The following is a 72,089-nucleotide window of genomic DNA, read 5'->3' on the forward strand; positions in this document are numbered from 1 at the left end:
GCAGTTGATCAGTTCTCCTCTCTGTGCCTCTGTCCATATTTGCCCGAAAAGTCCCTTCCTGCTTCTCCTTCCTACTCAAATAGTAAACATATCTGTCTTGGGTCCAGCTCAAGGCCAAACTCCTCCTTACGGTTCAAGTTCCTCTGATCTTGCCCTGAGATTTCCTTTCTCTAACAGTCCTGGTACCCGGAGCCACCCCACATCATTCCATGCTAAGTTACACTGCTTTCTTCTTTCTTCTTCTTTTTTTTTTTTTTAATTTTCAATTTTGTTTTTTTTAAGTAGGCTGCACATCCAATATGGGGCTTGAACTCACAACCCTGAAGTCAAAAGTTGCATGCTCCACTGAGTCTGCCAACTGCTCTTTAAAGCAGATTGAGAATTAATCTTGTTTCCTAACTACATTATGGCTCCCCTGATGGTCAAAGCCATTTTCACTGGTCCCTTCACCTCCTCCCACCTCACCGGACCTAGTGAATAGTGTTTGCTCAAGAATCACACTCCTTAGCGTCTTGAATCTTAGGGTGTGATGAGAAACATGTCTTCTTCGTGCCAGGGTGGCAGAGCAATCTGTTCGCTGAGGCTGTGTCTATAAATTCCTGCTTTTTTAAAAGTATATCTAATTCAATATGCCAAAATAACTTCTATTGGAAGTATAATTTATGGGATATGGTTAAATATATATGCTTAAAAGAACATCTGTATTGAATTTTCCCCCCCCCAAAAAATCCAATGAATATTTTATACTTATTGAAAAAAAAAAAAAAAGCTTTTATATATCTAGTGCTATGTGTAGCAAAGGAAAAATTTCTACCTCTACCCTCTTAGGTTCTGTCCCTGGGACCTGAAAATTAAACTGACAGGAGACAGATTAGCAGAAGAAAAGGTTTATTTTATATGAACATACAGGAGATCCCACAGAAAAGAAATGGAAATTCCAAAGGAGCAGTTAGTCCTGGACGCTTATACACCATTTAACAAAGGACAATAAATTGTGGAGAAGTAATTGGACAAGAGAAGGGTGGGGAAATTGGAGCTTCTAGGGGTGGTAAATTGTGGGAAGGTAAATATACAGTGGAAACTCCTGGATGATAAGAGTTATTTACTAAGGTTTTTTTTTTTTAATTTATTTTTTAATTATTATTTTTAAATTATTATTTACTTTTAAATTATTTTTTATAAACATATATTTTTATCCCCAGGGGTACAGGTCTGTGAATCGCCAGGTTTACACACTTCACAGCACTCACCATAGCACATACCCTCCCCAATGTCCATAACCCCACCCCTCTTCTCCCAACCCCCCTCCCCCCAGCAACCCTCAGTTTGTTTTGTGAGATTAAGAGTCACTTATGGTTTGTCTCCCTCCCAATCCCATCTTGTTTCATTGATTCTTCTCCTACCCCCTTCACCCCCCACGTTGCATCTCCACTTCCTCATATCAGGGAGATCATATGATAGTTGTCTTTCTCTGATTGACTTATTTCGCTAAGCATGATACCCTCTAGTTCCATCCACGTCGTTGCAAATGGCAAGATTTCATTTCTTTTGATGGCTGCATAGTATTCCATTGTGTGTGTGTATATATATATATATATATATATATATCACATCTTCTTTATCCATTCTTTACTAAGGACTCAAGCAGTGCCTTCTCCGATGATGAGAATCTTCTCTAGTGACTGAGAGTCATTGTCCTCTTACAAATATGGGAAGAGACACCCTTACAAATGAAAATGTATGCTACATTTACAAAGCAAAATTTATACTCAGCTTCTAGACAGAAAGGGGGAGAGAGTTAATTGCCTTCAACTCAAAACAATCTTTAGGCTTAGGTCACAGTATTGTGGGGTGGCATACTTTGGGATGAGGGGGACTGGGAATGACAAAAGATTAGGCAAGGCAACAGGTTTGTCAACAGATTTAGGAAATGTTCACATAACTGCATGAAGCGTTGTAAACCATGGGTGCCTGGGTGGCTCAGTCAGTTGAGCATCCAACCCTTGTCTTGGGCTCAGGTCATGATCTCAGAGTCGTGAGATGAAGTCGTGCATCAAGCTCTGCACTGGGTGTGGAACCGGCTTAAGATTCTCTCTCTCCCTCTGCCCACCCCAACCCACCTACCCATCCCGTCACACCTCCAACCCCCGCGCTCTCTTTCTCCCTCTCTCTTTCTCAAAAAAAAAAAAGAAAAGTCACTGTAAACCATTATTTAAAACTAAGTTCCTTCAATTCTTGAGGTTTGGTTTTGAATGCTTATTTATTTTTTGTTCTAAGTCTTCCTGAGGAGGAGGCAAGAAGAACAACTTGACCCTTAGTAGTAATGATGCATAACAGCAAAAAATAACTCCAAGGAGACACCTCAGGCATGAATATCTATGTGCAATTATGCAATAAACAATCCTCCATTATCTATGGAAGGTATAAACTATACATCTGCAACAAAACAAGAAATTATAAAATCAATAATAATATTGTCACTTTGAGTAATGCTTCACTATCTGATTCTAGAAAAGAAGTAAATTTGTCCTTACCTTTTGACATTCTCCCTTTCGGTGCAGGATGCAGAGAACACTCGGCAGAGAGGCAAGACTTGTATTCTACATCAGAGTTGTCCAATAGGAATACACACTGGGAACCATATATGTAATTTTCAATTTTCCGGTAGCCACACTAAAATAAATAAAAAGAAACAGGTTAAATTAATTTTAGCCCATTATATCCAAAATTCATTATTTCTGCATGTCATGAATATAATTATTGAGATATTTTCTATTTTTTTCATGTGTGGAGGAAAAGGTTATTCAAAATCCAAGTATATTTACACTCATAGCCCATCCCAACTAGGTCTAGCCCCATTTCAAGTGCTCAGCCCATGTGTCTGGCAGGTACTGAACTGAACTGCTCTGCTCTAGATTCTGACCTTTGGGGAACCAGCTGCATGACCTTGGACTTAACCTCCCTGTTCTTAAGTTCCCTCCCCTTTCAACTGAGAGGGAGAAATAATCACTCCAAGTTCTTTCTAGTTTAAATTCTATTGCATCCATAACTTGCATATCAGTGGGGAAACCCAATTTCAAATGCAGACCATGTTCTTTATGTATGTAAAATTAGCAGAGAATCTGAAAAATACAAAAAAGTATAAAAACAAAACAGAACAGGGCTTCTCCACTAGCTCAGTCAATAAAGCGTAGGATTCTTGATCTTGGGGTTGTGAATTCGAGCCTCACACTGGGTACAGAGATCACTTAAACACAAAATCATGTAAAAAAATAAATAAACAATCTACAATCTACCCAAGCATATCTACTATTAATCCTCTGATGAATTTCCTTTCTGATTTTTTTTTTAAACTCAAGGAACAGTTGAAACTTTGGGAAGCGATTAATATATTACTATATCCTCCCTCACATACTTTAGGGATTTTGAAAAAATAAAATTCATACGATTTAGTTCCCCCCAAAAAGAAGACAGTTCTATATTATACATGCTTTTTTTTTTCTGTTGCTTTTTTTTACAGCATAGAACATACAATAGACATAACATATGACATTGTGTGTTATGTTTTATACTTAACAGATTGTGTGTTAGGTTGTGTGCATAACAATATATAATGATTTTTTAAAAAGATTTTTATTTATTTATTTGACAGAGAGAGATCACAAGTAGGCAGAGAGGCAGGCAGAGAGAGAGAGAGAGAGGGAAGCAGGCTCCCCACTGAGCAGAGAGCCCGATGCGGGGCTCGATCCCAGGACCCTGAGATCATGACCCGAGCCGAAGGCAGCGGCTTAACCCACTGAGCCACCCAGGCGCCCCCAATATATAATGATTTTATACATGGATGTATGGCAAAATGATTCTCACAGGTCTAACTCGCATCCATTATCACACACGGCTACGGTTTTTTTTTTCTTGTAATGACAACTTTTAAGATCTACTCTCTTATGTGACTGTCACCTGCAGAATTCGGTATCATTAACTAGGGTCACCATGCTCTCCAGACACCCCCAGAATCTATTGTGTCATAACTGGGAGTTCGTACCTTTGGACCACCTTCACCCATGATACGCAAATATATACACTTGTAACATGAAAAGATCCAAATAATTTTCTTTCAAAATCAGTTCATCATAGGGGTCTTTCTCTTATGTCTCCTGTCCTTGCTGCCACCTTTTATGACCATGACGTGTTTATCATGGGAGTCTTTAGTTTCTGTCCATTTTCTCTCCTCTCCCCCCGCATCCGTGTTCAGGGTCACCCATTTCTGCCTGCCTGTTTGGGGGCCCCCCAAGACTTACTACAGCTGCTGGTCAGGCCTCAGAGGCAAGGCACTCGGGGGGTCGATTTCCTCAGCAAAGTAACCAGGCCATCCACCACTGCTCTCGGCCTGGCTATTCAGGGTTGCAATTATTTCGGATGTCACCTCAGGGCCACGGTGAAAATTTACTTTGAATTGCTTCCGCCAACCTTTCTGAAGTTTCTTTTCTAACCCAGCAATTAGTCAAAACGAAGGCACTAAAATAACTATTGAATAGTTTGGGTATTTATCTGTGGGAGTTGTTTGGATTTTAGAGAGGCTTGAGAGGAAAATAGGGTTTTACACCCCCTAAAAAAAAAAAAAAAAAAAAAAAAAAAAAAAAAAAAAAAAAACCGCCAACCTTCCTTTTTCTTTCCTTTCTTTCTTTTTCCATTTCTAATTCCTTTTGTTCTTTCAGAGGAAGGGTGTGTGTGTGTGTGTGTGTGCACGTTCTTAATTGTCAAAAGTGCTCAGCCGGAAGAAGACAGGAAATGGAATTAAAGGTGAAATGAGTAGCCACCCAGCAGCAGGTCGCGTGTAGAGAGGCCCTGTATCTTTTCACATCCTAAACGTGGGCCCAGTGCCACTCCGGCAGCCCCCACCAGGACACCCCCCTCCCCGCTCTTTGATATGCTAATCGTGGCTGTGGGTTGGTTCAAGCTGGCAAGAGCGCAGAGGCTTTCAGATGGCTGACACGTTACAAAGCTGCAAACTTCAAAGCCCGGTTTAAAAGGTTCTGTTCTCATCCAGCAAAATAAGTTTGCTTTTTACAATGCCGAAGAGAAAATCCCAACAAATTAGAGTGGAATCTTAAACAATGAAACAGGCCCAACTCAGAAATAAGGAACCAATCAATGCTATCAACATGGCTTCTATCTGTCCTTAGGATTAATCATTTCCAGATGACAGCATGCATCTGATTAGGTTCCTCTGGCAGCTCTCCCCTCTATCGGGCCCTGTGACAAGGGGGCTCCGACGCTGGAGTCCGAGATGGGGACCCAGCACCAGGTAACACTGTGCTTTGGACAGGGCCCAGGTGGCTTCTGGCAGAAAGGAAGTCAGCAGCGGGTAGGACTTCAAGAAATGCAACTCTTATCCTTTAGAAACACACGTGACTTCCCAGTTCCTCCTAGTTCTTTCAACTTCTGACCAAAATTGAGGTACCTCGCCAGGGTGGGCCCTGTATGTTTGCAGAGTGCCCAACATCACACCCAACCTACAAGTTCACCATTTTTTAAACTTAGCTTTTTGGTTCTGGAAGACTGCTGTAGTCCTTGCTTTGGTCTTCTTGAACTGCCATCACAAAATATCATAGATGGGAGGCTTAAACAACAAAAATTTATTTTCTCAGTTCTGGAGGCCGGAAATCCACGATTGAGGGTTAGGGTCTGATGAGAGCTTTTGCTCTGGGCTGCAGGCAGCCACCATCTTGTTCTGTGCTCAAAGGATTCCACTGTGAACTGCGTGAGTAAGACTGGTGTTCTAGTGTCTCTTCCTCCTTTTATGGGAACAGTAACCCTACTGGATTAGAGCCACACCCTTAAGACCTCAGTTAACCTTAATTGCCTCCTTACAAGCCTTATCTCCAAATAAAGTCACCTTGGGGGTGAGGGTTTAAAGGATGTGCCACCCCAAAACATAGCACTTTGGCATAGGATTATATTGAACTAAAGGCCTCTAGGAATCAACAAGTGCAGAAGGAAGCCTTCTCGTGTCTTCCCTTACCTGACTGAAAAGCCTCAAGTTCTGTGAAATAAGTTTGCCGTAAATTTCCTCTTCAAGGTGAATTGACTCCCAGAAGGGAAAACCCCAAATCCCTTCTCCATGGGAGGTCAACAGCCCTGAAGGAGACAAACATTATCATAAACTTTCTTATCTCTCACTTGTTCTCTTAAAAACCCATTTGTCACTCCTAAAGAAATCTATTTGTTCTTCCCATAAAAGCCTTTTCTTCCCCACTCCCTTTTCCTTACTAAATTGGGATATAAACCTCAAGCTTTAACCATTTAACCAGCCAGCTACTCCTTTTGTTAGTTCCATATGCCTGCAAATAAAGCCCCCCCCCCCCCCCCCCACCCCCGTCAGTCTGTCTTTTGTCAGCTTAATTCAAAGGCCTCCATTTTGCAGAACAGAAGAGAGTAGAGGAAAATTTTTTCTCCCCTACAGTCTTCAATTGATGAGTTTGGTTTGAGAGTCGTGGGGGAGGGGGGTGATAAGCAGAGACACGATTTAGTCCATAGCAGCCTTCAAGCCTCTTCAGTTAACCAAAACCCTTGCACTACCTTTGAAGAATAAACACATCAAGCTCGGGACAGAGCTGTGTCTGCAAAGGGAGGGGAGGGGTGGGGTCTGATGAACTCTGATCAAGATGGCGGCATGCCCAACTTCCTCCCTCACAGTTTTACCTGGGGTCTCCACTCATTCCAACTTTATTAGCTTTCCATTTTGATCTTGAAAGGACTGTCTTTTCCATGGGTCAATGCATACTTGTGTAAGCCTGTGTGAGTTGGGGGGTGATAGCAAAGGTTGAGAAAAGGCTGTCACAGCTTTGAAGAGTAGCAGAAGAGCAACCCCAAAATCTGTTTCTTTGGCACAGGATTATTTTGAGACAATTTCTGAGAAAAAACTGCCAGAGAATCTCTGAAAACAGAGTAGAATTTAGTCTTTTGTAAGGGACATTTTCTTTACAAAGGAATTCCTCATTTGTAAGTGTCTCCCCCAACCCCTTTACCAAGAAGGATGACTCTCAATCACCAACAAACTCCTATCAATGGAGAAGACTCAGACTTAAATCTGCATAACAACCTTCTCCTTGTGTACCTAGCTTCCCACTCCCCCAACCTCCCTCAACTGGTCTCTTCACCGCCCCCCAACATCTTTCTTTTGTCTTTAGCTAAAGATTGCATTTAAGGTGGTGAGTTGGGATCTGGACCACACAACTTTCCAGGCTACCCATCTAAGGTAGAAGGAAAATTCCTTTTCCTTCCCCACAGTTTGAACTTAAACCTAAATTTAAGCTGTGTTCTTCCTAGGATTCAACCCATCTGGTGGTCCCAAGGGGTAGCCCTGCCAGGAGTCTGTTTAGGGGAGGGCTGGCACTGCATCCCCAGGCAGTGTTCTGTGGGTCCCCATCTCCAGATAACCCTCAAAGCTTGTCCTTGAGGACGTCCGCCGGAGTCACAGGAAGAGAAATAAGAATGAGAAAACAAAAGGCCTTTTTACTAAACTCTCAGAGGCCTTGGGAACCCTGTTTGGGGATGAGAGCATCATAAAGGTGGTGGAAGGGAGAGCGGACCAACACCCTCCATTTCCCCCCAACACACACACACACACACACACACACACACATACATCCAGCTGGGGCAGATCAGGACAGCCCTGCCCTGCAGGGACCCAATAGCTCCAGAGGTACCAGTGGCTGAAATTCCAGCTACCACTGGCTCTAAATGGTGGCATCAGCAGCAACAGAATGGTTTCCACCATTTTTCACCTGTTCTGGTGTCTGATACAGCCCACAAGAAAAGTACACCATATACACCAAGATTAACTGTAAAGAAAAAAAATACTGGAAGGAAATACAGCAAAGGGTTTTCTTCCCAATATACACAGCAGCCTAAATCATTGTTTCCTTTGAGATTTACATAAATTTCATTCAATTCCTGCCCCCACCATCCAGAAGGTAGTCACCTCCTCCCCCATCTCCAAGAATTCCAGAGGGCTTATCTTCTCAGATCGGCTCCTCCCTGTCCTGTCCCCCTTCAGTCTCAGTCCCATTGATGTCTCACCTCCCTCTGTTCTTTTCTCCTCCCTGCCTTTCCCCTCTCCCCATTTCTTAAGACACCGTGGCTGTGGGAGTAACAGACTCCACAGAAGGTGTGGGAAATTGGTGAGAGGTGGGGCAGAGAAGGATGCCCATTTCATCACAGCACTTAAAATTCCTCCAGCCACCCCCACACCAGTGAATTCCTCCCCTGCCACATCTGCACAGCCCCTGGCTACCACCTGCCACACCGCAGCTCAACCCATCCCCCACCCTGGCCCACATCCCCCCCCCCCCCAGCTCTGCTCACTTCTCCCACCTTCCTCTGCTTCTCCCCCCACCCCCCCACCAACCACTCGTTCTCATGCAGAGCAGTTTAACTACTGCGGAGTCTCACTGCCTCCCTTCACCAGCCTTGGGCTAGCAGTTCACCCTGGAAGTGTCCCATCAAGGTATTTTGTGAAACAAAGGGCTATTTACTCCAGAGAGGAATTCTACCACTCCCGGAGGGGCAGAAACAGCTGCAGTCAGCTGTGGTTTAAATTAGTATTTTACCTTTACTACTAGTGTTTTCCATACTTTCCCTACAAGTACGCATTAATTTGAAAAAATTCTTAAGTGAGATTTCACATAATTACAGCCAGTGATTCTCAACCAGGGGTGATTTTGCACCCCAAGGGGATATTTGGCAATGTCTGGAGATTTTTATCATCGTAACTGTGGGATGGGAGTGCCACATGTAGAAAGAGACAAGACTACTAAACACCCTACAATGCATGGGACAGCTCCCCTCAAAAAAGAATTATCTAGCCCAGAAGGTCATTGGTACCAAGATTGAGAATCCCTGCTATGGGCCAAGAAGCATCTAAAGAAAGTGACAGTGACTTTCTCTTACCCAGTTTAAAGCGACCAGTTAAAAGAAGTCATTCCCTTCTTGTTGACAGAATAACAACAACTAGGAATTACTGAGAACTTACTTTGTGCCTAACAACCCTTTAAGGCAAGTGGCTATCCAACTGTTACCCCCTTTCACAGGATAAAAACAAACTGTGTCCCACAGACACTAAGCATGAGACTAGGATAACCTGAGCCATAAATGTATGTGTGAGGCAAGGAGGCAATCTTAGTGACATTCACAGTTTGGTCTTAAACTTGCCATACACAGATATTACTTACATTCCCACCAGACTGCAGTGCAGAGAAGGAACTAAAGGGGACACGAAGCTTTGACCATTAAATCATGAAGCGCAATTTTGTATTTTGTAAACAGAACTTCAAAAGCCTGTTCCATTCAGAAAACTTTATTTTTGTCCTTTAAAAGTACTTAATCATGGAATTGATGCACTAATTATATATATACATAGACACATATTTTAATACTTTTATTAAAAGTTTTATACTGAGAGGCAGGCCCAGACAGTTTCACCAACAATTCTACCAAATGTTTAAAGAAGAATTAATAGCAATTCTACACAATCTCTAACAGAAAAAGAGAAAAGGAAGCAATCCCAATCTATCTTATGAAGCTAGTACTACCTAATACCAAAACTCGACAAAGGTAGTACAAAAAATGAAAACTACATGCCAGTATCCCTAATGAGTACAGATGCAAAAAAAAAATCCTTAGCAAGATATTAGTAAATAGAATTCAGCAATATGCAAGAAAAATTATTCACCGTGACCAAGTGGATTTATTTCACAGATAAGAAACTGGTTCAATATTTGAAAGTCAATTAATATAACCCACAATATTAACAGAAAAGTCACACAGTCATAGTCTACACAAAAATATATTTGACAAAATTTTATATTCACTCCTGATTTTTAAAGTCTTGGAAATATAGAAATTGATGAAAACTTCCTCAACATGAAAAAGAACATCCACAAAAACATCCTACAGCTAACATTTTACTTACAGGTAAAAGACTGAATGTTTTCCCCTAGTATTAGGAACAAGGCAAGGATGTCTGTTCTTGCCTGTCTTACACAACATAGTACCAGAAGTTCTAGCCTGTTCAAGAGGGCAAGGAAAGGAAATACAAGGCAAACATATCAGAAAGTAAGAAATAAAACTGTGCTTATTTGCAGATGACATGATTGTCTGTATAGGAATCTACCAAAAAAGGAACAGAAAAGAAATAATAATTCACTATGTTGCAAGATATAAAATAAATATACAAAAAACTATCTAGATACTAGCAAAGAACATATGGGCACAAAAACATTTTAACTATGTCATTTACACTTACTCATTAGGTATAGATCTAACAAAACATGGATTTGTGTGATGAAAACTAAACAATGCTGATTTTTTTTTTTTTTAATCAAAGAAGACCTAAATCCATGGAGAGGAGTGAATGGACTCAACATAGTAATGATGCTAATTCTCCCAAAACTGATATATAGGTTTAATGAAATTCTTATTAAAATCTCAGATATTTTTGTAAGTATAGATAAGATTATTCTAAAATTTATATGGAAGGGTAAAGGAACTAGAATACTAAAAACATTTTGATAAAGAATAAAGAGAAAAATCTGTCTACTTGATTTTGAGATATATAATACAGCTATAGTAATCAAAACTGTGCAGAATTGACAGAGGGTTCGACATATAAAGCATGCAACAGGATAGTGATCCCGAAATAGATTCATGTAAATATACCCTACTGATAGGAAAAACAGCCTTTTTACCAATGGTGCTAGAGCAATTAGACATTAAAAATATATATAGGGGCACCTGGTTGGCTCAGTGGGTTAAAGCCTCTGCCTTCGGCTCAGGCCATGATCTCAAGGTCCTGGCATGGAGCCCCGCATAGGGAGCTCTCTGCTCAGCAGGGATCCTGCTTCCCCCTCTCTCTTTGCCTGCCTCTCTGCCTACTTGTGATCTCTGTTTGTCAAACAAATAAATAAAATCTCTTTAAAAAAATGTAAAAAAACATATATATATATATATATATATATATATATATATAAAATAAAATGAAATAAAAATTTCAGTGTAATTCTCGCACCTTATGCAAAAATTAACTCAAAATGTACCATGGTCTTAAATGTTAAATTTAAAGGAGAAAATCCTCAGGATCCAGGGCTATACAAAGATTTCTTAGACTTGATTTAAAAAGAATGATTCATAAAAGGAAAAACTGATAAATTGGACTTCATCAAAATTGAAAACTTTGGCTCTATTAAAGACCCTCTTAAGAAAATGAAAAGACAAGTTAGACAGTGGAAGAAAATATTTCCAAATCACATATCTGATAAAGGACTAGTGTCTAGAATATATAAAGAACACTCATAACTTTTTTTTTGTTTTTTGTAAAAAAAAAAAAAAATCCATTTACAACATGGACAAAAGACACGAAGAGACATATTACCAAAGAGAATATACAGATGGCAAATAAGCAGATGAAAAGATGTTCAACATCACTAGCCATTAGGGAAATGCAAATTAAGACCACAGTGAATATATTGCTACTGTCTACCAGAATAACTAAACTGAAAAATAGTGACAACACTAAATTCTCATGAGGATATGAAGAAACTAGATCACTCATCCATTGCTGGTGGGAATGTAAAATGGTATAGTCAATCTGGAAAACAGTTTAAGACCATTTCTTAAAAAACTAAACAAGCACTCACCATAGACCCAGCAGTTACACTCTTATTCATTTATCCCAAAGAACTAAAGATTTATGTTCACACAAAGACCTATGCATGAATGTATATAGCATGTATTTGTAATAACCCAGAACTGGAAGTACCCAGATGTCCTTCAATGGGTGACTGGTTAAACAAACTGTGGTATATCACTTCCATGGAATAGCACTCAGCTATTATTATAAAATAACAAACTATTATTTTTAATTATCTAAAAATAAATAAATAAATAAGTAAAATCTTTGAAAATTTCTTTAGATTATTACCTAAACAAAAATTAAAGTAAAATAGCATATTATCAATACAGAAAACAACCTGGATGATCTTCAAAGAATATGCTGGGCGACAAAAACCAATCGCAAAAGGTTGCTACTGTATGATGTCATGTATACAACATTCTTCAATGAAAAAATTGTAGAAATGGAGGACAGATTGGGGGTTAAAGATAAGAGAGAAACAGATAGGGCTAAAAAACAAAGGGGGGGGGGACAACAGGAGGGATTCTTGGTAGAAATGTCCTCTATCCTGACTGTCTCAATGTCAAAATCCTGGCTGTGATATCATACTATATTATAGCTCTATAAGGCATTACTATAGGGAGAAATTAGAATAAAGGTACAGGGGACCTTTCTTTCTTTCTTTTTCTTTCTTTCTTTCTTTCTTCCTTCCTTCCTTCCTTCTTTCTCCTTCTTTCTTTTTAAGATTTTATCTATTTATTTGTCAGACAGAGAGAGTACAAGGAGGGAGAGAAGGAGAAGCAGGCTCTGCACTGACCAGGGAGCCCAATGCAGGACTCGATCCCAGAACCCTGGGATCATGACTTGAACCAAAAGCAGACGCCCAAATGACTGAGCCACACAGAGGCTCCTGTATTATTTCTAATGACTGTCTGTAAATCTACAATGATCTCAGGATAAATGTTATTTATTTAAATAAACTATGTTATATTTATAGTATTATTATAAAATATATCATAATTATATAATGGTATCTATTTAAATAAGTAAAAATATATATAGAGATTGGAAAAGGTAAAAACAATGCAAGCCCAGAACAGGCTAGCTCCCTCATTAAGACTAACAAGCACCCATTTACAGGAGGCACCCACACAAGGTGATCAGGAAACAAGCTACCCACTGTTCTGAAGAGCAGGCACTCTCTCATGTAAAATAAACTGTAGACATGGAAATTGTAATGTGAAAGGAGTATGGAAACCAAAGAGGGAGATGTTGTAATGACAAGTGCAAACAGAAAGTGGGGAGTTACCGTGGAGTCTAGAAAGAGCTGGAGGGGGAGACAGTAGGTGTTTTTCCAGCACTGACCAGGACAGAGCACAGCTGGCCAACACAAACATCCAGTCCACTGGGCAAACATAATCCTTGCTGAAGGAGGAATTTTCACTGGGGCAGTCACCATGTGATGAAAATATACCCTCTAGGAAATCCAATTTCCTTTGCTTGGGTTCTGTATTCATCAAGCAACCTTCTGATCTTAATTTGATTTTTGATGGTTTCCTCACTGTAAAAGAAGGAGCTAATGGGATCCAATCTGCTAAATGATTATATGTTTTCTTCCATTATGACCCTCCCATGGTTTTTTGGCATTGGGTATTTTGTCCTAAACTGTTTTCTTTCTCAGGCATGATAGCAGTTTTCTTCCAACAAGACTGTAATCCCCTTGAGCAAAGAAACTGAGTCAACAATCATTTATTAAGCACCTGCTATGTACTGGGAACTGTGCGAATGACAAATGACAACCAAGATAGGCTTGTGCCACCAGGAACTGCTAATTTCCTGGTGGTCCTGTATCAGCAGGACTGGTAGTAGCGGCATTATGGCCCAGAATGTGGGTTTCAGAGTCAAACCAATGGGGTTCAAATCCTGGCTCCAACATTTACCACCTGTGTGATCTTAAGCAAGCTACATAACCTCTCTGACCCTCAGTTCCCTCATCTGTGCAATGGGTAGACCTCCCAAGGCGTCAGGAGGATTAAATGAGTTCACTAGACAAAGCATAGTACCAGAGACACAGTGAGTGTTCGTTAAATGGGAATTAGTGTTACTCTGACAATCATTCTTACAGTCATGATTTCCAACCCTGTGAGATTACATTTTTCCCTCTACTGCCCACCTAACTTGTCTGTCCATTCCAGGTTCAATTACCTATTAAGTTCCCCTTTCCAGGCATCTGACAACACCAGGGATTGCAAAGAATTTCTACAAATCTGCCATGGGTGTCCCTTGCCAACAGCCAACATCTGACTCAAACCCATTGCTCTTCTAGCCACCTACAAACCAGCTTCTCCTACCTCCTCTTATCACCAAAATGGGCCAAGGCCTGCCTTTATGTTTATCACTTGACCTTGAGAAGGCTTTGGAAAAACCAAGGAACCCATGCCCAGAAAATTCTTTTTTTTTTTTTTTCTAGAAGATTTTATTTATTTATTTGTCAGAGAGCAAGCCCAAGCAGGGGGGCGGTGGCAGGCAGAGGGAGAAGCAGAGAGAAGCTGAGCAAGGAGCCCAATACAGGCTCGATCCCAGGACCCTGGGATCATGACCAGACCCCAAGGCAGAAGCTTAACCAACTGAGCCACCCAGTGTCCCAAACACAGGCTGCACAGCAAATTCCAGACAATTCTCAGAGTCCAGGTTTATCACTATGTTACAGGGGTTCCTTTTCTTCATCTCTAAAAAACCACACCAACTCTAGGCTCCATATCATTGAGTTCCATGGTTTGGGGCATGGGTGGAGAGGTTGTCTTTTGTGTTTAGTTTTTTTCCTTTAAGACTATATATATATATATATATATATATATTTGCCTTCGGCTCGGGTCATGATCTCAGGGTCCTGGGATCAAGCCCCGAATTGGGCTCTCTGCTCAGCAGGGAGCCTGCATCCCTTTCTCTCTCCCTCTGCCTGCCTTTCTGCCTGCTTGTGATCTTGCTCTGTCAAATAAATAAATAAAATCTTTAAATAAAATAAAAAATATATATATTTATCTGAGAGAGAGGGCAGCCACAAGGAAGAGCAGAGAAAAAAGAGACAGAACCTCAAGCAGACTCCATGCTGAACATGGAGTCCCAGGCAGGCTCAATCCCACGACCCTGAGATGATGACCTGAGCCTAAACCAAGAGTCGGATGCTTAACTAGCTGAGCCACCCAGGTGCCCCTGTAGATATTACTCAAAAAAATAGGGGTGCCCGGGTGGCTCAGTGGGTTAAGCATCTACCTTTGACTCAGATCATGATCCCAGAGTCCTGGGATCAAGACCCACATTAGGTTTCCTGCTCAGCGGGGAGCCTGCTTCTCCCTCTCTCCCCTGCTTGCGCTCTCTCTTGCGGTCTCTCTCTGAAATAAATAAATAAAATCTACGTGAATAAATAAATAAACAAATAAACAAAATCTTTAGGGGAGGCTGGGGGGCTCAGTTTTTAAGCATCCGACTCTTCATTTAGGCTCAAGTCATGATCTCAGGGTGCTGGGATGGAGCCCCACATCAGGCTCCCTGCTCGGGCAGAGTCTGCTTGTCCCTCTCCCTCCCCTCGGCCCCTCCCCCTGCTCAAGCTTGCTCACACACTCTCTCTCTCTCTCTGAAATACATAAGTAAAACCTTAAAAAAATACAAAATCTTTAAAAATAAATAAATAAGTAGAAACATAGACACTAAAGGGAAGGAAAGCAACCTATTCAAATCCTCTTCCCTCTCCCCTTCTGGGCCTTTGCCCCAGGTTCCCCCCCCCACCCCCCGACCTTCTGAAGCTCTTTCAGGAATAAATCAGGCAAGGCTTCCTCCAGTCATCAGCCTGGATGGGGAGCAACCAGGCCAGCAGCAAGAAACAGAATCTTCCCCAGAAACTCAGAGGAAACACATATACAGAGTTTTATGTCGGGAAGCAGACGTGCAGAGCTGTGTGTGCTTCTGTTTTTTCATTCTTCCCACTTACGAAGTTGTTCCCCACCCATGGTTGCCTCCCAAAACAGGACTACATATTCACCCCTGAGCTTGACCAACAACCCAACAATTTCCTGTTGTACAAAGACAAATAAGAAGGTTTTAAAAAGAGAGAAAGAGGGGGAAAAAAAAAAAAGAAAGAAAGAAAGAAAGAGGAAGGAAGATGAAGATGGGAAGGAAAGAAGGGGAGAAATGAAAGGAAAGACCAGGACCGCAGCCTTCTGTGCGGCGGAGGGAGGGCCACTGGCTGGAGGCAGAGGGGTCCTCACAGACAGTCTGGTCAGGCGACCCCCAGATAAGATCAGTGATAGACGACATTGGGCTTTTTCAAAACACCTTCCCGAGAACACCTCCCACAACGTGTCAAAACAAATGAAATTCCACATTCCCGCTTGTAAATATTTTTCCCCTGCAATAAATGAAAGCTGTGATTCGACAGATACCTCAGAGCTTAGCATTCTTTATGAGGTGTATAAATAAGACCTACGGCGGGATTGGAGAGCGCCTATCCTGGCAGTATCATTTTTATCCTATGGGCAAGTGTGCATTTACATAATTCAATTCAGCAAATTCTGATTGAATATACATAGTATTGTATAAATATGTATCAATACGTGTGAGAACAAAATGAAGAGAAGCTGGTCAGGATCAAGCAGCATCCGCCGGTGGCCCCCCTCAACGTCTGCCGCGGGACTGGGCTGTCTGACTTTGGGGAACAGATGTTATTTGAGTACCATCCCATTATTCACCTAGCGCTCCCCGGTGCCCATCCCTGATCCCACAGAGCGGCGGGTAAATAAAATCTGTGCTCATGCATTAAATCAACATGCATTACATGCCACCGAAAATACATACAAGATGCAGGAATTGCGTCTTTATTTCCAAACATATTTGTTACGAAAGTGTCTTAAAGAGATTGGGGGAGGGGCGCCTGGCTGGCTCAGTCAGGAGTTGGTGGTGCTTGAGCTCAGGGTCACGAGTTCGAAACCTATGTTGGATATAGAGAAGACTCAAAAAATAAAATATCTTTTAAAAGAGAGAGAGGGGACGCCTGGGTGGCTCAGTCGGTTAGGCGTCTGCCCTCAGCTTGGGTCATGATCCCAGAGTCCTGGGATCGAGCCCCGCATGGGGCTCCCTGCTCAGTGGGAAGCCTGCTTCTCCCTCTCCCACTCCCCCTGCTTGTGTTCCCTCTTTCGCTGTCTCTCTCTCTCTCTTCAAATAAATCAATAAAATCTTTTTTAAAAAGAGAGAGAGAGAGAGATTGGGGGAACTGGGGAAAGATGTTAGCATTTTTGACGAAGGACAGAAAGGTTTTTGAGCTGCCCCCTTTATTTGAATACTTGAGTGCGTGACCTTTTGGATATTAACAAATAGCTTTCTAAACCAAACAAATTTTGCAGAGAAAAAGACATCTTCTAAATTTATCTACTTCTGCATCTGCACTGAGGAAAATTTAAAACTGGTCTAGATTAGCCGGCTCTGGCAGCCAGGACAAAATACCACAGACAGGGCAGGGTTGGGGGGGCTCAAACAATAGACATGCATTTGCTCCCAGTTCTGGAGACTGGAAATCCATTATCAAGATGTCAACCAGGTTTTTGGGGAGGACACTCTGGGTTGGCAGATAATCATCTTCTCACTGTGTTCTCACATCATCTCCATTCTGGGTGCTCACAGAGAGAGAGAGATTTCCAGTGTCTCTTCCTCTTCTTAGGAGGACCCCACCCTAGTGGGTCAGTGCCCCACCCTTACAACCTCATTTAACCCTAATTCCTTCCTTAAAGGCCCCAGCTCCAAGTACAATCCCACTGAGGGTCAGGGCCTCAACACACAAACTCTGGAGGGACACTCTTCAGTCCATAACATTCTCCTAAGTGCTTTGGACCGAAAATATTGACCGCTTCACATTTCCCCTGGAGCTAAAACCCAGGAACAGAAGTTGTTACAAGTACTAAAGTCAAGCATGAAAAGCGCAGGGTGAATTTCACATGTGCATTGTTATTCTGGTGGTAGGTTGGTGGTAGCAATGGTTATTTTGCTCAGGTTTGCCTTCCCACTCATGACTCTACCCGGATTCTTCTCAAAATCCTAAGTCCCACATTTGAGGCTATGAGCCCTCTGAGAGCAGAGGGCATTTCTTTTCTACCCCCTACAGAGTCTGGCACATACTGGAAACTCAAAAAATGTTTCCTGCGAGATTGAACGAATGACTCCCTTTCCTTGTAGACATGGAGTCAGGAGGAGGAAAGTTCGGGAGAAGGGCCTATGTGGGGTAAATGGCAGGCTGAGATGGAAACTTCCCTCCATCTCCCCCAGCCTCACTGGAAGCAAAGAAGAGAACTTTTTAGAATGAGCGGCCATCACAGCCTGAGGAGAAGAGCCATGAAACCCCAAGTCAATTCTCTGAGCACTTCATGCTCAGAACGTGTTGATATGTGAATTGGGTTGAAGGAAAACCTAATGACCCTTTGGTTCCCCTGGCCACACACCCAAAAGGTGCCAGGCTTCCCGGTCACGGAAGAAGACAAGTACACCAGGGTTCATGAGGAACAGCCAACAGACATTTCCTGAGTACCAGCTCTTCAGTCATTCAATAAATATTTATTGATCACATATTCTATGTCAGACACTAGGCTTGGCCCTACAGACACAAATGATGAATCAGACACTCCTGCTCCTACGGAACAAGTACATCATCAGCGGATGTGACACTGGACCACTATGTCGGGTTTCTTCTTGTACCTGACTGAACACTGTGGAATAGCTATGGTCGCCGTGTCTGGAAATAAACACCTATCATGTGTCTGGCGCCCTGAGCCAAACAAAAGTTTTTTCATCTCGACTTTACTTATTTTTTTAAGTCATTTATTTACTTAGTTCAGGAAGATCTACACCCAGCGAGGAGCTCGAGCTCGTGACCCTGAGATCAAGAGTTGCAGGCTCTTTTGCCTGAGCCAACCGGCACTTCCCCTTATTTGTTGTTGTTGTTGTTTTTTTTTTTTAAAGATTTTATTTATTTATTTGACAGACAGAGATCACAAGTAGGCAGAGAGGCAGGCAGAGAGAGAGAGAGAGAGAGAAGCAGGCTTCCTGCGGAGCAGAGAGCCCGATGCAGGGCTCGATCCCAGGACCCTGAGATCATGACCCGAGCCGAAGGCAGCAGCCCAAACCACTGAGCCACCCAGGCGCCCCTCCCCTTATTTGTTTTTTATGGCTGTCCATTGATTTGCCTCTGGATGGAGAGGTAGGTGTATGTCCGGACTGTTCTTGCCATGAGCCAGAGGAAAGACTGCACTGGATATCCATTTGAGAGGGATATTTTAACACTTCTGGTCATAAGGTTGGAAGTGCCCAGCTCCAAGGTTAGGACGAATGCCCGGGGATAAGGGTCTGCCCCCAGTGAGAGGCCATCAGGCAGCTGACAGGGAACACAGATGGAGGATTAGGGACTCAAATGACAGCCTGGCTTGGTGACCTGGCCTCCTGCCAGGGCCAACCTCCCTGGTAGCTAAACCATCAGGATATCCCTCTTCTCCCCTCCCCCCCGCTCCAGCACCAGAATCACCACCACCCTGCACCCGGTGACACAAGATGCTGGGCAGGACATTGTGAAACTTCCTGGCCTGTTCTATTGCCAAAGTGTCCTAAGTCAAAGTGACTCTGACCTTGGTCTTGCCTTGGAAGTCGCCAGGGTAAGGCAGAGAAACACACAGAGACTCCCGTGGAGCCAGCAGCCCCAGCGTGGGAGACAAGCTTTAAGCAGGCAGCAGTGTGCCCGGCATCACGAACAAAATGAAGTTGCCAGTACTGGGTCATTTTTGCCAATCAAAAGCAGAAATTTCATATGGTTCAACCTAATGTAATACTAGCTGACTCGTGCCTAGCACCTCCTATGGGCCAGGCAAGGCTCTAAGCTCTTTGCACACAAACTCCCTTTATCTTTTTTTTTTTTTTTAAAGATTTTATTTATTTATTTGACAGACAGAGATCACAAGTAGGCAGAGAGGCAGGCAGAGAGAGAGAGGGAAGCAGGCTCCCCGCTGAGCAGAGAGCCTGATGCGGGACTCGATCCCAGGACCCTGGGATCATGACCTGAGCCGAAGGCAGCGGCTTAACCCACTGAGCCACCCAGGCGCCCTCCCTTTATCTTCATAGCAGCCCCAAGATGGGGGTACTGTTAGTCTCCCCACTCTATAGAGAGGACCGAGTAAGCACCTGCTAGGACGTAGCAAGGATTCAAATGCAGGCAGTCTGGCCCCAGAATCCACATTCTCCACCTCTAGCCTGACCCACCTTGCTGGGCACAGAGTTCGGGGACAGCACAGAGGAAGAGCCAAGATACTCAAAAAAGGGTTCCAGAAGAAAGTCAACCCCCTAAGCCTCATGTCTCCTGACTCCCTCCACAGCGACCAAAGACCTTCATTGTGTGTCAAGAGGGTGGCACTACCCTGGCCGCAAGGTCGATTCCCACCGCCCAAGCTCCCAGGAGCCTCGTACACTAAACGTCTGCAGCATCAGTGTGTGAGCGAGGAAACAAAGAATGAATGAACAAAAGCAGAGGGAGAACCTTTTCATCCACCTAGAGAAAAAACAGGGCCAAACTAAGCGGCTTTGTCGGGTGGATGGAGCTGGGGGAGGCCGGGAGAACAGGCGAACGCGTTAGCTGGTGTACATCCCACGGGACTCCACGTGCAAAGTATCATCATCTTGACTTGACAAAGGAGAGGAAAATGGATTGAGAGAGTTGACTGAAGACCGTCTGCCCCCCAGATTCTGGCCCTGCTCTTTCCGTTCCCTCCTCTGCCTCCCACACTGCTCGGCACTTGCTCCTGCCAGCAGGTGACTTAACTTGGGGAATCCATTTAAGATTTTTCAGCTGCTGGAGGAGTTCAGGTGCTGGAGGAGTTCAGCCTGCAGCCCGATCCCGCTCTCCCCCACCAAGGAGCAGTAAGCCCACCACCCAGGAAAGCGCCCGAGCGTCGGCGGTCAGGGCATGGCACGCGGGGTCCCTGCCGGAGAAACTAAAAACTGTCATTCTCCCACTTTGCCACTTTTTCCAATATTCCTTATCAGCCCCCAAAAGCTCCTGCCATTACAACATTACCTCGTGATGGGCATATTACAATTTCCTAGATTACATCTTATCTGACATTAGTTACATTTTAGGGTTGTTGCTTACTGGCACTTTAATTTCATAAGTAAGCTATCTCCAAATCACAGAGGGGGATGAGTTCCAGCTCCTTCCATCCATTCTCCAAGCCTCGTTTCCAGAAGCTAACGTTTTCTTCCGCAGGCCTGGATTTCAGGTTCGTACTATCTGTTGGTTCTATGGCTCTCCATCCATTAACTATGGTAAGTAATGATAATATTCAATTATCCTGTTCTCTATTTCTGGTGTTTGGCCCGAGAGGGACTAGAGGCTGAATCTGATTGTGTAAAATCATCATCTTCGTAGTGAAGAATCCTTTTGTAAGGGACGGGCCATCGAGCTCCTAAAGAATTTTTTTTGCTTACTGTTATTAATTTTACTTACAGGGATTAGATGGCATATTAAGATATAGCAAAGGTATAACTCTCTGTAGCATTGCCATATAATTTACAAGTGTAAAGGGGAAAGAACTTGTTCTTTTTTTTTTTTTTAAAGATTTTATTTATTTACTTGAGAGAGAGACAGTGAGAGAGAGCATGAACGAGGAGAAGGTCAGAGGGAGAAGCAGACTCCCCATGGAGCTGGGAGCCCGATGCGGGACTCGATCCCGGGACTCCAGGATCATGACCTGAGGCGAAGGCAGTCGTCCAACCAACTGAGCCACCCAGGCGTCCCGGAAAGAACTTGTTCTTAAAAATGTAACAACTTACCCACATTTTCCATCTTCCCACCAATGAGTCAAAGATAGACTTCACACAGAGCAGTGGAGGGGTGGATAAGGCACTCAACACACTGTCTGCTTGACTTCCCTCCATGGCCAGATGGCAAGATTCCGTAGCGTAAGGAGGAAAGGAGGTGGTACTTAACTCAGTTCCTCAGGAAATCCACCCCCTTGGAGTGCGTGGCAAACTATAAAGGCAGAAGAACAAAGGTAAAGAATGGGTAAGTTGAGATGATCTTAAATGATGGGTTTAAAAGTATAATTGTGTTAAATCTCTTCATAGGGCAAACAATTATTTTCACCAGGGGAATATTTTCTCTAGAATCATCTTTCCAGTCCTCTGGACGTCACTGCTGCCATGACTCTGTTGGCTCCAAATTTAAGCCCCGTCTGCGGTTGACTGCACAGAAGTTACTGCTCTGTTCTCCATACATGAAGGTTTGTGATTTCCCATGCACTGGGGAACCTAGAGGTCTTTGATGGATATTTTACTGAGTGGATTTGCACATTCTGCTTTGGCAATCTGTCTTTAAATATATATTTTGTCACATGCATTAAACAAAAAATAGTGTGTACACACACACACACACACACACACACATTCTGTGTGTTTTAGCTATCAGGAATCAAGTAATAACAGTGGCTAGAATGTGTTTATTATTTAATATCCTCAAATTTTGTGGCTGAATTTGAATGAAGGGATCAAACACTAAAAATTACAAAGCAGAGCTAAAAAATTAATGAGACCAGATTTATTTATTTACTTACATAATCATGCATTTTTAGAGAGAGAGTATGCATGCGGGGGGGGGGGGGGCTAGGGAAGAGGGAAAGGGAGAGAGAGAATCTTAAGCAGGCTCCACAGCTAGTACAGAGCCCCATGCAGGGCTTGATCTCACAACCCTGAGATCATGATCTGAGTCAGAATCAAGAGTCGGATGCTTAACTGACTGAGCCACCCAGGCGCCCTGAGACTGATTTAAAAAGATTTAAAAACAAAACAACAGATACTCCCAATGTACAAAGTCTAAAGAGAGAAGTCAGAGAGAACAGTGAGTAGAATATGGTCCTGACTGGAGGTGTCTGGCTACACCGTGGGCCCAGCTAAATGTGGGAGAGCTTGAAGTTAAGGTGACCTTGGGTTTTTAGGTGACCACACTGGTGGTGTTGCCCCCCAGCACCCATTTCCTTCCACACCACCCCTCCACGTTCCAGAGGACAGAGCAGTAAAAGCCACATTCCTCAGACTCCTTTGCAAGTAGACATCTCAGTGTGACTTGCTCATGGGCCATGCAATGAGGTGCCCCTTTGTGACACTGAGAAGCTGGAAGACACAGCAGGAGGAAAGCAAGCTCAGCAGATGTGAGCGTTTCCAGGGCATTCCATCACCTGCTCACCAGCCTGCGGGAGGCAATGGCGGACATGGCAACAGAGTTAGCAATTGTTTCCAATGGAATTCCAAAATTCCAAGTGAATCCCAAATTCCAGTTGTGACTATGAATCCAAAGGGACCCCAACCTCCACGCATTCCCATCTTCACAGTTTTGTCAGTATCCAACTCCTTGCATACTGTCCATCTCTGCTAGAAACCTCTCAAATGTCTTCTGTCTCCTGCATCAAGCCTTTATTAATATGTCTGTTTCCTCTAGTGCCCAAACAGTCTAAGATGATGAGACTGAATAGCTATACAGATCTTGGATTAGTTGTTGTTTTGGTTTTGGGGGGGGGTAAGTTTAATTGAAGGAAGGGGAGAAAAGGCAGTTTGGACAGTATTTCCCCAGCTATGGCATGAATACCTCTGGTGATTTAAGAGGTACAAGGCACGGCATTCAGTAACGTTGAAACATGTAACAAAACAGTTATTCCCTTCTTGATTCTCTTTTAATCATTTAGGGAGAATTCTGAGGCTGCGACTCGATTTCTTTAACACTTTGCTAATACTCTTTAATCCCCTTTATTTGCGAAGAGAATAGGCACAGAGCCTTGGTCGGAAAACTCCACTCAGCTAGAATGCAAAGACGCTGTTTTATTTTCAATACATTTATTTCTAGAATTATCTTCTCAGTATGGCAAGCAATAGAAGTTTTCCATTTATGTTAGTGAGAGGAAGTACCCTTTTAATTTCAACTTTTTATTTTGAAAGCTTTCAAATCTTAAAAAAAAGAAAGAAAGAAAGAGTTCTATAGCGAGAATCCATATCCCCACAACAGAAGATCTACCATTGTTTACATTTTTCAGATCTTCTTCATCTATAATTTCTTTTTTGTTCAACACCTTGAAAGTGAATTATAGACACTGAGGTACTTCACCCCTGAAATACTTTAGCAGGTAATTCCAGCAAACAAGAATCTTCTTCTGAAAAAACCATACCCAGGGGCACTTGGGTGGCTCATTTGGTTAAGCGTCTGCCTTCAGCTCCAGTCATGATCTCGGGGTCCTGGGATGGAGCCCAGCACCAGGCTCTGCACTCAGTGGGAGCCTGCTTCTCGCCCTCTTCCCCACTCTCTCTCTCTCTCAAATAAATAAATAAAATCTTTAAACAAACAAGCAAACTATACCCAGTACCACACAAAACAAAATTAATAATTCCCTCATGGTGTCTGGCCCATTTTCAGTCAGGAAGGTGTTTTTTTTTTTTGTTAAACTCACTTAAAAAATGTGAGCTGATTTTTTTTTTAAGATGAGATAAACATTAGGAGGTAAATATAGACGAGATATGGGTGTGGGGAAAAGCGTGAGGATGGGGGGCGGTGTTTGTATAAAACCCTGGTTTGAAAACTCAGACCTGAGAAACAGTGGACAGGAGCCTACAGGAGCCGTAGGCTGTGTCTGAAAAGGAAGGAGAACAAGAAAGATGCTAATGGCTGAGGAGGAAAGTAAGTGGGCCAAGAAACAGGAGGTCGCTCCTGGAATAAGTGCACTGGGAAGAAAAGAAAATGTGAATCCGTGAAAAGTGAATGTACTCGAATCCGTGAAAAGTGAATGTACTCGAGTGTAGTCACAGGTTGTCCCTGGGAGACGAGACCAGGGCTTTGAGGCCCAGTGATGTCACTATTTGCAGCAGGACCTAATCACTTCAGATCCCTTTGCCCCGTGAACTCCTCTATCAGATGGGGTGGGGGTTGGGAAGGTATTGCATCGTGTCCCTCATACACTGCCCTAAGGAGCAAATAAAGAACACACGACAACCACCCCCCCCGCCCACATACACCGTAACACACAGGTGATAAGCACCACCTAAAAAATCCAGTGGCGTAAAATGTGGGTTTCTGTTATGGGAAAGTTCATGAAAAACAGTCTTTTCAGGGGGTCAGCGCTGTCACCGAAAGCACAAAAGTGAGGCTAATAAAAGCATGTGCTGTATTTGACTGGTCAAAAATGGTTCCTTGGGTGCCCCAGGTCGGGAGGTTTTGGGGGGGGTGCAAAGGGGGAGAAGGTCACGAAGGGGGAGGGAGTGACACTGTGTGGGGCCACCCGACAAGGCAGCCGCGGGAAAGCTGGATTTGGACGTCGGGTGCGAAGTGGGAAGGGGAAGAGCCAGGGAAAGAGAGGGACTAAAATCAAAGTCAACATCGGGACTGTGGATTATAAAGGACTCTCCTCCCGAAAAGAGGATTTTGTTCAGCTTCCATGGGAGCATGGGGACAGGCAGAGGACAGGGGATAATTACCAATAGCCATTGTGTTTTATGGGATATTGATTTGTCACTTGGTTTTACTGTACATGTCAAGCACTAAGACCGGCGCCCAGCACACTGGAAGGACTCCATAAATGCCCACTGCCGTTATCAGGATTGCCTCCCGATTTTCCATTCCCACCACCTCACCCTATTTCAGCTCCATCCGCACCGTGTAGCTAGTTTATGTCAGTTCCTCCTAACTAGCCTCTTGGGGCTGGGAACTCGAAGAACCCACCAGGAATTCCCCCGTCTTTTGAGGTTTCTAAGGGTCTGCCACATCCCGCCCCTTCATCTAGGTCCTTCACACAAGAGTTAATATGCTCGCTGCCCTGTGGCACGGAGCACAGCTGGCCGGGGTGAGGGGAGACGGGCACTGGATGAAGAGGCAAGGGCTGAGAGGCTGGTCAGCAGCCAGAGAAGCTACCTGCAGAGCGGGGGGCTCTAGGCTAGCCTGTGGTGGGCTAATGCAACCACCTTCTCAGAGTCACAGGACGTGAACGCGAGACACAGAAAGAAGCCACGGGCACTGACAATAGGCAAAACAATACAGAGACAGGCCGTGCCATATGCAGAACCGGGAGCAAGCAGAGTGTTTCCCACCTCTCCCCTTCCTCCTCTCCGGTCTCCTCTGAACCCCAGATCGGCCCCAAACACGAATTAAGGAATTTAGCCCCTTGGTCGTAGTACTGCTTTCTGGTCCTATGTCGTGGTGTTTTCTTGGGCAACGTCAAGATCCATGTGGATCCAGGCTCCACAGGGGTTATAATTCTTCTAATCCAACACCTTTCCCTTTGAGACCTTCCAACACTCCTAAATTCATGAATCACAGAGCTTTAAACCTGGAAGAGACCTAATTGCTGTCACACCTCAAAAAAATAAATAAATAAAATAAAATAAAAACAACAACAGAAAGCATTACTAGGCTTCCCTAGTTATATGTGCTGCTGAAGCAAGCACATAGCTTCCCTAGTTACGATGTTTCAGATTACCCTTTGAAAATAATTATCAAAAGCTATACAGGTGGGGTGCCTGGGTGGCTCAGTAGGTTAGGCGTCTGCCTTCAGCTCAGGTCATGATCTTGGGATCCTGGGATTGAGCCCCACATCGGGCTCTCTGCTCAGCAGAGAATCTGCTTCTCCCTCTGCCTCTCTCTCTCTTGCAAATAAAAAAATAAAATCTTAAAAAAAAGAAAATCATGAAAGTATATACCTTTGCACCCAGCATCCCCACTTCTGGTAATTTGCCTTATGGAAAATAGCCAGATAAGTACACAAAGATGCTGTCATAGACTATTCATTGCCCCACTCTTCAATATAACAAGTCTGAAAGTGACTTACATTGACCAATAAGAGATTGGTTAAACAATTGTTATATACAGCCATTAGCAGGACACTAAATAGCAACTAAAAACTGGAATACATATATTGACAAGTCAAAACACTGGGTCACAGAATGGAGTGTTATAGACAGGTTTCGTTAATTGGAAACTGCATTTTAAATATACTAACAGAAACAGGAAAACTCTGGAAGAGATTTATAGAAGTTGTTTCAAAGTGGCGAGAACTTTAGTGACTCAATTTTGCTTTGTGTTTGCTTATGTGTAACTTCTAAATTTCTGCATTGAATACACACTTCTTTTCTTTCTTTCTTTTTTAAGATTTTATTTGTTTACTTGACAGAGAGAGAGCCAGAGAGCACAAGCGGGCAGGGGGCAGGATGGGGGTGTGCACAAGAAGGGAGGGACAGCAGGGAAGGGCAGAGGAGAAGGAGAAGCCGGTTCCCCACTGAGCAGGGACCCTGACATGGAACTCAATACCAGGACCCTGGGATCATGACCCTAGTGGAAGGCTGATGCTCAACCCATGGAGCCACCCAGGTGTCATGAATACACATTTCTTATGAAATAAAAATCCTACTGAAGTCCCAGATCAGATGATGTCCTTCCTATAAATTCTGCTGAAAAAAACCCATCCAGAAATGGTTTCGCCTCTGCTTCTAAATGTAGACACGTTTATATCTGTCTCCAACACCTAGCACACACGTACCGTCATGTGTTTCCGCACGACCACATGATCAAGTAAGACACTCCAGAACACAGCTGCCTTTCACTCTACAGGACCAGACTCTGTTTAACCCACTATTAGACGATGGCCCCAAAAAGATAGGTCCCTGTCCAGGATCTATGAGTGTGACCTTATTTGGAAAAAAGGGTCTTTGCAAATGTCATTATATTAGGGATCTTGATAGAAGACCCTCCTGGAATATGGGGGTGGGCTCCAAAGCCAATAACAAGTGTCCTTACAAGAGACCGAAGAGGCAATGACAGGGACACAGGACAGAAGGCCGCATGACCACGGAGACAGAGACTGGAGTGGGGCCTTTGCAAGCCAAGGAAAGCCTGGAGTCCCGAGAAGCTGGAGGAGGCAAGGAAAGGCTTCTCCCTGAGCCTCCAGAGAGAACGGGAGCTCGCTGACACTGACTTTGGACTCCTGGCCTCCGGCACTGTGAGAGAATGCATTTCACTTATTTTAAACCACCGAGTTCCTGGTAGATTGTTAAAGCATACACAGAAAACTGAGAGACACCTATTAGACATCTTGTCAATATTCAATATTTGGCAGGGCCGGGTGGGGGCTGGGTGGTAGTGCTTGAATTACAATATCCTTGACTCTCTACGCTCTCATGCAGAAAGAGAGGATATCTCATTATTAATAAGCCCAAGTTTCTTAGGATTAAATTTGAATTCTTCTTCCCACTGTGGGTCATAAGGCAACCAAAATGGCCAAACGTTCATTGCCGACCCAACCGCTCTGATTTGAAACGCGGAAATAAAAAAGTAATTGACTCTCTGGTACCATGTCTTTTTGGAGACCCAGGATGCCCGCTCACTTCCTCCAACACTAAGCTCCTTATTTGACTGGAGCGTGAGTTCAGTAACCCGTGGCTTTGCCCAGACATCCCCCAACACTAAGAGCTTTAAAGGGACAATGGCAGGGTTGAGAGGTTGAAAAATTTGACCTACTTTCCCCGTCTGTCCCCAAAAATCCATGGCATTTTCTCTCTGTGAACCAACTCAGCTCTTTAATCCACATGCACACAGGGCCTGTCCAGGGAGAGCATATTTTGGCCTCGTGTGTTTGCTTTTTGTTTTGCTTTTGAACCAAATGCCTCGCTGCTTTGATAATGAGGAATGAAGGGGAGAGAGAATGTGTTTTTCTTCAGGCTTAAAAAACATATACAGTGTTGAACACTCAAGGGATTATCATATAAAACGTGGTGTAAAGAAACATGAGTGGTGGGGGTGGGGGGTAGTCCGAAAGAAAGGGACACTAAAACCTCATACATTGCTTGTAGAATCACATCTGCCCAGGATGACAGAACGCTTCAGTCTCCAAGGACACTTCTGATCCATGTGGTGTACAACTGTGTAGGTTCCAAACATAAGGCAGCGCCCCCCACCGCCCTGGGTTCCAGTATGAGGAAAGAATGTGTAGAAGGAATCCACACTGTACACGGACGCAGGGCAGGCCCTGGGCAAGATCACAGAGAACAGGAGAGTTCCCCTGCCTCTCCACCTCCCTGCGTCCCCTGCCTGCCTCCTTCGTTCTGATATGGGCTCTCCTGACCCAACCGTGCTCCATGACTTTAGGCTAGGCCCGCTGGTGGCCCCGTTTCCTTCTTGCCGACACAGACCCTTTCCAAGCAACTTCTCCAGGATCCTGCATCACTGGGGCCCACACTGTGACAGCGGCTGGTCTGCAGAGGACCTGGCCAAGGCTCTGAAGAGGAGTCTAGAAGAAGCCCTTCTTGCTGGGCCTGGGTTATCAATTGGAGCTCGCGAAACTACTGGGCAGGTCCCTTTCTTCCCCCCAACGTAAACTGAAGCCTTACCCTTCTCACCAGAGGGAATGAATCAGAGGCCCTGGGAGAAAGGGTAGTACCAACCAGAAATGAAGAGATGCCTGCAGTCTGAAGAGGGGCCATGGGGGTAGGCAGACTGCTCCAAGGGGATGGGGACCAAGCCCATAACTGTATCTAACTGGGTGATAATGGCAGATGACGGGAATGGATCATTCTTCTAGGGCGGAAACTGTATTTTCATGGTGGGTCTCAATGCCTAAAAAGAATCCTAATGTGGGAATTTTGTCCAGTGTAGAAAATAGTCTTTAAAACTGAAAGGCCTTACAAATGCTCCATCAAAGTCACATCCAAGGGGTGCCTGGTGGCTCAGTCAGTGAAGCATCCAACTCTTGATATCCACTCAGGTCTTGATCTCAGGGTCGTGGGATTGAGCCCTGCAGTGAAACCCACATCGAGGCCGACATCAATCCCCACATCGGGCTCCACCCTCAATGAGGACCCTGCTTCTCTCCCTCTCCCACTGCCCCTATCCTGTTAAATAAATAAATATATCTTTAAAAAAAAAAACAACTCTTACTATGCACTTAAGATTTTAATGAATTGGGGAGGGGGGTGCCTGGGTGGCTCAATCAGTTAAGCGTCTGCCTTTGGCTCAGGTCATGATCCCAGGGTCCTGGGATCAAGCCCTGCATCAGGCTCCCTGCTCAGCAGGAAGCCTGATTCTCCCTCTGCCCCTTGCCCTGCTGGTTCTCTCTCTCTCTCTCTGACAAATATATGAAATTTATGTAAAAAAAGATTTTAATGAATGGCTTTGAAAAATATTTCTCAGAATAATTGGAAAATTCAAATACACTTTCCAATATTTGCCACCCTCAAGGGGACAGTGATGTCATGGGACCATTTCCAGAATTGCAAATCAGTTGGTGTTCCTGAAGAAGAATAGTATACCATAGGCTGATTTGACTGAATGATGTAATTGATCAGAAAAGAAGGAAGGAAGGAATAACCAGGTCCAATAGGATCACCTTTGTTTGGACACAGACAACCAAACTGACAAATTAAAAAGACTAGGATCATCCCTCCCTAGTGACAGTTAGCATCCCAGAAGAATGGCAGGCACAGTGAAAGCAGGGGGCTGGGTGATTCACCCCAGGCCTGGAGTACCTGCCTACAATGACCTAGTAGGTTCTTGCCTTTGACACTCAATAGGGTCTGAATGGTAATTGGATTCAGCCCAGTATTTTCTTCCACAGGAACATAATTACTAAATACATAGAATAAATCCCTGACCCAAACGTCAGATCTCAGGGCAAATCTAAGTTAATTGTCTTTTTCTAATCCTCTAAATAGCATTGCATATAGCCCCCTTAAAAAAAAAAAAAAAAATCAGGAGCACTTGGGTGGCTCAGTTGGTTAAACATCCGATTCTTTTTTTTTTTTTTTTAAGATTTTATTTATTTAATTGACTGAGAGAGAGACCACAAGCAGGCAGAGAGAGAGGGGAGGAAGCAGGCTCCCTGCTGAGCAGAGAGCCCGACGCGGGACTCGATCCCAGGACCCTGAGATCATGACCTGAGCCAAAGGCAGAGGCTTTAATCCACTGAGCCACCCAGGCGCCCCTAAACATCCGATTCTTGAGCTCAGGTCTTGATCTCAGGGTTGTGAGTTCAACCCCTGTGTTGGGTTCCACACTGGGCTTGGACCCTACTTAAAAAAAAAAAAAGTCTTACCTTTTTTGAGGTCCCCTTGTTGCTGTTATCAGTTATATATTCACCATGTGGACCTGGGAGCTAGAGGAAAACAATCTGGGGAGGGTAGAGGGTAGCAAAGAAACAGATACATGGAGGTCAGAGGCCAAGGATAGAGAAAAGCTGTGACAGTGGGAGTCCCTAGTTCTGGTGCTGTTGGTAACTGTCCGCCATCCTGCCACTGGGTGCCATGAGGTACCCCCAAGACCTTCACTATAAATCCCCATTCTTGCTAAAGCTGGTCTTCTGCTACTTGCTGCCCAAAGATTCCTATGGTATGTCTCCACCTGGACTATGAGCTCTGGGAATGGTGGATGACTTGGGGTGGTCCCATTCACACTTGTGTGCCAAACAAATGGATATGCAATGAAGACCAAACATCTGAGAATCCTCAGGAGGCATGTAAAATAGGAGGTTTTTTTGAGAAAGAGTCTGGGAATGGAAGTCAAATCCTGTGTAATCATTTTGTTTCTACTACTACACTACTGTGACCATAGACAATTTACTGAACCTCTCAGGGCCTCTATTTTGTCCTAGAGAGACCATAACAAACATAACAACAGAACAGAACAGAGCATAAAACGTAACATTAGGTGGTTGGCAAACATTAGAAAGACACTTTTATTATCTCCCCTGTATTTTGTAAACTTTTTTTGTAAACTTTTATTTTGTAAACTTTTATCTGTAACAAACTGCATATGTAAACTCATTTTCCCATAAGATAACCACTGTTACCACACTTAGGAAGTATCATTCCAGTAAAAGCTAAAAACAAACACACACACACACACACACACACACACACACACACACACACACACATAAAACAAACCCTTGGCATTTCTGTTATGCTGTGCCCTCCTCCCCCAGATAAATGATGCAGTTCCTGTTAGACTTCCTGACAGACTGAAAAGAACTTCAGGACTCCCATTACCACAATTAAGGGCCAGAGCCCTCCAGTCATCCTGGGTGGAAAACATTTCACTTGATGACTGGTAAACTCTAAAATTCAATTATTCTGATAACCTAACAGATGCCTGCAAATCAGCGCAAAGATAGGACCTAAAGGAAACTGGCTATACACCCATGAGAAAGCGGAAAACTGGGATGCTTTTGGTTCTCAGCAGTGTGGAGAGCTGAATACTGCTTTCAAAGGCACGGCCATTGTTGTGCAGGGAACATGTGCAGGCCACCAAACTATACTCTTGTCTTCATCTGAGATCTATAATATTTACTGCGTGTCTCCTGAGTGCATACTAAGTACTTTTTTTTAAGGTTTTGTTTTTAAGTAATCTGTACATCCAACATGGGACTCAGATTTACAATGCCGAGATCAAGTGTCACACGCTCTGCTGACTAAGCCAGCCAGGTGTCCCTTGGTACTTTTCATCTATTGTCTCAATTACCCTCCCCCCACCCCCGCCAGAGCCTTGTATGGTAGGCACTAATGAGGTACTAATATGTCATCACTCCCATTTTTCAGACAAGGGAATTGAGGCGCTAAGGGTAGAGCTAGGATGACACTCCGACCACCTGATGCCAACCCTGAGTGTCTAACCATTATGCGACACTCTTCCTCGGTGTCCCCACAGGCCACGAGATGACTCTGTTGGAAATCCTCAGTGGCACTGGTATTAGATTCCTCGCCGCCATAATTACCACAACCTTGAAATGTATGCTTTCGGGGTTCAGAAGGCAAGAAGTTCAAAACCAAAGTGTCTGTGGGGTTGGTTCCTTCTGGAGGCTCCGTCCCCTGGCCCCGGGTGGCTGCTGATGATCCTCCACGTTCCTCTGCCTATAGTTCCAGTCTCTGCCCTCCTCCTTCAAGTTCACATGTGACTCTGCATCTCTGCGTCTCTGCCTCTTATAAGGACCCCTGTCATTGGATTTAGGGTCCAGCCAATGCAGGACCATCTCATCATGGGATCCTTACTTCCATGACCTCTACAAAGACCCTTCTGTCAAATAAGGTCACGTTCACAGGTACTGGGATGTAGGACTCAGACACATCTCAGGCACAGCCCCCTGCAGCTTCCAATGACCTCCACTCTCAACTATCCCATGAGTCTTATTTTCCCCATAATCCCACAGCTCTCCACCGGGAGGATGGTGCTAACTCTTACATCCCCAAACTCAATCGATGTAAGATCTGTTACATGGACGTTATCAATTTTTTAAAAGATTTTATTTATTTATTTATTTATTTATTTATTAGGCACAGAGAGAGAGAGAGAGCACACAAGTAGAGGGAGAGGGAGAAGCAGGCTTCCCACTGAGTAGGAACCTGATGCGGGGCTCGATCCCAGGATCCTGGGATCAAGACCTGAGCCGAAGGCAGATTCTTAACCAACTGAGCCACCCGGGTGACTGTTAATCAATTTCTTTTTAAAAGAAAAAGGAGGGGTGCCTGGGTGGCTCAGTGGGTTAAGGCCTCCGCCTCCGACTTGGGTCATGATCTCAGGCTCCTGGGATCAAAACCCACGTCGGGCTCGCTGCTGAGCAGGGAGCCTGCTTCCCTTCCTCTCTCTCTCTCTCTGCCTGCCTCTCTGCCTACTTGTGATGTGTCTGTCAAATAAATAAAATATTAAAAAAAAAAAAAGGAAAACAGGAATGGATAGACTATTATAGGATGGCAGAAGACAGAATTGTTTCTTCAGTTAACAATTGCTTAGAACTCTTGTGGGTTGAGCGCTGTACCAGGTGCCCGGGCAAAAGCAGAGATCCAGTGCCTTCCCTAGGGAGCCTGTGGTTCGTCTCAGGGAGACAAGGACGCAGAGGACAATCCCAGTCGATGAGACAAGTGCCATCAGGTGCACACAAAGGCCTGTGGGGTCACAGAGAAAGGAGCCCTAATGCTCCCCGGGGTCAGGGAGAGGCTTCCAGGGAGCAGGTGACATTTGAGCCGGGTCCTGAAAGATGAGTGGGAGCATGCCCAGGCAGGAAGGAGCCCAGGAAGGGCATTTCAGGCAAAGGACAGAGCAGGAGCCGAGCTCCAGATGCCGAAAGATGCTGACCAGTGCAGCGAACAAGGAGCCCTTCATTATTTGGGCCTTGTTTCCATCCTGTCAGTCTCTGTGCAAAACCTTCACCGACTTCTCGGTGTTTAAGACCTACAACCCCAAGCCTTCATTTTTGAAGCCCAACCCTCAATTCTCCAGCTCAAATACCTTGTTCCCAGCACCAAGCTTACACTTGCAGCCCTCCTGTTCCCTGTCTTGTCTGTCCCTTCCATGGAGCCACGCTCCTGCCCACAGGTTCCTACTGACTCCCCCACACGGGGGACTCCCCCACCCACTCCCGCCAAGATCCCTCAGGCTACAGAGTCCGATCATTCTTGGGGAAGCCCCTCCCTCGCCAAACTTCCATAAACCACCTTCAGCTATTTACAGCTAAAGGCTCTTTTTCAGGCTCAAAAAATTGGCCTGCAGGCATTGAGGTATATCCAGAGGGTGGTGACATAGTCTCTTTCCAAGGAGACTCATGCTGGCCACGGTCAACCCCAGGAAGCCAAAGAATATGTCTGTCCTTGAGATGAATGACAAGGAGAAAGGTGGTAGAGATGGCATAAAGAGGACACAGGTCTGGGGTGCCTGGGCGACTCACTGGGGTGAGGATCCAATTCTTAATTTTTGGTTCGGGGTCTTGATCCAGGGTTGTGAGTTCAAGCCCCGTATTGGTTTCTGAGCTGGGCATGGAGCCTTCTTTAAAAATGGAGGGGGGAGGTTCGGGGGGATGCAGGTCTGTCATTCGTTATCCACATTTCTAAAATAGAAGAAGCTACCCAAACCAGGAGTTAATTCCTAACCCACTGGGTGTCAGGGGCTGACCTGCACCGATGCAAGCCTATGAATAGCCTTTACGTCATAGGGTGTGCAATCCGTCCCTTTGGCTGCAGATTTAATAAGATGCTTGATTACACAATGCTGTAAGACTCTCCGCACGGGGCGTTAGGTAATATTCTGTGTCCTGAAACCTATCTGGCCCTGAGGATTTTGGAGGTGGCACCGTGGACCTATGGTTGCTACGATCCTGCCGCAGGTGTTTTTAATGACCGTGTTCCCCGGGGCTGCGTTTATTCTTAGCTTGAGCTCATTTGAGGGCTCGGCCTGGTTCTAGTTGCTGAAAAATCTTTGTCGGGGCAGGTAAAATGATGAGCCTGGGGCAAAGGAACGGAGCCTGGTCAGCTGGAGATGAGCGCCTAGCATGGGGCCTAATTCCTCCCCTTCCCTGGGTCTCAGCCTCGTCCACCAGGACCAGGGGCCACAGATCATCAAGGATGCATCACAACCAGTGCAGACTGATCACAGGGAAGACTAGCTGTAGGACTGGAAACCTCCACCTTCTGGCCCTGCCTCACATCCCTGCCAGACTCCATGGGTCTGCACTCACTCTCACAGCCTCTTTAAAACTATGGGAACCTCTGAAGCTCAGCCACTTGGGTGAGGCCTCCAGACATCACCGATCCCATTCTCCAACCATCGGAGCCACCCCTTACAGACACATACACACGCGCACACATGCAAGCAAGCAAGCAGAACAGCATGGGCCTGTAGGCCTGTGTCCCAATTCTTCTCCCTGCCAGATACAGGAATTGGAGCAACCTTACGCATTCTTTCTTGCATCATCATTTAAAGGGTCATAATTATAATAATTGCCTCTGACTGTGCTTTCCAGGGTCAGATCATAGAGTAGATAGGATGGCCCCTGGAAGCAGTAAAATGATATAAAAATGACATCCTTGTTTTTATTATTTTTAAAATCTAAATATTACTTACAGGAGACTACTGATGTGTTAAGACAACAGGTCCCAAATATATTATCATGATAGCATAATGTTTCTGAAGATGGTCTGCTGTTAAAACTGAACAATGATGGGGCGCCTGGGTGGCTCAGTTGGTTAAGCATCTGCCTTTGGCTCAGGTCATGATCCTGGGGTCCTGGGATCCAGCCCCGCATCGGGCTCCCTGCTCAGTGGGAAGTCTGCGTCTCTCTCTCCCCCTCTGCCCTGCCTCTGCTCTCTTTCTCCCTCTATCTCAGGTAAATAAATAAAATCCTTTAAAAAAAAAAAATAGAACAATGACAATCTTTCTCCCTCTCCAGGAAAATAAAGCTCAATTGGCAACAGAATTTTATCAATACGACATTTAGCCATCAATTAGATTTTTCTTAGCCATCAACTAGATTTTCTTAGGTCCAATTCCACCTATCCTCACAGTCCTATGAGTCAGATGAGACCCAATTTAAAACTACTAAGTATTTCATTTTGTCCTGAAAGAATTACTCTTTGCAGCCATTTCACAAAGAACATCTTGCCAGAAAAGATGCCTAGTGCTGTGGACACACAGATGAATGGCGCACCATTCCCATATTCTAGAAGCTGAGTGGTGGGAAAGAGTTGCTGTGAGAGTAGAGAGGTTATTAAGCAGTTGCAGTAAGATAAAAATAAAAATAAAATCAGAGAAACTCTGACACCTGTGCGTAAAAGTCTTTCCTCGGCACAAAGGAGGAGGTGTTGTCCAATTCTTGCAGAGAGAGGGTGGATTCAGGAAATGTTTCACGGAGAAAATGACACCCAGGCCAAGACTTAGAAAACACTGGGTAATACAATATTTCCCCGTTTCCTGGACTTTCTACGGGGAGGGCTAGTTCTTGGATCTACCAAACGGTGGTTCTTTAACAGGATTCCAACTCTGTATTTCACTTTGAGCTGAGATCAAGAGTCAGATGCTCAACTAACTGAGCCACCCAGGTGCCCTGTACTTCACTTTGAAATTCAAGATTTGCTGAGTAGAAATCCCATTACCAGAGAGCCTCACAGTCTGAGCTCCAGCCAGACTGTAACTGAGGGTGGACGGGGAAAGATTAATTAAGGCAGTTGGGTTTGAAAGAACAAATGAATCTGACATACCAACATGACAAATGTGTATGAGTCCAACACTAATTAGCAATAAAAAAATACTTATCTTCTAAATACACAAAGCACATATTTTCAGTGACAACTCATTCTACCCTTAATCCCCACATAAACATGTAGGTCAAAGAATGCTTGGGTCAAATTGGTGCCTTTCTTTCTCCGTATCCACATGGGTTTTGCTAACTAGCCCACAAGTGAAGGGAAGTGAGTCTGTACGGGCCCATTGGGGGAAAATGCTCATTTCCAAACAGGCAGATGAACCCTGAGGACAGACGCTCCACTCATAAAGCTATCTATAAATGTGCAAAAAATTCAAAGGCAAATTAGTATTTATATACCTAACCCTTTGCATTTTTGCCCTTTCCATTTTAAGGTGGAACGCTTTATTTGATCCCTTTTTTTAAAGACCAAAGACTTTTACTCAGTCTGGATTGAACAAAACAGGCCTGTTTCCAGGGAGAGTGTCGAGAGAGCCCCATCTCTGGGTCTACAGAACCAGGTCACAAATTAATTCATTATTCAGGGATTCCCCTCTGTGTTGAGTACTGGCAGGCGAGGCATGCTGGTCCTTCCTCAGGGAGACCTTCCCTTACCACATGATCAAAAAGAACAATCCCCCACATGCGTTCTTTGCCCTTATCCTGCTTGATTTTTCTTCATCACATTTTTCATTGCTTAACTTTATAGTATAAATACACTTTTTAAAATTTGATCTTCTCCACTACTATGAAAGCTTTATGTGACAGAGACTCTGAGTGTTTTATTTAATTCTGCAAATCCAGTGCATAGACTAATGCTTGGCATGTAGTAGATGCTCAGTAAGCACTTGTAAAATGAGGGAATGGATGCATGAATGGATGAATGGATGAATCAATGAATGACAAGCCCAACAGCCATGGGCCCTCTGGGATTCGAGTCTTTCTGTTTGCAGCTGGCTCTGAGCTCAAGACACACTGTTTAAAGATGAATCTGGGTCAGTCCCAGGCCTTGATACTTAATATCAAGGTCCTTGGTATCAAGAACCAAGTATCCAGGGGTGCCTGGCCTGGGTGGCTCAGTGGGTTAAAGCTTCTGCCTTTGGCTCAGGTAATGATTTCAAGGGCTCCGGGATCAAGACCTGCCTCGGGCTCTCTGCTCAGCAGGGAGCCTGCTTCCCTCCCTCTCTGCCTACTTATGATCTCTCTCTCTCTGTCAAATAAATAAATAAAATCTTTAAAAAAAAAAAAATGAACCAAGTATCCAACACACCAAGAAGGGTTTCGGAGCAGTACTCACCCATGGCTAGAGCTTCAGATAAACGTAAGAAAAATTAAATTGAGTCTGAGACTCTCGGAGAGGCTTGGAAGAGAATGTCCCATAATACAGAGGAGGGAGGAGGAGGTTCTGGGGGTAGGGATGACTCAGCAAGCCTGGTCAGGACATGATTTTCAACTTTCCGCCCACAGACACTTTGGGTTGGCTAGAGAACTCTTGCTAAATCCCAATGACCTGTGCCTACAGTTTGATTATTGTTCTCTTTCTCTTTCTTCTCCTCTTACTGCCTTCTTATTACACTATCATCTACACTGTTTCTGGGATGCCCGTGACTGTGAAGCATATTCTGTGAGGGACAGTTGATCGACTATAGGCAAACACCTACTCCTGTAAACTCCTGCAGTTGACTTCTGTGGGTTACATTCTCAGTGTCATTTCCCTGTCCCTTTCCTATAGGCCCTGGGTCCGGGCTGGACACTGAGGATTAAGCCTAGTGAGGTTTGTGATACAGAGTAAGCCAAGCCAATCAGCCTATGCCCTCTTCCGGGCCACACAGATGGTTCAGGCCAATAAGCTTCAAGGAGACATTACTGGGGATTTGGGGGAATGAAGTCTCCCAGGTCGAGGGACACCCTTTGTCAACAAATGTGAAGAAGGAGGTAGCCTAGGAGTCATGGGCCACCATCTTATGACCCTGAGGTGAGCCAGCCTTGAAAGAAAGAATAACCACAAAGGACACATGGGAGAGAATGAAATAAACAGGATCTTTGGTGACATTACCGAGCTAAAGGAAGCTTGCTGAGCTCCGGGTTTTTCTGTAGGTGCAAGTCAATATATTCCATTTATTATTTAAGTCAGCTTGAGCTGTTGTTGAAACTGATAACTGTCTAACTCATACATTGCTTCTGGTTCTTTTTCCCAATCAAAGGTGAATTGGGGGAGTTTGTCTTGAAAAATGAACTGAAGGGAAGATAAATGTTGTTCTGTTTCCCCAGCTTTTATTATAAATAAACTATTTGCTTTTATGACTTGCTTGGAATGAAATCCCATATACTTGCATATTTTGGGATCAGAAAGAGATCTGGAACTGAGAAACGGAAATACCTCACTCATAAACTGACAATCAGATGTCTTATACCAAAATGTTCTTCAGCATTAACTAGAACTTATTAAATATTTGAAAAACAGCTATCTAGAGAAGTTATATGTGTCAGGGATAAAAAGAGCATTTATATACACTCTTTCCTTATACCGGTTGAAATGTTCTAACTGATTGACATGTGGAATGTTTGAGCTGGAAGAGACAGTAAGCAATATGGTACTGCGGTTAAGAATAAAGCCGATTTGGGGGAGAAGGGGGGGTGGGTTATGGACATTGGGGAGGGCATGTGCTTTGGTGAGTGCTGTGAAGTGTGTAAACCTGGCGATTCACAGACCTGTACCCCTGGGGATAAAAATACATGTTTATAAAAAAAAAATTATAAAAAAAAAAAGAATAAAGCCGATTTGCTCAAGGTCAATCTTGGGCAAGTTAGTTAACCTCATTTTAGTAGGTATTATTGATGGCCTCCCCAACATTCATGTCCCTAATTCCGCCTTCCAGACAGACTCCTGATTTTGTTCTCCTTCATGCAGCCAGTGTCACTCAGGAGAGACTAACTGCAACTTCTCTAGCTCTGGATGTGGGTCTGGATTCATGGGAACCAATCAAAGTGGTTTTATCCTGCTCTTCAGTTCAGACCAGACCAATAAGACCCAAGGGGATTGGCAGGGAGTCTGGGTGACTCAGTCGGTTAAGCTTCTGCCTTCCGCTCAGGTCATGATCCCAGAGTCCTGGGATCAAGCCCGACATCAGGCTCCCTGCTCAGCGGGGATCTGCTTCTCCCTCTGCCCCTCAACATGCTCATGCTCGCTCACTCGCTTCCTCACTCTCAAATAAATACATAAATAAAATCTTAAAAAAAAAAAAAGACACAAGGGGATTGGCTTAGAGCAAGACAATTTCCAAATGCAACTCCTGTAGGCAGAAAGCAAGAAGCTCTGACTGCTGCTGACAACCAACCTTCAACCCTGAGATGACCCAGCCCTAGAATGAAGTCCATACTGCTAATGGCAGAGCAGAGAGATAGAACTTGAGTCAGGGTGTCTGGGTAGCTTAGTTAAGCATCTGACTCTTGATTTCAGCTCAGGTCATGTTCTCAAAGTCATGAGATTGAGCCCTGCATCAGACTCCACACTAAGCATGGAGCCTCCTTGGGGTTTTCTCTCCCCAACTCCCTCTGCCACTCCCCCCAGCTCTCCTAAAAACAAAACAAAACAAAAAGCAAACAAACAAAAATGAAAGAAAATACTTGGGTCTTTGAAGTCATTCCTATGGGCTTAAGACCAATCAACTCTCAATCCTATCCTGCCCTTGGACTTCCTGTGAGCTGTGTGAGTCAATAGAGTTCTTATGCTTGTGCCACTTTGAGTTGGGTTTTCCATTACTTGCAGCCAAAAGCATACTCACTGTTAAGCCCATTAAACCCCATCTAGGAATACAAGGCTATATAGGGATGTTGGGAGGAATAAATCTGATAGTTCACGCAAAGTGCTTGGCATATGTCTGAATCATATAAGTGCTTGATCAATGGTCACTATATCTATCCTCTCTCTTTTTAAAGGATTTTATTTATTTAATTGAGAGAGAGCAAGAGCAGGGGGAGGGGCAAAGGAGGAGAAAAGCAGACTTCCCTGCTGAGCAGGGAGCCTGAGGCAGGGCTCAATCCCAGGACCCCAGGATCATGACCTGAGCCGAAGGCAGCTGCTTAACCAGCTGAGCCACCCAGGCACCTGCTACTCCTTTTTCAAACAGTTTTCTGGACCATTCTAAAGCCCAGGCACATTCCTAGACCTAGCACCTTTGGGAGTATAGGGCTTCCTAATGCTTCCACTTCCATATACTGTCATTCACCCTCCTAAGGTGCTAAACCCATCTAGGAAAAGTATACAGAAAGTCAACTCAGATGGACAAGGTCCTGAACAATCCAGAAACACACCTGGCAGGGAAGGGAGATCCCAGTGCACCTGTAGAAGGCCCAGGAACAATCATGCTGATCTCTGGGCCCACTTCTTCTGTCTGCCAAGACCCTTAGGGGCCCTCAGCTCACTGACATTAGAGCCGCAAAAGCCAGCTCTGTTCATTATAGTGGTGACAGAAAGCAGGTCATCTTTTCTCCCTGTCCTGGCCCCTTTCCTTGACTGGTGGGATGTTGTTCCTATCTCCCCACCGGTTCCCAGCACACCCTAACATTTAGCACTTCTCCATTTCCCTATGTCCCTCAGCTGCTCGCACCCTGCTTTCTGGAAGCGACCTAATGAGTTCCATCTCAATGAGCTGCAAATGATGAATCAGGAGGACAGTGCAAGAAATGAATGCACGAGAAGACACCTCCACACGTCATCCAGCTTTTCTTGCTTGTCTCTGGTGGGGAGGTGCAGCCAGACATAGTCACCAGTACAAGATTATGGTGGGAATCATGCCAGTCTCCTGGCATATGAAGATATCTTAATTTCCACCAGTAGGACTCATTCCCAACTCTTGGCATTTTTAGCCTCCTGGTTACCCTGGGAACAGGAAGTCTCCCTAGAAGCATTACCCACTATGCTGACTCAGCTCATACCTTAGGAACCATCAGAAATAAAACGTGCATGATAGAGCTATTTCGAAAGCTAGCTGAGATCATGCATGGAATGAGAAACCAGAATGTCTCAAGGCAGGCTGCCCAAAGCCATGTTCACCATTCCATCCCTACCTCCACTGGGGAGTTCTCCTGGGTTCCGCTCGCTCTGCAGGGAAAGGCAGCCCTGCCCATCCAGTCACCCAGGTCACTTCTGCCTCTTTGCTATCACTTCCTCATCCACACTCATTAATCATAACTGTAGTGACAATGACACAGTTAAGCAATGTTGAGCATGGGGCCAGCACAGGCTCTAGAGTTAGGCAGACCAGGAATTGAACCCCAGCTCCACCAGTTAGAAGTGGTGCCTGGGTGGCTCCAGGGGTGCCTGGGTGGCTCGGTCTGTTGAGCATTCAACTCTTAGTTTCGGCTCATGTCATGATCTCATAGGTCATCAAATCGAGCCCCGTGTGGGGCTCCACACTCAGTGGGGAGTCTGCTTGAGATTCTCTCCCTCTGTCCCTCCCCCCATTCATGTGTACTTTCTCTCTCTCTCTCATAAATGAGTAAATCTTTAAAAAAAATTATTTGAGGGGCACCTGGGTGGCTCAGTTGTTAAGCGTCTACCTTCAGCTCAGGTCATGATCCCAGGGTCCTGGGATGGAGAACTACATCAGGCTCCCTGCTCTGCAGGAAGCCTGCTTCTCCCTCTCCTACTACCCTTGCTTATTTCCCTCTCTTGCTGTCTCTCCCTCTGTGTCAAATAAATTAATTAATTAAATCTTTTTAAAATTATTATTATTTAAGAAATGGCATGGCCTCTCTGAGTCTGTTTCCTGTAAAATCAGGATAAAAATAGTACCTACTATTTTTAATGTCATAATGTGTCATAATGATGTCATAAGGTGTCATAATTATTGAATTTCTCATGCAAGCACTCAAAAGTGGTTGTTATTAACATGCTGTTCTCCCAGCCTCCTGAGAACCCTATATTGATTATTAATCTCATTTTGCAGACAAGGAAACTGAGGAAACCCGGCAGTACATGACCCACTGACAACCTTACAGCCTATAAAAGACAGAGCAGGGATTTCTAGGCACAGGCCCAGTTACAACATTTGTGAAACCCAGTCAAGATGAAAATGTAGGGACCCCTTACTCAAAAATGACCAAGAATTTCAAAATACAGCAGCAGAGAAACAAACCAAACTCGGGGCCCTTTGAAGTCTGACCCCGTTCCAGTCTCCCAGTGGTCCAGTCCTGTTGATTCAAACTTCTGATGGATTCTGTCCTTTCTTTCACTCCCATTGCTCGGGTTCCAGCTCTCAACAGGTCACACTACCAACTGCTTTTTCTGGGTCTCAGTCTTATCCCTGACAGCCCATCAACCCATCAGATAATTCTGTTATCAGAATTCTGTTATCAGAATTATCTTCCCCAGAAAACAGCTCTAATTACGCCCTCCTCTTTAGATGTGATCCCATCGCTACCCCTTGCTTAAGAGCATAAAATCCAAGTCCCTTAGGGCAGCATTCAAGACCCTTGACAGTACGACCTTGTCGGACCATCTCCACCACACATTCTTCAGACCTGCCATTCCAGGTCATTCCCAATCCTTACGCAACCCGGCACTTGCCTCCTTTGGAATTCTTGCTGGAGCTGGTTTGCTCTCCACCAAGAATACCCTGCAGTTGTCTTTGCCTATCATAATCTCACTACCTTTGAAAGACCAGCTCACATGCTCCCTCCACCTCAGAATCTTGTCGAACTTTGAACTTTCCGGGTGGGAATCAATTTCTCCTTCCCCTGGCTCCTGCTGAATGGGCTTGACACCAGTTATCACAATCCACCTTGCGTTAGGGCTGGTGTGATGTGTCCTAAGCAGACTTGGATCCATATGGTAGCGTGGGCCTTTCTGGCCAGGGGAAACGAGCAAGTTACTCTGCGGCTCTAAGTAGGAGTAATCCAGATTCAATATGATGATACAGTCAGAGTATTGTCTAAGGGATATACCACAAAAGTCCTTATTGTCTCCAGGCCCTTAGGAGGAACAACTCCTAACTCATCCCCCTCAGTGCCCTGCACAAGGTCTCTCCCCGGTCACTACCTAGGACTAGTTTCGCCCATAAACTAACCTACCCATAAGCTTTCCAGAAGCCCACCCTCCTCAAAGCTCCCCGTAATGCTTTCCATGCCCACACCAGCAAAAACCTATGCAGACCACCTGTTCTAAATAAAATCCTTATCTAGTGCCATTAATTAATACTTGTGTTTTGTTTTTACCATGGGGGCTGGTTTCTATTAGCATCCACAGACCTTTAAAAACGAGAGCATTTTTAATAACCAGGAGTCATGCCTTAGGGCCATTCTGCCTTAGGCAACCCAAATTGAGAAAAAAAAAATGAGTTATTCCCATGCAAGTTTCTGTATCTCTTCTCCAGCTAAATGATACTGGCTCTTATAATCTGGAGGCAGAAAGCTGGGCTGGTTTAAGTCAACTGGGCAGCCTCACCGACCCAAATAAAGAAGGCTTTCTTTCCCCGGGTGAATGGTATCAGCCCCTCCCAGCGAGGCAAGGATCCCAGTGGGGGAGGGCATTCCCCGAAGGCAAAGCCGCAGGGTGCTATTTTGAACAGGTCTTCTAGAGGTTGACTGTGGTCTTGAGGTCGCTGGAGGTTTATGCTTACTCTGAAAGGCGATCTACCCCCAGCGAATGCCAGGTGTCTGTGGCCTCACATCCCCCCGCTGCTCTGTCGCCTCTGCCCAGAACCAGGAAGGGGGTGCTGGTGGTTAAGTGGCCATAGGAAAGCCAGCTCTAAGACTCTTAATTACTAGGTTAAATAACACAGTACAACTGGCTTTGGTAACACGATCTGCTTTGTTGGGTTTGTTCATGACAAACAGAAATTTGGGTTTGGTCGCCTGAAAGTTACCTATTTTTAGGCCCCGTGATTGGGAATCGTTCAGCGGGAGTTGGAGGGAAGCGGGGAGAAAGGGGACACTGAGCGGGGTGTAAACTCCACCCCTGGGGGCAAGCGGGTGACAGCCAGGCCCAGTGAAGACCGTTCAACACCCGAACCCGCCTGATGGTCTAGGTTATTAGGATCTTACTAACCCATGGTAAACCCACCCGTTTCCCTCTGGGAAGTGATGGGACTGACCTAAGATGAAATCAGGGACCCTCTAATACAAATGTCACCTGAAGCATCGTGAGGAAAAATCACAAAGTGTGATTTTTGATATTCAGAGATGCTTGTTCCTTTCACCAAACAGGAAGGCGGCTTTGCCTTTCCCTGGCCCCAAGCCGCTGGGTTTCTAAGCTCTTTTGTATCTGGGAACATTCTGTGTGAGGCCTTGGCAGCACAGGGCCTGGCCTCAGTGTGAGAACCGGAGAGGCCCAGCGAACGGACTTCCCGAAAGAGAGAAACAAAGAAGGCTGAGGCCTGCTTGCCGCGGCCGGGCTTTCTGCGAGCCTGGAGGTGTCTGCTGTCTTCCCAGGGCATTCTCGCTGTGGGTCTTCACCTTGTGCCCTCAGTGTATGCCTGAATTTCTTCTCCTTTTCTCGTCCTCGTCATCGTCCCCATCCCCGGCCTCCTCCTCCCCCTCCTCTTTTTAAGATTTTATTTATTCATTTGAGGGAGAAGAGTGAACTGAAGGGAGAGAGAGATCTGAAGCAGGCTCAGCGCTGAACACAAAGCCCGATGCGGGACTCGATCCCAGGACCACGAGATCATGACCTGAGTCGAAACCAAGAGTCAGACGCTCAACTGACTGAGCCACCCCGGTGCCCCTCCTTTTCTTACAAGGACACCACCAGTCACACTGAATCAGGGGCCCAGCCATCTCAAGCAATGACTTCATCGACCTCTGTGATAACCCCATTTCCAAATAAGGCCTCCTTCTGAGGGACTGGAGGTGAGGACTTGGTCTCAGTCAGCTCGGCTGCCGTAACGAAGTACCACAGACTGGGGAGCTGAAACAACAGATGTTTATTTCTCACACTCTGGGGGCTCGGAAGCCCGAAAGCAGGGTGCCAGCTAACTCAGCTTCAGGTGAGGGCTCTCTTCCTGGCGAGCAGACAGCTACCTTCTTGCTGTGTCCTCCTCGTATGGTGGAGAGACAACGGGAGAAAGCTCTCTACTATTTCTTCTTAGAAAGGCACCAATCCCGTTATGAAGGTGTCCACCCTCATGACCTCACCTCCAAACCCGAATCACCTCCAAACATGATCGCAGCAGGGGGTAGGACTTCACCATAGGAATTCTGAGGGGATACACACACTCAGTCCATAAGAGACTTCAGCCGGTCTTCTAGGGGATATGCACCCACTGGTACAACCATAGGGGTCACCAGGGACAGAGGTGTGAGTTCTCCAAGCCAAATCCTCCCGTGGGAGGAGTCACAACCCCTAACATAGGAATTGACACCCCCAAATTAGTCCTTTACTGACCAGCCATTTGACTTCTCTCAAAGGAATGCCAGCCAGCTCAGGCAGGACTCCTGGAAGCTGGCACAATCCCCTTGATTGGAAACGACCGTGATGGGACACAGCCTGGCTGGCATGCAGGCTGCTTTCTCTCCTTGGTTTAGCTGGAATTACCCTTTGCCCAGCTCGCACTGTCCACACGAGGACTGCCTGCCTATTGACGAGATGCCCTACAAATTCCCATCTTGGAATGCCACTCCCCACCTCTGTCCTGACCCCAGATCACACGATGGGGAGCTGAAGGCCTTCCCAAAGGACAGGCATTCTTGGACTGGGCTGTGCTCTCCTGCCCCTCCTCTGCACCCTCCATCACCACCAACAGGCATTTAAGTAGGCACGTCTTTGTTTGAAAACACTGTGCTCACCACTATTAATAATACATCGAGAGCTAGCGTGTCTCCAAGGAGCTCCAAGTGCTTCACAGGCATTATCTAATTAGCCCTCACCCAAAGTCCTGTTCCAGCAAAACTACCGGGGGAACCACTGGTGAATCAGAGGTGGGAAAGGACAGAGGCATCGTCAAGGTGCTCTGTGAGGGCATGAAGCACCCAGCTAGCAGGTGGGGTGACCCCGCTTCCACTGAACAGGCTATTGTAAGACTCACCCCTCACCCCTCTCGGGATTGGGAAGCTGGGTCAGAAGAAAGATTTGCAAAAGCCCAGAAGAGCATTCTTTTGCTCCTTGTTCAGGTAAGTTGTCAGGCTGGCGTATCCCCCATATGCTGGCTGGGGTTCCCATATGAACACCCTGATCTCATGCACATTCGCCTACCTCCAGCTTTTCTTGATGGGGCCACTAAAGCAGAGAGGGATCCCGAGAGGGGAGCAGCCAGTGTGATCTCCATAGAGCACCTGTCTTCCCAACCCACACGCTGCCTCCGGGTCTGTAGTACCTAGGATAGCCAAAATGCTCGCTGCTACTCGAGGTTAAGCCCCTGCCTCCTCCCAGGAGAGCCAAAGAGGCCACAGGCACACACGTATCTCACACATCCAATTAACTGATTTCCCCTCAGCACCTGGCTCTGTGCCTTGTTCCCACCTTGAAAGTATTCTATGCGTATGTGGGGATATAGAATGGGAATATTAATTCCTTTTTCCTCCCAAAAGTCCTCTGTGGAAGATGAGGCTGGAATTTCCATCTGCGCTTTACAAATCAGCAGATGAGGCTGAATGGGCTGGTTGATTTGCCCGCGTTCGAGCAACTTACAGGGGGCAAAGTCCCAAATGGGACCCAGATCTTTGGATTTTCAGGAAGGAATATTTGCCATCGGACCATGTCCCAGCCAACCTGTTCCCCTTGAGTCATTCAGAAAGCTCATGTTACGAAAACCCTTAGGAAATGAAAACTACCTATCACGGATGAGGAAATAGTCCACTGTCACAGGTGTGAAAAGAAAGCACAAATGAGACAGAGGAGCATTTTTCCCCTTGGCAACTATTGGAAAAACCAGGACCATTCCCATCATCCTTCTACATTTTCAGAGAGCGCAGTGGGGTCAGAGTGATGAGCAGAGGTCAAAGTCAGAGTCAGCAATTGCCTTCCCAAGCTCATTCCAGAAAGGACAAGAGCTTATATTAAGGTTTTATATAGGTAAAAGGAGTCAAAGAAGAGTTAAAATAACTCTTAGGGAACTCATGGCAGTCACAAATATACAATGCGCCTTCACACATATTCTTTCACTGAATGCATAAGACCCTGCATAATAAATACTATTACCCTTAGTTTTACAGTTGAGAAAACAGACGCTCCAAGACTCCTTGCCTAGAGACACAGAGCTAGTAAATTTCAGTCATACTCCAGCCTGGATGGCCTGACTCAAAGCGAGTGCTCTCTGGTTCATTGCCATTTTGGGGGGTCATGATTTCAAAAGTATCACCTTGACTATTTGTTGATGACCTCTCTGCGCCTGTTTTTGATGTGGCAGCCATCACTGCTGTTCACAGACACAGTTCCCCTCTCCTTCTAGGCACTCAAGAGGACTGCACATTTCTAGCCCCTCAAGGCTAGACTTCACCATTTGGTTTGCTCTCACCAGTGCAGTGGGAAGTGGAGCACGTCATTGCCAGGTGGAAACGTTTGACTCCTGGTGTCTTCTCCCTCTGATGCAGCCTCTTCCCTCTGCCCCAGCAATAAAGCACTCGATTAACCTAGGCCCAGGAGTGACCACCATGAGCAGAGACTTCCCGCTGACCTGCATCAAACATGAGCAAGAAATGGGGCGCCTGGGTGGCTCAATCAGTTAAGCCTCTGCCTTCAGCTCAGCTCATGATCTTGGAGTCCTGGGATGGAGCCCCGCATCGGGCTCTCTGCTCCTCGCCTCCTTCTCCCTCTCCCTCTGCAAGCTGCTCCCCTTGCCTGTGCTCTCTCTCTCTCTCTCTCTCTCTCAAATGAATAAATAAAATCTTAAAAAAAAAATAGAAACATAAGCAAGAAAAGTCTTGATTGTCTTAAACCACCAACATGTTAGGCTTGCTTATTACAGTGGCAGAACCTATCCTATCCTGACCAGATACACTACCCAGAACTTCCTTTGGAGAATCTGCCCTACTTCAAGCAATCTTGGGTAGAACTGAATCTACCGTCAGCTCTCAGGGATGGGCCCCAGTGGGTATGTACCCATCAGTCTAACATCACCCCCTCTGTCGTAGTGACTAGTCAAGTATGGCTAATAACGTGAGCCCGTGAGAACTGACTCCTCGTGCTTGTTGGGAACTGCTCAGGGATGAGCCACTCAGTGAGAAAGGAGTGACTGTTCAGTGACTAGGAAAACAGTGCTTTCTCCCCACAATGGGCGCAAACCTCCATCACTGCTGACGACCGGCCTCGCCAGTGAAGTCCTCGCCAGGACAAAGGGGAACCACGGTCATAGGCAAAAGCTGCAAATGGCAGCCTGAAAGAGCAGAAGCCCATTGTCAGCTCCAGGCCTTTCTGAAATGAGCCCATGAGACCCCCTAATTCTCTAAGCCAGACTGAAGCGAGCTCTCAGTTCCTTCAAATTTAAAAACAAGAACAAACACCATCACTGATCAACAACTCCCTCCTCAGAATAAGAACCCACTGACACACTGGTATAGGGATATGGATACAGATGTATTTCTGTATGTGGTCCTCTGGCTTTAGGGGGTTTTAAGTTTCTGACTTCTGTTGGGTGGCAGATATTCCTGAGAAAGGCAACAGAATTGAATTTTAGAGTCAGAAAACATGTTAAAGAACCTATGTTCTACGTGTCTCATTTTATAGAAGAGAGACTAAGGTGCCGGAAGGTAAGGCTCTGATACTGGGCAGAGCACACGCTGGGGTTCCTACCGACCTCTGATCCCCTCAGTGGTAAGTCATCCAGTCTGGGGTCATTCTGGGATCAGAAAGACATAATGTAGGTAGAGTTCCGAGCACACCGACTAGCACGGGGTTGATAACCAGCAGCTGATGACTGCTTTTTATCAGTGACTCACATTTTAGTATTTAAGTTGGGATGGGGGGAGGAAGTAAGTGACTCTCCCTGTATCTGTCATTATAGTGAGAAAACTTGCCCAGAGCAGAGCGGGGAGCCAGACCCTTGAGCTTGACCCGATAACCAGCCATGGTCAGGGCAGAGAGGCAGGTAAACCCAGAGCCCTGCGTTGGTGCCTGTGGTTGGCTCAGGAGTGTGGAGGGCGTGCCAAGCACACTGGCTATCAGAGTCACTCCTTCCAAGGACTCAGCATGCCTAACTGCATCCTAAGGAGACCGGAGTTCTGTATGAAGCCAAGAGGACGTTGCGGCTGAAATACTGAGAAAAACGGGTACTAGCTGCCTACATGGTGCAACCCCACAGCAGGGAGCAACACAGAAGGGAGCAGACTTGGCCCTCCGGTGGGGACAGCGGTCAGAATGCTGACAGGCTTGTCCTTAGTGACTGTAGGACACCCTGCACATTCTCGGAAATACCTCGTGGAGATTCCAGAGGCTGGAGGTCCTGGCGAACCTGTGAGGACAAGGACTTGTGAGTTGCCAAGGGAAGGAGAGCTCAAGAGAGTGAGTCACTGCGGGAACAGGGACCCTGTGTCTACGAGGGCTGCAGAAACACAAGCCACAGGGGGTGAGCTCAGTCCGGATTTAGAGAACAGCCCAGCCGTGGGAATGGTGCTGTCCCCGGGGTGGGAAGAGGCAGGACACGGCCCAGAAGAAAAGGAAGAACTTCATGTAGCGGAAGCCCAGGCCACCCAAAGCAACTGTGATCGCTTACAGCTTTGTTAAAAGCCAGCCCTGGAGAATGCCTTCTGCATTTGTTTTGGGTTCTGGTGTTCTCCAGTCTTTTTTTTTTTTTTTTTAAAGATTTTATTTATTTATTTGACAGACAGAGATCACAAGTAGGCAGAGAGGCAGGCAGAGAAAGAGGAGGAAGCAGGCTCCCTGCTGAGCAGAGATCCCGATGCGGGGCTCGATCCCAGGACCCTGGGATCATGACCTGAGCCGAAGGCAGAGGCTTTAACCCACTGAGCCACCCAGGCGCCCCATCCAGTCTTGGGTTAAATGAGAGAACAAAAGTGAGCCACCCTGCCCACTCTGCTCTCGGCACAAAACGAGCACAGAACTGATGGCAAGTGCCTTTCCCTGCTTCTCTCTGGAGTGTCTCATCTGAAAACCAGTTGGATCCCACATATTCCAATGGGTCATCCAAAAAGTCTAGGCTGTTGCACACATGAGACGTTGAGAAATGCACCCCCTCCTTGTTATCTGTGCGATGGCATGTTCATCTCTCACTCTCTTTTATTTGTAAACTGGAGATGATATTAACCCACACTACCCTACCTACCTTGTTGGGAGGATTAAGTGAGATCCTGAGAAAGGAGAGGGTTTTATCAGATTCCAAAGGGCTGCAATGCCTCCATTCCTACTATCCCAACGTGACTCCGAAGGTGACAGAGGGAACTGACAAGACTCCTTCCAAATGAAGCCAAAGAATCCTGACGCACCCCCTCCAAGAACAAGGCAGCAGCACCCCCACTCCCAAGCATTTATTTTTTTAAAGAAACAAATTCTTGGGATTTATCTGATCGCCACTTTGCTCAAGCAAATCATTTTTCTCATCTAAATGCAGCAGCAGTAACAGCAACTGTAAAATGACTTACTCTTCTTAACACTTTGCTTTGGTGACAGGAAGAAAATGAGATAAACTGTAAAGGTGTGCTCTATATTTCACTCCAGATTACAGACAAATCCTAAACACAATAATCCTGTGTGACTGTTTCCAGATCAGACGGGCTGGAGGGTGGTGGGGTGAGGGAAGCTGGGGAGCCAGTGTCCCAGGGCGGCTCAGGAGGCAGTGACCAGCAAGGGGCAGAGGAAGACACACAGGGCCGGGCGCAGGTCAGGGCGCTGGTCGCCTGCACCCACCCACCTCCACACACGGACCCCCACTGTCCCCATTCTCTCTTTCCTTGCAACTCTGTAAGCCCACTCTCAGGAGAGGCTCTACCAGAAGCCACTTCCACCTTAGCGTGAACGTAAGATGCCCCATTGCCTCTCTTTGTAGGTATTTCTGTATTAGCCCTTATCACTGTTTCCAACTTTCCATATAATCTTCAAGCCCCCTAATGTGGGGACATCCTCCGTGCACATGGGCTCTGCCTGCCTCTCTGGCCAGGTCATGGTTCAACTGCACCAGCCCTATGTCCCGATCCCACTCACGGAGCCAGGCTGGTGGTGAAGGAAGAGCTGTGCATCTTGATTGTGATGACAGTGAGAGACTGCATGGGAGAGGACTCTGGTCCGCTCACGGCCCGCACACAAGCACGTGCAGAACTGGGAAGACCAACTAGCTTGTGAATTATACCAGTATCAGTTCCCTTGCGCTCATGTCGGCCTGTCATGAGGCAAGACGCCAACTTTAAGCAGGGAGAGCTGATGTGAGCATGGGAACCCCCTGTACCTTTTCCTCACAGCTTCCTGTGAATCTATCTTTATTTCAAAATAAAAAAAGGTTAAGGTAAAATGCATCAGGTTTTTTCCCTGGCTTTATCTCTTCTGCTAGAGGATTAGCCTTCACATGTAGAGCTTCTAACTCTTCTTCATTCTACAGATCAGCTCATGCGTCATTGCTCCATGAAGTAGGCACTCCGTAAATGTTGAGTGAATGAGTGAACGAGCGGTCCCTGTTTTTCTGTGATAAAGAAAGAGGCTGTGAATCAATAAGACGACATAATCTTGCAGTTGAAAGCACGCACTCGGAAGCCAGACCACCTGACTGAAACCCTGGCTCTACGTGCTCCTCTAGCTGTGTGACTTCCGAGCTTGGTCTCCTCACCTTCGGAGTAGGAACGGTACTAACGCTGTAGGGTTAGTACAAGGATTATATGAATTAATGCCTTGTGATACCTTAAGAAATATATATTTGATCTTCTCCCCAGTTCCTGACACAGAGCTTCTAAAATCCTCAGAATTTCCTACAAATCAAAACCACAGTGAGCTATCACCTCACGCCTGTCAGAACGGCTAACATCAAAGACTCAAGAAATAACGAGTGTTGGTGAGGATGTGGAGGAAAAGGAATCCTCCTTTGGGAAAGGTGGGAATGCAAACTGGTGCAGCCACTGTGGAAAACAGTACGTAGTTTCCGCAAAAAATTAAAAATAAGAAACTACCCTGCAATCTAGTAATTTCACTACTGGGTACTTACCCAAAGGATGCAATGCTAATTTGAAGGGATATATGTACCCTATGTTTATTGTAGCATTATTTACAATAGCCGAATTATGGAAGCAGCCTAAGTGTCCATGGATAGATCAATGGATAAAGAAGAAGTGGTATGAAATCTTACCATTTGAAACAACACTGATGGCTCTAGAGAGTATAATGCTAAGTAAAATAAGTCCATCAGAGAAAGACAAATATCATATGATTTCACGCATACATGGAATTTAAGAAACAAGACCAGTCGGGATGCTTAGGTGGGTCGACGGATTAAGCCATGACCTTTCAATTCAGGTCATGGTCCCAGGGTCCTGGGATGGAGTCCCACATCGGGCTCCTTGTTCAGTGGGGAGCTGCCTTCTCCCTTTCCCTCTACTGGCCACTCCCCCTGCTTGTGCGCTCTCTCTCTCAAATAAATAAATAAAATCTTAGAAAGAAAGAGAAAGAAAGAAAGAAAGATGGATGAACCAAGGGGGAAAAAATGATAAACCAAAAAACATATTCTTAATTGTAGAGAACTGATGGTTCCCAGAGGGGAGGTAGGGGGGGATGGGTGAAACAGGTGAAGGGAATTGAGAGCACACTCGTCATAATGAGCAGAGTCACACACAAAAGGGCTGAACCGCTATACTGTATATTTGAAACTAATGTAACACTGTATGTTAATTACACTGGAATTCAAATTTACTCAAAAATAAATAAAATAAAATCCTTGAGATCTTCTGAGAGATAGGAGCATCTTTTGTTACTCATAACCAGCCCCTTTCCATACTTGAGCTTGGGCTAAACAGGTGATTCATGGTGGACCCCCAGAGAGCTTCAGGAAGAAGGCTGGTTGCCAGAGGAACTGACCTGCGGGGAGAGGGCTGGAACTTTCAGCCCCAGCCCCACAACTGCAGGGAGTTGAGTGCGGCTAGAGATCGAATTCACTCACTAATGGTCAGTGAGTTAATCAGTCAAGCCTATGTGATGGAACCTCCAAAAAACCCGTAAACAGTAGGTTTGGTGAGTTTCTAAGCTGGAGCACATATCCAAGTGCTGGGGGGCTGGCATGCCCAGAGAAGGCATGGGAGCTCGGGGGACCTCTCCCACCCGCATCCCTTGCCCTACGCTTCTCTTGCATTTGGCTGTTACTGAGCTGTAACCTTTATAATAAACTGGCAACAAACAGTAAGAAGTAAAGTGCTTTCCTGAGTTGTGGAAGCCACTCTAGCAAGTTGTCAAACATGAGAAGGGGATCATTTATAGCTGTGTGGTCAGAAGGACAGGTTATAACCTGGGACTTGTAATTAGTGTCTGCAGTGATGGGATGGTGGGAGCAGTCTTGTGGGACAGAGCCCTTAACCTGTGATGTCTGCTCTAACTCCAGGCAGTGTCAGACCTGAATTGAACTATAGGACCCCCAGCTGGTGTCCAGAGAGCTAAAGAATTTTTTGGTGTGAGGCAAAGCCCCACATTTGGTGTCAGAAGTGTTGGGAATAGAAACAGTTCAGACTCGCACGAAGTCCTTAAAATAGCGCCTGGGCATACTGTAAGCTCTCAGACTCGGCCATTATTATTTCTGGGATGTCTTTTCTGACCTACTCCACCCCATCCCTGTCCCACCCTCCCCATTTGTATCCAGAATATCCTGTGCTCCCTGACCCAGCTTGACCTTACCCTGTGTGCCCATTACCTGCCACTGTGCAAAAAACTACCCCAAGACTAGGGGCTGAAAATAATGACATCATTTATTCTGCGTACAGAGGTGCACGTGGGCAGGCTCATCGAGGACCGCTTCCCTCTGCTCTAGTTGGCATCAGACAGCGTAGTTCAAAGACTGGGGGCTAGATCTCACTGTTCACTCACTTGTGCAGCGCCTGATACAGTCTAACAACTGGGACCTTAACTGGGGTTCTCAGAATCAAAAGTGTCACCTCTACGTGCCTTGGGTTTCCTCACAACCTGGCATCTATGTTCCCAGGGCCAATATCCCAACCAAAAAAGAGGCAAGTGGAAGCCATATTGTTTCTGATAACCCAACCTTGGAGCCACGGTGTTACTTCCTTCACAATCGATTCATCAAGGCAATCCCAAAGGTCTTCCAAGCTCAAGGTATAAGGAAATAGATTCCCTTCCTGATGAAGGAGTGACAAGTTTCTGGAAAACACGTGGGACCCGAAATACCACTGTAGGAAGCACATCTTTTATTTTCTGTAATCTAATACTTCGATGTTTGGGGCCTTGCCAGCCCTGAAGAGGTTGTCCCTTTCAGGGTTGACCAATTCCTAGAGATAGTAAATTATTTACCCACAAGCACACTTTTCAAATACAAACCAACCAATCCAAAGCCCACACACAACCAACGTTTCTTTGGTCTCTCACACTCTGCACTACTATCTCCATACCCTCATCACCCCAGGGCCAGGTCCCAGACAGCTAGGGACAGTCCCTAAGCCTCAGAGCCCACACTAAATTACTCAAGTAGACAAACCTAAGTCTGCTTACCCTACCTCATCGGTGCCTTCCCTTTGAAACCACAATGGAGATTCTTTTTTTCTTTTTTCTTTTTTCTTTTTTTTAAGATTTTATTTATTTATTTGTGAGAGAAGGGGAGAGAGAGAGAGGCAGGCAGACAGGCAGAGGGAGAAGTAGATTACTCACCCAGCAGGGAGCCCAATGCAGGGCTCAATCCCAGGACCTCCGGATCATGACCTGAGTTGAAAGCAGACGCTTAACCTACTGAGCCACCTGGGCGTCTCCACAATGGAGACTCTTGCCCCAGTTTTTCCCTCCTCTCCTCATGATCCTGGTGCTTCTCAAGGTAGCCCCTCATGCCGAGGCATGCCCACTCCTCTTGAAATCTGTGAGCACAGCTGAACTATCATTTCAGCACTAAATGTCTTCTAATCTGTTGGCCTTACTATATATTAAATTTTTTAGTAATATACTATATTTTAGTATATTACTATGGCCATTTGGGGGAAATACAATCTTCCACTCTCTACCTTATAATTGGTTATGAACTTGCCTTTCCCCTCAACCTGTATGCACATGGAAAACAGACCTTGCTTTTATCTCTTAAGAGAAGTACACCCAGGACCTAAGAAGTACTCAATAAGGATTTTTTGGCGAACTGGCTGACTGAATGCTTAATAGCCATCCTACAAACTTTCTCCTCCTTATTGGGTTCCCAAAGAGAAAGAACCCTTTACAAGTTCCTTGACCACACCCTGTCATGGTGGCTGCTTGGTCCACCAGCCCTTCTCTTTCTAATCCTCCTTGCTGAAGCACAGAAACCCAACTCTTGTCGCATCTCTGTGAGGTTACCTGGGATAACACAAGCCTGCTCTGAGTCTCACGGGTTGGAGGTGTGGAGGCAGAGTGGGAGCCCTGAGATGATGCTCATCGCCAGAAAGCTACATGGCTGTTCAGAGCGCTTACGGAAGTTGACTCTCATGCAGTTCTGTGTGCGAACACCTGGGGGGTCCCTTATCCAGGCAGGTCAGTCACACCTTGTGTAACCAATTAAGGGGAATTTCCCCAATGCTAAAATGTCTAGATAGTCCCCAAAGAAAGGGAGTCATGGTTTCAGCTGCCCCTTCTAAGAAAAGCTTAGAAGCTTCAAAGTTCTGCACAGACCCCTGGGACAATGTGTGGATTCTCCCCAGGAAAGATGGTGACTAAAAGGTAGCAAAAACAAGGGGATGCTTCTCCCATCCTCCAGATTTCGAATTCCTTCACCATTCCTCCTGTGAGGACAAAGTCTTCCCCCGAAGAACCAGTACCTTCTTCCTCAAGCCCAAATGGTGTATGAAAAGTCACCTGAGCAAGATTTACAGCAAGGTAGAAGGTCTAGAAAGACTGTCCACAACTCTTCCATCTGAGTGTCAAACTCTGGGGTCCATTTGACAGTGAACAAACCCTAATCTTATTCCCTAAGAAGAAATGAGACTGAAAAGGCAACTACTTCTTGGGAGAAACAACAAATGGGTTTTAGGTCAGTCAGTGCTTGTTTTGGCAAATAATCCACCTTCAAGAGTGGATTTGGTTGAGGGGTAAGAGAAAAAAAAAGTCACACAGGTGTAGGGACTGAGGGCAGAAAATTGACTCTCTGCCTCCTTCCAGAGGAGTCTTCACAGGAAGCCTTCCTTCCTTACCGAGACCTTTTCTAATGACCATAGTGAGAGCTTAAAGTAGCTGTCAAAAAAGTCATTCTAGTTCCACACATGCCACAACCCTCAGGTCCTGTTCTCTAAGACATCCAAGGCACCTAAGGTCATCAAGGAATATCTCAGTTGCTCTAAGCTCTCCACAGAGAAATGTTTTTCAATGCAGAGCCCACCTTATAGAGAATAAAACTTTCTTCAGCCAAATTTTAAATTTTAAATGCAACATCACCCACAAGACCCAAAAGGTAGAAACAACCCAAGTGAACACCAGCAGATGAATGGATAAACAAAATGTGGTCTACACCTACAACGAATTATTAGTCAACCTTCAAAGGAGAGAAGGTCTGACATACATCACAACACAGAACTTCTGGGACATCATGCTAAATGAAATAAGCCAGACATGGGGTGCCTGGGTGGCTCAGTCAGTTAAGTATCTGCCTTTAGGGGCACCTGGGTGGCTCAGTGGAGTAAAGTCTCTGCCTTTGGCTCAGGTCATGGTCCCAGGGTCCTGGGATGGAGCCCTGCATCGGGCTTTCTGCTTGGCAGGTAGCCTGTTTCCCCGGTTCTCTCTCTCTGCCTACTTGTGAACCCTGTCTGTCAAATAAATAAATAAAATCTTTTGCCTTTAGCTCCAGTCATGATCCCAGGGTCCTAGGAGTGAGTCCTGTGTCATCAGACTCCCTGCTTGTCAGGGAGCCTGCTTCTCCTTCTCCCTCTACCATCTACCTGGCCCCTCAATGGTCCCACTGGTGCACTCTCTCTTTCAAATAAATAAAATTTTTTAAAAGATTTTATTTATTTATTTGACAGAGAGAGAGAGAGAGACAGCAAGAGAGGGAACACAAGCAGAGGGAGTGGGAGAGGGAGAAGCAGGCTTCCTGCTGAGCAGGCAGCCCAATGCGGGGCTCGATCCCAGGACCCTGGGACCATGACCTGAGCCAAAGGCAGACGCTTAACCATCTGAGCCACCCAGGAGTCCCTAAATAAAATCTTAAAAAAAAAAAAGAAAGAAAGAAAGAAGCCAGACACAAAAGGACAAATATTTTATGATTCTACTTATGTGAGATACCTAAAATAGGCAAATTTCTAGAGACAGAAGGTAGAATAGTGGTTCCCAGGAGCTAGGGAGAGACAGGAACAAGGACTTACTGTTTAATAAGTACAGAGTTTCTGTTTGGGAAGATGAGGAAGTTCTGGAAATGGATGGTGGTGATGGTTCCACAACAATGTGGAGGTACTAAACACCACCGAATTACATACCTAGAAGTGGCTAAAATGGTAAATTTTACAATATGGATATTTTACCACAATAAAATAAATTTTTAATGCAATTACCACTCTCCACAAGTGGTTACTTGCCTTCCACCCCGTCCTCTGACCCAGTCCTCTATCACTGACCGACTGAGCACCACTGAGCAGGGAAGAGCCATGTTTGGGAGCCCGCTGGAGTATGGCAAGTGAAGTTTCTATCCCCACTGAGAGGCCAGTATTTGTAGCAAAGAAAGTCTGGTCAGGGTGCCTGGGTGGCTCAGTAGGTTGGGCGTCTGCCTTGAATTCAGGTCATGATCTCAGGGTCCTGGGATCAAGCCCCGTGTCACGTCGGGCTCTCTGCTCAGTGGGGAGTCTGCTTCTCCCTCTGCCTCTTCCCTATGCTCATGCTCTCTGCTTCTCTCTCTCAAATAAATAAATAAAATCTTAAAAAAAAAAAAAAAAAAAGAAGAAGGCTGGCCTGTTTCCACACTGTCGCCAAAACACACCTTGTCCAGCCTTCCCTCTGGTCCACCACACCTCCGATAGCTGCCTTTTGCCCACAGGCTCAGGTTCTAAAACTTGGGCCAGAATTCAACACCGTCGCCCTCCAGTCCAACCTACCCATCCCAGCACTTTCTCCACGCATTCGGCTTCCCCAAACACTCCTGGAGCTTACTCTCTACTGGATCTCTGGCCCAGTGAGCCCCAGCTCCACAGGGTGCCTCCTCCTGCCATTCAGAGGGAGACCCCGCCTTCCTAACATTTCTGGCAGCCTCCTTCGTCTGCCTCGTTCCCTTTATTGCTTGGCTATACAACAGATCTCCTGGTGGCCGTAATTAGGTTCTGGAGATAAGGCTCTGAGGGACTTTAGGACGTTATTTTATTTGACTCCCTTCATCTGTAGCGAGGACACGGAGGCTGAGTGATGGCTTGTGCAAGGTCCCAGCACTCATCAGAGACAGAGGAGGGAACAGAATCCATGTCCCGACACCAGCTGCCTCCTCTGCTCCAGAGCCCCAGCTTGTCACCATTGTCCCCAACAGGGTCGGAAGCTCTGCCCGGGGAAACAAAGACGACAACCCATGCCCTGTGTGTCCCCGGAAACCCCGCGCTGAAACCATAAAGGGGTTTCTAGGCCGTCCCCTCATCCTCACGGGCCTCACGGGCCTCTCAGCGCTTTAAGAAAAAAGTTTTCTCCTCTTCCAATGCAGAATATCTTCCTCGTGAGTCTTCTAAGAGGGAACTAGGCAAACCAAAACAAAAGCAGCGGGATCATATATTTGAAGAAACTTAGCCAGTGTTTGCAACCCCAGAAGCACGTTCAGTTTACTTCTTGGCCTCGATGTGGACGGAACCAGACATATTTGCTCTAATTTTATCTCAGCTTTGCAGACAGATAGTAACCTGGGTTGGTTTCGTTCATCTATTTCCTGGACCGTGAATTCATTGCTCTTGCTGGCTCGGCTGTGTGGGCATTCTTTCAGTTGGAACAGACACAGGCTGCTTCCTCTTCCACAGAGCTCTCAAAAGGAGAAAAGAAAACACAACTTCACCTCACCCTTTATAGAGACAGGACCCCTCCCGCGGGGCCGGGTGGCATCTCTGTGAAGGGGTAATTTTGCAGACGTCCCCTTACCTGGAGCAGAGCACAGCTCTCCTCCAGCAGACAAGTCTGTCTCTCTGGGAGTCTGTCCCTCCCTCCAGCCTAATGGATCCCATCAGGAAGCAGGATGTGGCTTTTGCCATCGCAAACCGTAGAATCCGGAGGTAATGGCCCCGCAGCACTGGGGTTTGTTTGGTGAGAAGGACAAAAAAAAGTTCTGAACGCTGGAGAACTTTTGAGAGGTCCGATGGGGGAGGGAGGCCCCGAATCATAATTACAGAAGCCTCGTGCAAAATTTAATTACAACTTGGGCGGAAACGAACACCAGAAACAAGTGTCATTCATCAACTGAAAACACAAACCAAGGTAAACACTGCCACAAACTCAGGGAAAGAAAGGGAGGTGGAAGGAAGGGGGCGGGGGGTACTCTGGATATCAAGCAAATCGAATTACCCGGAAGGCCCGGCCAGACACATGCATTAATCATCGGTTATCCCAGTTGCACACCTGTACGGGAAGGAGAACCTGGCGGGCTCCAAATGACTCCAGCTGATGGAACAGGCAAGCAGCTTCCCCCCCGGGGCTGGACGGGAAGCACAGGGGTGCAGGCCCAGGGGACCCTGGCCCGGACGGGGCCACGTGGCTCTCCCAGGGCCCGCTGGAAAGAGGAAGAGAATTCAATTCAGACAGGCCAGTGCAATCCCCGGGCAGGCTTGGGGGAAGGAGGGATATCAGGCAACTGTAAGGGTTACTGGGACAGCCATGGCCAGTTTCCAAATCCTTGACAGCACTGGTTTTCATCTCTCGTGCAATTCAGAGTGGAAGGGGAACTCAAGCATGATGGGTGGGGCAGGGGGGTGGAGACAGAGTGGCCCCTCTGACTCTGTTTCCCCGTGCACCACGGGCACCACGGGCTTTGTGCACTCATAAGTCCCCGGGGGCTGGTCACGAGCTGAAGCTGCATCCTCGGACGGGGCTGGAGAGGGGCTCGGCCATGGGGGCTGGGAGCTATTTGCCCTTGATGAGAAATTTCAAGGGAGACCCATCTGAGGAAGTACTTCCGGGAATGCAAGAGTGCATTTACAGCGAACAAATGATTTATTAGCGGGGCCTCCGCAAAGTCTCCTTCAGAAAGGGAGGGAGCTTCCCCCCACCCCCCTTATTATTAAAACATTACAGGGTAGAATCCATTTGGCCTCCTAAGCCGGCCTGCAAGGGATTCACCACTAATCAGACAGCCCGAGCAGCTCCTCCAGCCATTCTCTGAGTGCAACAGTACGTATAAACCGGCAAAAGGGACTGTGGACGCACTTTGATGTTGAACAAAGAAGAAAAACCCCAAAACAGCGTAAGAACTATGTTCCCGTTTAACTGTTCTGCGTCCTTTTAGCAGAACAGACAGGAGCATCGACACAGCTGGGCAGGGCTCCAGGGACAGCTAAATAATGAACCATCCCCATTCCAGGCTCTTCCACCCAGGCATTCTCTATCTAGCAAAAGAGAAGGGCCCGTCTCGGCCTCTGGATTACTTGCTCCCTCTATATAAGGGACTGTCCTTACAGCACCTGCCAGGGCCTGAAACTGTAGGACCCCGTCTATAGTCACCGTCTCACTTACCCCTCGCCACACCTCTGAGCTCCATACCAACCTCCCCTTTGGGAGACGGAGGAACAGGGTGGTTAAGGGACCTGCCTCGCATGTTCTGGCCCATCCAGGATTCCAAACCCAGGTCTCTACATTTCCAAAACCCTCCAAAGAGCATCTAAACTTGGATGACTTCTCAAGTCCATGAGCGAATTCCCTTTTCTTAGGAACGAGGCGTGCCACGGAAGTAAACTTCTCAGATCTAAAACCTATCTCTCTAAAGCCAAATCTTTTTACATTTATGATTGGCTTGGAATAGAATTTTTTGGAAATACAGACTATGATTCCATGGCTTACAAAAGAGAAAATGCCAAGCGAATGCCCTTCCTCCGGACAGGTGGGAATTCCGGCCTGCAGGTGCTCAGAGATACCGAGGAAGGGGTAGGCATGGTGAGCCCAGAGGGCAAACCCCAACAAACATGGGGGTTTGTTCTCAAAGTTCCACCCACGTGGGGAAGAGGGACCCACTCCAGGGACCACAGGCCAAAAGGGTGCCTCAGAAGGACTGAGGGTTCGTGGATGGGTAAAAACCACACAGGAATAAAAGCCCGGGAAATATTTTCAAACACCATCTGGGAATGGACCAAGAAAACCAGGCATGGATCAAGAAGTAAGAAGCTTGAGGGCGCCCAGGGGGATCCGTCAGATAAGCGTCACCTTCAGCTCAGTCATGATCCCAGGGTCCTGGGATAGAGTCCCACATCCGGCTCCCTGCTCAGCTTGGAACCTGCTTCTCCCTCTGCCACTTACCCCCTGCCTGTGCACTCGCTCATGCTCTCTGCCTCTCAAATAAATAAATCTTAAAAGAAAAAAAAAAAAGTAGGAAGCTTGTAAGATTCTGGCATTGGGATTGTTCCATTTCCCCTTGGTAATAAATGGTAAAAATTGTCTATAAAACAAGACACAATAAAAGTTTGAAAAATAAAAATGTGTACAAGCCCAGATATCAACAGTGGTGATACACCGGTGAGGTTACTAAACCTTCTTCCGTTTTGCACCCGGGCTCCCTGTCAACTCAGACCTGAGAGGTGCGACAGGTACTCAACTTTCAAGCACCTGTGCCTGAAGAGCAGGCAGAAGAGAAGAAATCACGTGAAAGCCGAGCTGTGTCACCTTGGACAACGAAATGTAAGGAACATCTATATTACTGTATTGTAGTCAAACCGTGTATCCACAGCCTGAAAAATGGGGAAGCTTGGCATCCTAGCTCTTCCCCTCACGAGCAGAGTCAGCTGGAACACCCCACTAACCCTCCCAGACTCAGTTTCTCTCTCTGCAACACAGGGCTGATGATCACTCCCTCCCAGGACTACGGCAAGACGCAATGATTCATGGAGAGTCCGTCCTTTTCACTTATGGAATGAACATACCAAAAAAGCAGATACATTCACAGGAGCAACCTGTTTTGCCTGTGTTTGCAAATACAACCCCTCCACCCTCTCTCTGTCAAGGTAGACCTCGTCGGAAGACTCATTATTAAAGCATAAAATGTTCGGTGAGTTAGGTCTGTTCTGGACATTGCTTTAAAGACTATGGCAATTACCAGAGTGTCGAGAGAAACTCATGGTTAAGATTAGTGCCACAGGCACCTGGGGGTTAAGCATCTGACTCTTGATTCGGCCGGCTCAGGTCATGATCTCAGGGTCATGAGACTGAGTCCCACGTTGGGCTCCAGGCTCTGTGCACAGTCACTCGAGATTCTCTCTCTCCCTCCGCCACCCCCATCCACTCCCACCTGCTCTCTCCAAAAAAATGAATAAAATCTTAAAAAAAAAAAAAAAAAAGATGGTCTCTCCTCCCTCCCCCTCCCTCTCTAAAACAAGATTAAGGCCACAGCACAGACCATATTAGGATAAAGCTACCACGCGGAGAATTGTGTGGGTTGAACACCAAATTAAATAAGGTGCTTATTACTTTCACATGTCTTCTCCCACTCAGTTAATAGAACAGCGTCATAAGGTGGGTATTATCGTCCCCATTTGGCGGAAGGTTTCGACAACTTCCCATGGTCATAGAATCAACAGGAAACATAGCTGGGATTCAGACCCTGATGTCCCTCACTCCAATGTCCCTTCTTTACACACTGGCTCATGTTGCCACCTATTTCCATGATGATCCAAGGATCCTGGATTCGTGTGAATAGCACCCAGAACATTACTTAAAGCCGGACAATGCCAAGGAAGTTTCTCGACGGTTTATGATCCACGGATGAGCGATTCTGAATATTGCTGGTAAAATGCAATTTCTCCCTCCATCTGTCTTCCTCTTTCTGCTTCTGTCTCATTCTGTCCCTCTTCCCGCCCCCACTTGGTAGTATTCCCATTGACATAAAGATAAGATTGTAAATCCAGGATAGTGGTTCAAACTTTGTCTATTCAATACATGAAGGAGAGAGGGAGATTACAAATGCAGGTTCCTCAACCTCGGGAGTTTATCCTTAGCTTTTGTACTGAAAACCATTTGCCCTAAGGCTAAGGTAGTATGTGCAATGTTTCTGCTGGTACTTTTTTTTTTTTTTTTTTAAGTAATCTTTCTACCTAGCATGGGACTCAAACTTACAACCCTGAGATCAAGAGATCTCAAAATGATCAAGAGATGAGAAAATGCTCAGTGTGCCTGGGTGGTAAGCATCCAACTCTTTTTTGCTTTTTTTTTTTTTTAATATTTTATTTATTTATTTGACAGACAGAGATCACAAGTAGGCAGAGAGGCAGGCAGAGAGAGAGAGAGGGAAGCAGGCTCCCTGCTGAGCAGAGAGCCCAATTCGGGGCTCGACCCCAGGACCCCGAGACCATGACCCGAGCCGAAGGCAGAGGCTTTAACCCACTGAGCCACCCAGGTGGCCCAAGCATCCAACTCTTGATTTTGGCTCAGGTCATGAACTTGGGGTCCTGGGAAGGAGCCCTGCATTGGGCTCTGCATTCAGCATGGAACCTGCTTCCCCCTGTGCCCTGCCCCTTCTGCTCGTGCTCTCTCTTTCTCTCTCTCAAATAGACAAATAAAATCTTTTAAAAAATAATTTTAAAAAAGAGTCTCCCACTCCACTGGCTGAGCCAGCCAGGCGCCCCTCTGCTGGTACTCTACACAGAATTTCTAAGCAATGTGTCAGAAGCATAGTTCACAGTGAGGGTAAGTAATGCCCTCAGACCTCAGGGCAGCCAGGAAGAGCCAAGGTGGCCAGGGTCCTGGGGTCTGTCACCTCCAGCCAAGAGTTTGGTACAAGACTTTGGTTAGGTCATCACTTCCAATTGTGTCCCTCCACATTTGGAAGCTCTGCTGGTCTCAGGTCGGGAGACAAATGGGCAGGAACCTCATTTAATATGGGCAGGAGGCAAAATGGGCAGGGACCTCACTTAAAACACTCCCCAGAAGACCCAAAGAGGGGTCCAAAGGGGCCAATGAAACTCCATCCTCTTCTGGGAAGATGGAATTACGGAATTATGGAATATATGGAATAAAAGTCCGAAATCTAGACTTGGTGTTGTCACTAAACTCACCACATGTCCCTTCCCCTCTCTGAGTTGGCCCTGACACTCTCAATAGTCCTCCACTCTTCCCGGTTCCTGCTGGGAAAAAAATCACTCCATTGCAAAACCCCATGGTAGCTTCGGCTATACAGGGAGGCGGCTGTTTTCTCTCCGTGTCAAAGTAACTTGGTGGAAATCCGGCCATCCTTACGCAGCCACGATCTAACTGAGGGGCCCTCCAAGAGCAACCGGTAGCGAAGGGGCCTCGGTCTCAGCCTGCCCCACAAATACTTTGTTCTCAAACCCCCACTGCAGAGATGCCCTGGTGTCGTCAGATGAGCCTCCGGCTACCGCAGGTTGGAAGCTCCGGCATCTTATCTCCCGCCACACAGAGCCTCGGGGCCTCTCCGGGGAGGGGCTGCCGCAGTGGGGAAGAAACACAAGATTTGACTTGCTGCTTTATCTCCAGACCATAAACATCTATTATTTGAACAAAACTTTCTACAATGAGCAGCTTATCGAACTCTCTGGGCCTCAGTTTCTTCTCTGGTCAAATAGAAATCCCAACCTCCACCTCAAGGGGCAGCTCCTGGTAATTAAGTAAGAAAAACTGTGTCCGGTAGGTGACACCGAATAAAGGGTCAATCCTTCCCTTTCTGGCGTTGGCCATGACCTTCCCCACAGATGAGACGGAGTGAGGAGTCCCAGGACATGGAAGGAGGGACACTGGGAAGACAAGCCAGCAAGAGCCCTAGACGAGAGAGAGCCAGCCGGCTTTCCCCAGAGTGGGTTTCTGAGCAGAGGTGACCCAGCTCAGTAAGAGAGAAGTCAAGCTGAACACTAAGCTCTGGGGCAACAGGGGATTCCTGAAGGCTAATCTAACAGCTTTGACCTGGATTTTTTTTTTATTTCCACAAATTAAAATGAGACTGACAGCATTGTGCGAGTGTTTGAGTTAGACCCACACATACCAATGCATAATCCACTTTGCGTTGGATCTGGGTCCCTTCGGCTCCAGTATAGACAGCCAAGCAAGAGATACAGACACAGAAGTGAATTTGGGTTGATGGCTTATAGGGAACACCCATTTAAAAGCTACGATATGGACAGTTGTTCACTGTTTCAGCTCTGGACATGTGTGCTTGAATCTTCCTAAGACACAAAAACCAATGTTTAAGCTACGTGTGTGTCCAGAAACATCAAAGTGCTCATTGTCTTTGAGCTATTCTGTTTCCGGGAATGTGTCATAAGGCAGTAATTCAGCGGCTGAAGCCTGAAATGGGAACATCGTTGAGTTAGGACACGGCTGGAGGCAGGAGATGGATGAAGTGAGCCATGGAATATTGCAAACACACAGCCGTGAAAAAAAAAAAAAAAAAAAGGCGTGTTTTGAAATCCATATTGCAACATAGGAAATGCCTATAATGTCACATTCATTGAAAAAGGAACAAAATATTAAATATAAATATGGTTACAACTTTTTTTAAATGAGCAGACAAAAAGTGAAAATCTTGGAAGGAATTCTGCTAACATGTCAATAGTGATTTTCTTTGGGTGGTAGAACTATGAAAACTGTTTTCTTCTTTCAATTTGCTCTACGTTTTCTGGCTTTTAAAAATTGAGGTACCATTGATCTGTGATAAAGCACACAGATCTTAGGTGTAAAGTCAATGGATTTTGACAACTATTTATTTATACACCAGGAATCCAAGTAAGTTCTCCAGTGGACGTTCCCTCTCTGCCTAGAAGCAACCATTATTCTGATTTCAATCTCCTTAAATTAGTTTTGTCTGTTCTTGAACTTCATATAAATGGGATCAAGTGCGTATTATTTCATATGTGGTTTCGTTCATGCAAAATAGTGTTTAAGATTGATCCAAGTGTTGGGTTCCTTTTATTTGCTGCATACCATTCCAATGTAGGGACATCCACATTCCATTTATCCATTCACCTGTTTTTTTTTTTTTTTAAGATTTTATTTATTTATTCATTTGAGAGAGATAGAATGAGTCAGGGTGGACAGGCAGAGGGAAAGAGAGAATCCCAAGCAGACAGTGCTGAGTGCAGAGCCCAACCCGGGGCTCCATCTCACAACCCTGAGATCATGACCTGAGCTGAAACCAAGAGTCAGGCACACTCAACCAACTGAGCCGCCCAGATGCCCCTAATTTTTGTCTTCTAGTAGATGTGTGTTGGCGCCTCACTGGTTTTAATTTGCATATCCTGATGGCTAACAATGCAAACATATTTTCATGTATTTATTTGCCATTGCTATCTCTTTTTTTGTGAAGTGTCTGTCACTCGTCTTTCTTTCCTTCTTTTTTATTTAAGATTTTATTTATTTATTTATTTATTTGGGAGAAAGAGAGAGCTTGAGCATGGAGAGAGGCAGGCCAAGGAAGAAGCAGATTCCTGCTGAACCAGGAGCCCGATGCAGGACTCCATCCCAGGACCCTGGGATCATGACCTGAGCCGAAGGCAGTGGCTTAACCAACTGAGACACCCAGGTGTCCCAACTCATCTTTCATATTTAGTCCTGTGTCTCATGAGTCTTACTGGCCAGCCCTGGTCCTCGGCTACCTCCAAGGCCCCATTGGACCCAGTAAGGGGCACTAGGGGTCTTTCCTGACACCCAACAGAAAACCAAGAGCTGTTGCTAAAAGTCGGGCAAACGCATGTGGACCGCCAAAAACCATACCGTGCTTCTCCTCCAAGCCTCCATTCTGCCCCATCTTTATCTGTAAAGACCCCACCCATCTCTCAAGGCCCAACTTAAATGCTACATCTTCCAAGGAACTTTCCTGACCGCTCTCTTGCCTTTCTCCACCACCACCGCAGACACTTGTTTTATTCTCTCATGGAGCAATTCCCTTACTCAGTAATTTATTATCAGGATCTGTGAACCTGGATCTCACCTGCCCTACCACATAACACGTATTTTTTCAGAGAGACAGAGTGCACCCAAGAGGGTACGGGAGAGGGGAGCCCGAGGGAGAGGGAGAGAGAAGTGAATCTTAAAGCAGGCTCCTTGCCCAGGGCAGAGCCTGACCCGGGCTCAATTTCATAACCCTGAGATCGTGACCTGAGCAGAAATCAGGAGTCAGACACTTCACTGACTGAGCCACCCAGGCGCCCCCCACATAATACATTTTTGAAGATCAGGGTCAGTGCTGCAGCAACTTGGCACAGTGTCTTATGCACAACAAAGCACACACATTCACTCATGCAGTCACTCAACTAACATTTGTTGACCATCATTTCTATACCAAGTCCAATACTAGAGATGTCATATAGCTAGGAACACTACAGACACCGTCCTGGCCCTCGTGAATCCTGTAGTTTCTATGTGCCAATATAGACAAGAAAACAGCCAAAAGCAGCACAAGGTGGTTAACTCTCTGATGGGGGGAGAAAAGATAATACAAAATCCTCGACGTTGGACACTTGACAGACAAATAGCCAAGTGAAGGAGAGTCCATGCTATTGTATTAAGTATAAGTGATTTAAATTAGACATTGTGAAATATGCAAGGCACAGGGAACATCACCCGTCAGGCAAAGAGGGACAAATAAAAGCTATCTCTTGCCCATTTTGGAGATGCACAGGGTGTGTTTTGTGACCTGCCTCTGACATGCTTTCACACTGCCTTGGAATTTTTTTTAAAAGCAGGGAGGAGGCTGTGTAGGTAGGTAAGGAGCGAGAGGCACCCCCCACCCCACCCCCGCAGCCAGGGCACACCTGCTGAGCGAGAGGCCCGTCCCTGAGCAGCTGTGGGAGCATTTTGCTGGTAAGCAAGATGGGGGCCTGGAGGAGCGGAGGGAGAGGGGGAGGAAAAGAGCTGAAGAAGAGGTTACAAATTGTGAAGAGAAATAACAGCATTTATTTCTAAATGACAACTCTTTATCTTCCTACCCCAGGCCTATTTGTTGACAAGCCATTCTGTCAGAATTTGTTGGTCAAGGAGAGGGAGGCCCCGCGTTCAGGAGGTGCATTAGACCCTGATCTTGTCTCTGTTGGAATTCAGGAGACTCCCTGTAAGCAATCAGCCTCCTAATGGGCCAGAGGCACCTCTGGGAATGGGAATTTGACAAGGCTTGTCAAAACTGTCAGACAGCAGCAGGGTCCTTCTCAGTCTTCTGTGCCTACCAGAGGAGGGGAACGACTCCATAGGCTACGCCAATCCTTCGAGGACAAGAGCTAAAACCACAGTGAAAAGCTGCTCAGATATTAGCGGCGCCGACGCATAAATCCATCGTATTAAAAAATACCTGGATGAATAAGACAGGTACAGGCCAAGCACACGGTCTATCTTGGGGCTGTGGGAACAGCCTATGGGGTAACTCAATAGACTGAAGGACTCTCTCCCCCCTGAGATTCCCTATCGCTGGGCAGCCATGAATTAAAATTGCCTGAGAAATCAAGCAGGTGGTAATGACCTCACTGGCAGATAAAAGTTATTGGAGGATAGAGTTTTCCCTGAGGCTGTCACATTGTCTTCCTCAGCTCCATGGAGGATTAAAATCTGCTGCCCAGAGGATACACACACACCCTAACACACACACACACACACACACACACACACAGGTATCTACTGACTAGAAACTATTGTAAAGGAACCCTGTGTTGGAGGAGGCCAGGGCCAGCTCAAGGGCTCTCCTGGACCCAGAGCCTTCGTGAGGAAGTCCTTGCCTTGTGCCTTGACCTTCCCCCTGGGAGGGTACCAGAACCCGAGGCCAGAACATGATTTGTAAAGGTGTCTCCTCGGACTCCTGTTTAGTAACAAACCAAGAAGGAGTGAGGGCAGATGGAAAAGAGGTAGACGGGAAGCTCAACTGTCACGTGGTCAGCAGGACGGGTCCCTGAGGCTTTGACGAATGTGGGAAGATTAGCAAGGATATCAAGCTGAAAACAAATGCCTTCCTTTTCTCTCCTTCATGCAACTCCCAGCGCCTCTCCCACACTCTACTCACACCCCGATCCTAACTAATCTGTCCTGAAGATAAACAGGCGTTCTTGAAACCCTAAAACCTGTCTTGCATTAATTCTGGTTTTCAGAGTGAAGCTGTCCCTGCTGATTCCAGAAGATGGCTTATTTAAAGTGACGTGGAATCCCTCTTAGAGACAATAGCTTCCATTGTGGACATCATTTCAGAGACTTCTGCAGAGACAGGAGAGACCAGCAAGCACTTTGAGGCGACTGGGAACAAGGGAGAAGAGGGAAGAGCAGGTTCGCACGGGCACATGCTCCCTCGCACGTACACAAAACACACAGCGCCCCCCCTGCCTCGAAACTGCACCCCAGCACATGACACAGATGCATTTCGGCTTCTAATTACTTCACTGTCTAATTCATGCTAACACAGCAATTAGTGATAAAGCTCAAAACACTCATACACATTAGCCTGACGACATTTAATTATGACATTAGATGTATCGCACTTTGTAAGATATGTAGCTTAGAAGTAATAGGAAATCTACATGTATGGCCCATCTCAATGACATTGTCATAAAAGTAAAGGAAAGCCATGAAACCCTCACTCTGTCATTAAAAGAAAATGTTGGAACGGGTGCATTTTTATGTGAAATATGCCATTTCCAGCTGCTGACTAGGAAGCCAGTCTCTGTGGCTCAGAAAACAGGGTGAGGTCTTCCTTTCTCAAAAAGGAGAAAAGAAATGGAAGAAATGGGTAGGTCGTACTCGATTACTGCTTCAGATGTCTGTGTGTCCATTCTCATTTTTAGCACCTTAGACATCAGCAGAAGATATAAGGGGAAATGTGACTCTTTTTTTTTTTTTTTTTTTTTTTTTTTTTTTTTTGCTGGTCCACGATATGTGCCATTTGCTTTTGGTTTACATGGGGCCTGTTCCATGAGACATGATTAATAGCTCCATGGCCCTGCCAAAAAGCACATAAATCTGGCCATCCGCGGTGTAATTGACATGCTGCTTGTCTTACAGACACCTACAGCACTCGCTTATCTCTGTCTAATCCCCCGGTGGGCATTTGAAGCAGCTGATTATGCAATGCACAGTTGCTGACACTACATTTTGGGGGGTCTGTTCCTTATAGCACCCAATTAGCGGCCACAGAAAGCCCTACTCCCCTTGATCAACCTTGACCGGGTGTTAAGCATCAGCTGAATGAGCACGGCCACCAGAGAAATTCTGCTGGAGCATCCCGGCCTTAACCAGCGGGGACCGTGGGGGTGGGAACCTCACCCTCCAGACCCTGAATCAAGTTGCCTTTGTTTCCGCTTACCGAACACCCCCTGCTTCAGTCCCCCCCTCACATCCGGAGCTCAGCGATCTGCGCGCTCGCCCCGGCTGGCGTCCACTGTTACCTCTTCTTCCTATCCCACCTCATCGTCTCTCTGGTGGTTCATCAGACATCTTTACTTTCCGAATGGAAACCCAGCAGCTGCACGTGGCCTTGCTGGGTGAACGTGACCGCCTCAGCCCTTCTCTGTTCCTCAGATTTCTTCCTTTCCATGAACAAACTGTTACAGAAACAAACAACAACAAAAAACCCCAATACTGACTTAGCAGAGTAGCAACTGTGAACATTAAAGATTACATAATGAACAAGTTGTAAAGCCCTTTGAAAGCATAAAATGCTGTAGGAGTAATTATTAACATTGTTATTAATCACTTCGGTTCATCACATATAGTAAACATGAGATAATAAAGAGGGGACTCTTAAATGCAGTATCAGCAGCAAGACCCGTTTATTACAATGCTATTTGCTTGGATTCCATTACAGTTATAAAATTTTACGCTCATCTAGCACTTTTCATCTGAGAATGTCAAAGTGCTGTACAAGCACAGGCTCTAATTACACTAATCCTCCCAACACGATTCGGGGAGCAGCAGAGAAAGGCCACTCCAGTCATGGAACATCGAAGCAGACCCTGGGCAGGTCTGAGGAGGTCTCCCTGCAGAGGGCTGCATCTAGAAACTTCTAAAATCTGGAAAAGCTCCTACATGAATCATTTTTTGTTAAAGCGCACATAATTAATATCAGATAGAGACACATATAAAGGTTGGAATTTTTTCTGCCACGTGAGGAATTTCGTATCCAGTATCTCACAAGTAACCCCCATGACTTGATCCCACCATGTTGGCCATGATTTGTACAGTTGCCCTCAAAGAGTCTGAAAGA

The 72,089-nt window shown here is 45.9% G+C and overlaps 1 long non-coding RNA gene across 1 annotated transcript; it reads right to left on the reverse strand.

Annotated features, from left to right (window-relative positions):
- Positions 1-2,540: 2,540 nt before the first annotated feature.
- On the reverse strand, positions 2,541-38,104 carry LOC106006667. The gene is made up of 3 exons (XR_001180932.1): positions 38,015-38,104; positions 21,527-21,725; positions 2,541-2,673 (listed from the first exon to the last, which is right to left on the reverse strand). It is a non-coding gene; the product is annotated as an uncharacterized LOC106006667 (long non-coding RNA).
- Between the last annotated feature and the right edge of the window lie 33,985 nt (positions 38,105-72,089).

The sequence above is a fragment of the Mustela putorius genome, unplaced genomic scaffold (genome assembly GCF_011764305.1).
Source record: "Mustela putorius furo isolate JIRA1106 unplaced genomic scaffold, ASM1176430v1.1 tig00003870_pilon_pilon_pilon, whole genome shotgun sequence".
Lineage (NCBI taxonomy): Eukaryota > Metazoa > Chordata > Mammalia > Carnivora > Mustelidae > Mustela > Mustela putorius.